Source organism: Suricata suricatta, chromosome 15 (genome assembly GCF_006229205.1).
Source record: "Suricata suricatta isolate VVHF042 chromosome 15, meerkat_22Aug2017_6uvM2_HiC, whole genome shotgun sequence".
Taxonomy (NCBI): domain Eukaryota; kingdom Metazoa; phylum Chordata; class Mammalia; order Carnivora; family Herpestidae; genus Suricata; species Suricata suricatta.
In genome coordinates, this window is record NC_043714.1 from 28,798,594 (window position 1) to 28,870,682 (window position 72,089).

At 34.8% G+C, this 72,089-nt stretch overlaps 2 pseudogenes; both read right to left on the reverse strand.

Moving 5' to 3' along the window:
• Positions 1 to 14,790: 14,790 nt before the first annotated feature.
• On the reverse strand, positions 14,791 to 15,087 carry LOC115278805 (annotated as a pseudogene).
• Positions 15,088 to 19,425: 4,338 nt separating this feature from the next.
• On the reverse strand, positions 19,426 to 19,511 carry LOC115279584 (annotated as a pseudogene).
• Positions 19,512 to 72,089: the final 52,578 nt, after the last annotated feature.

Genomic DNA, 72,089 nt, shown 5'->3' on the forward strand with positions numbered 1-72,089 from the left:
AACAAAAAGTTTTCTGGTCTGTAAACATGGAATATATTTATACTTATGTAGGTATTCTCGTTTTCTCAGCAATGTTTTATAGTTTTTATTGTTCAAGATTTGTACTTATTTTGCTAAATTTATACCTAAGTATTTTATTCTTTTTGATGCTATTTTAAGTGAATTGCTTACTTAATTTCATTTTAAGAATGCTCTTTGCTCATGTTGAGAAATACAATTACATTTTGTATACTGACTGTGTATCCTGAATCTTGATGAATATATCTCAAATAAAATTTGAAAGTAGAGGGAGCTTTAATTCTTTCTGTACAGTATGGATGCACTTTATTTATTTTTTTTCTTGTTTGATCTCTCTTGTTAGAACCTACAGTACAGTGCTAAATAAAAGTAACAACAGACATCTTTGTCTTATTCCTGATCTTAGGAGAAAAGTATCTAGACTTTCACCACCAAGAATGTTGTTAACTTTGAGTTTCACATAGATGCCCTTTATCAATTGAAGTTCTCTTCTAAGTTTGTTGAGTGTTTTTTTATCATGAAAGGGAGTTCAATTTTTGTTACTTTTTCTGCTTCCATTGAGATAATTAGGTTTGTGTTTTTCCTTTCTCCTTTTAATATGAATGATTTTATATTGAACCACCCTTGCATTCCTGGCAAGTCCCACTTGGTCTTATAATTCTTATATGTTGCTGAAGTTGCTAGTATTTTTTTGAGTACATTTCCATCTATATTCTTAAGAGATAATGTTCTATAGTTACATTTCTTTTGATATTTTGTCTGATTTTAGTATTAAGGTAATACTGGCTTTTTTCATGCTTTTTTTCTTAAAATTTTTAATGTTTATTTATTACTGAGACAGAAACAGAGCATGAGCATAGGAGGGGAAGAGAGAGAGGGAGACACAGAATCTGAAGCAGTCTCCAAGATCTGGAGTTCGAACCCCCAACTGTGAGATCATGAGCTGAACTGAAGTTGGATGCTTAATCGACTGAACCACTCTGGTGCCCCAGTACTGGCTTTTTGAAGTGAATTGAGAAGTGTTTCCTTTACTCATTTTTTTGGAGAATTTGAGAAGGATTGATATGAATCCTCTTTGGATGTTTGATAGAATTCACCAGTGAAGCAATCTGACCCTATCTGAGTTCTATCTGACTCTGTGGTATTCTAAAATTACTATCTAGATTTCACCATTTGTAATAGTTAACTAATGCTGCCTTAGCTTATTACCATGATAATCATGGCTTGAAATGAAACAGATTTATATCTTAAATGGCTCTGTAGGTAAGATGTTTGAGACAGGCCTCACTGAGCCAAATTCAAGGCATAGGCAGAGCTGTGTTCCTTTCTATAGGATCTAGGTGAGAATAAGTTTCCTTGCCTTTTCCAGGTTGAAGAGAATGCCTACATTTACTCATCATTCTCTTCTTTCAATTTTGAAACCAGCCCTGGCATATTAAATTCTTTTTACATTGCAACCCTTTAATCTTCCTTCCATAATCACATTGCAACTAATCAACCTCAACTGGGAAAGGGTCTCTTCTTTTAAGGACTCATGTAATTAGGTTGAGCCCATTTGGTTAATCCCAGATAATCTTCCTGTCTCAAAATCCTTCATCTTAATCACATTTGCAAAATCTCCTTTTTCATGTAAGGTAACTAGTCATAGGTTCAGGGATCATGGGATCATGATATGGACATCTTGGAGAGGGGACATTATTATAACCACCCTTTCAAAAGTCTATTCAATTTTATATACATTGACTTATGTGTCTTTTTCCTTCTTCTTTAGTTAGTTCAAAGGACTCTTTAGATGAAGAAATATGCAATTATATTGGTTTTTTGATTACCTACATAATCACCTTTACAAACAATTTTTTTAAGTGTGTGTCGATTCCAATTACTGGCTGATGCTGATTGCTTCCAGCATGATTAACTTCATTTAGTAGTTCTTGTAAGGAATATCTGCTAGCAACCTTGTTACCTGATGTTATCTAAGAATAGCTTTATTCCACCTTTTTTGAATGATAATTTTGCTAAATGTAAGATACTTATACTTGGTTGACTTTTTGCACTCTGAAAATGTGATTCCACTGTTTTGTGTTCTCCATTGTTCCGGATGAGAAGTCAAATATAAATCTTATTGCAGTCCCTTGTATACGATGAGTTGTTTTTCTCTTGTTGCTTTCAGGATTTTCTCTTTGTCTTTTAATACTTCAACTATGGATCTCTATGAATTTATTTTACTTGAAGGTTGTAACATTCTGGGGTGCCTGGGTGGTTAGGGTTGAGCATCTATCTGACTCTTGATTTTGGCTCAAGTCATGATCCCACAGTTCTTGAGTTCAAGCCTTATGTTGGGCTCTGTGCCAGCCCAGAGCCTGCATGAAATTCTCTCCCTCTCTCTGCCCCACCCTGATTATTCTCTTTTTCTCTATCTTTCAAAAATTATAATTAAAAAAATTAAGAAAAGTTTGTCAGGTAACATTCTCCATCAAATTAAGGAAAATTTTCAGATATTACTTACTCAAATGTTTTTTTCTCTTAAAAATTTTTTTGGTATTCCTATTACATATATGTTGGTATGTTTAATGGTATCCACACCTCTTTGAGGATGTGTGCAATTTTTTTCATTGTTTCTGCTTTCTGTTCTTCATATTGCATCATCTCCTTTGATCTCTTTTAGTGTCTGTTGATTCTTTCTTCTGCCAGTTCATCTGCTTTTGAACCCCTCTAGTAAAGTGTTCATTTCAGTTATTGTATCTTTAAAGCCCATAACTGCCTTTTAAAAAAATAATTTGATCTCTTCTTCAGTATCCTCTGTTTGATGGTAAATTGTTATTATATTTAGCTTTTTGATTCTTTGTGTATGGTTTCCTTTAGCTCTCTGAACATATTTATGATAGGTGAAGTCCTCATCTGCTAAGTTCACCATCTGGACTTTTTCATAGTTAACTTTTTTTTCTGCTTTATGTCTTGAGTATGGGTCACATTTTCCTGGTTCCTTACATATTTCCGAATATTTTGTTGAAAACTAAACATTGTAGATAATGTATTTTAGCAATTGATCCCTTAGATGTTTAGGGTTAGTCATTTGTTTATTTATTTATCAAATTAACAAATTCTGAAAGTCTTTCCCCCCTGCCATGTATAGCCTCTGACATCCCAGCTAAGATGATGATGATGATTGGTTTTTGTTTGTCTTCTATCTGAACTTCTTTTAGGAGAAGCTTCTAGGATGGCATAAAGTTTGATTGATTCATATTGTGCTTAGGCCCCTTAGTTATACTTTTATCCTTTGCTGTTGGTATACATGTGTGTTGAAGGGCAGCTCTATCAGTTTGGAGACTTTTTAATGCTCCTTTGTCCCCTGTTTAGTTTGGGATTAGTGGCTTGGAGGCGGCTTCTCTGATTTCTCATGGGAAAGCACAGCTTTGGGCATGTACACAATCTTCCAGGATGACGGTGATATTGTTTTAAATTCTGGCTTTTTAGATGTTACTCCTGGGTCAGAATAGATTATTGTTCATTCAGAGTTTAGTCAGAAATTGTATTTAAGTACAGCCCCCCCCCTGAAAAAACCAGATTAAGGTAAGGAGAGACTTTTTAGAAGGGATTATTGCAAAGGGGAGGAAAGGGACTTAAAAGGGAGAATGCAACAACTGCATCAATAAGGATTACTTAAAAATAATTGACCTCAGCTCCAGCAGCTTTTACTCAACACGTCTCCAGAAGCAAGGGAAATAAAAGAAAAATAAACTGTTGGGACCTTATTAAGATAAAAATCTTCTGCATGGCAAAGGAAACAACTCAGGCAACAACAGATGTTGATGAGGATGCGAAGAAAGAAACACCCTTTTGCACTGCTGGTGGGAATGCAAACTGGTGTAGCCTCTCTGGAAAACAGTGTGGAGGGTCCTTAAAAAATTAAAAATAGAACTATCCTATGACCCAAAAATTGCACTACTAGGTATTTATCCAAAGGATACAAGTGTGCTATTTAGAAGGGGCATATGTACCCTAATATTTATAGCAGTGCTATCAACAATAGCCAAAGTATGGAAAGAGCCCAAATGTCCATGGATAGATGAATGGATAAAGAACATCTGATACACACACACACACACACACACACACACACACACACACACAATGGAGTATTACTCAGCAATCAAAAAGAATGAAATCTTGCCATTTGCAACTCCGTGGATGGAACTAGAGGGTATTATGCTAAGTGAAATTAGAGAGAGACAAATACCATATGACTTCACTCATGTAGAATTTAAGATACAAAACAGATAAACATAATGGAAGGGAAACAAAATTAATATAAAAACAGGGAGGGGGCAAAACATAAAAGACTCTTATATATAAGAACAAAATGAGAGTTACTGGAGGGGTTGTGGGTGGGGGGTTGGGCTAAATGGGCAACGAGCATTAGGACACTTGTTGGGATAAACACTGGGTATTATATGTAGGGAATGAATCACTGGATTCTACTCCTGAAATCATTTTTAGACTCTATACCAACTAACTTGGATGTAAATGTAAATAAATAAATAAATAAGAAAATAAAGAAATAAGAAAAAATTTAAAAAGATTTTCTTTTATAGGGAGAAGGAAGCAAGGTTAGAAAAAAGTGGATATGGATGGGAGGATATAAGGGGAGAGCAATGAGAGCAGATCAAGGAATGATCCTGATGTCGGCCTACTTTCAGGAGGGCATATTTAGGAGAACTTGTATGGTGGCTCAGTCTGAGAATAGGCCAAAGTTCAGGGGTCAGTGGTCAGGAGAGAATTTAACCAAAGTTGGTTAACAAGTATTTTGTTCTGGATTAATCAGCAAGGACAAGCAATTTGGTAAATAACAAAATGTCTGGGCTTGCCGTAAGTAAACAACTGTGTCACATGGGAAAGAGTGTTTCTTTGCAGTAGGACATTTCCAGGACACAAAGGGTGGAGAATTTCTTTGACCATGACTGTTTCCAGGATCAGAGGACTTAAGTAAAATCAAACTTGTCAGCTGCTGTTACCATTCAGACCTTTGCACTGTATTGATGTGTCTGTGTGTCATTTGGGAATTCCTTCAAGCTGCTTCCCTACATCCTGCTCTCTTTGCTCTGGGGGGTGCAGCCTAGTGCAGGTGCAAAGCCTCCCTGGCCCCTAAAGTTGACTGAGGTTATAGGAAGACTCTTCTGGGCTCTTGCTGTCCTTCGTTTTTTCTTTTTAAACATCTGGCCTCTCTCTAATTTTGCTTGTATTAGAGTTACCAGCCTCCTTATAATTGTTTGCCATAAAGATATTCATTGTTTTAGCAACACCCTTAGTCATTGAGTTCTCAATTTCCTGTTACAAATAAAGTCAGTCTCCATAGGCAGAGCTGAAGAGCTCTTCATCCTTATGATCTGCATTTCTACCTGAGCAGAACTACTGTGCTACTGCACTGGCGCTTGGGGTAGAAATCATTTTTTCATGAAGTGACATCTGTAGTTCACTAGTCAACATTGGAATGTGTGTACCCCTTGTTCTTCTAGGCTTGCCTTTCGGAGCTTGGAAGCTTCACCCTACCAGTGTCCTGGGCAGAAGTGATGGACTCTCATATCTGTTACTTACTCTACGTGGGGCAGAGTGGAACTGAGATGGGAAAAGAGAGACCAGGGTCTTCTTTGCAACACCTGCCTAGAATAGAACTTCTGTGGGAGGACTGTGGATGAAAAATTTCAGCACCTGCTCCTTCTGGGATGTTAGCGTATGTTCTGGGAAGTAGGGAGCCCATTTCCTTGGCTGCTGGTGCCTAGGCTAGAGCTTTTAAAATGTGGAGCTGAGGAATAAAGGTGGGTAAAAAGAATTGTGTTGGCTCAAATTCCATAGACTCTCATTGTTCTTAGCAATATTTAGTAATATTTCTTGAATGAATTTTTAGGCACTTTCTGCGTATCCTTATGACAATTTTTAGAAACTTTAAATAATTTTTAAAAATATATTTCATCTCTCGAATTGCTTTTCTAGGGGAAAAAATCCATCAAGTTCTTTGCTCCGTTCTTTTAAAAATAGCTTACTCTTATTCTAGTTTCTTCTCTTTTTTTTCTCCTCTCTAGCTTCTCTACTTTTATTTACATGGCTTCAAGTTTTTATCTCTTTCAAACTCTTCCCAGCTTCCCTGTGCCAGGTGAGAACATAGCTTTCTCACAACTTTATTTTATATTGACTGTTGATGGGCATTCATAGATAATTAGTCTTCTAACTTTTCAGAATCCGACATGAAAATATTTATTTCTAGCCATAAACAGACAACTGGGCATCCATATGTCTCAGTAGGGCATTGTTTTACATATCTTTTATGTCTCTGTGTTTTATTGGATTCATATGCTTGCCTCAATGTATTCTAGTTAGAATGTAAGTTTCTGGATTGCAAAAAACAAATCTACCTCTTTCTTTTGTTGCAATGGCTTCCACAGTGTTATAAAATGAAGTGAGTGTTAAATGCCTGAATTAGATAATGACTGTGTTTAAACCAAAATGGAATTTGAGGTAATGGAAAGAATCTTTCACACCTAGTCACATGAACTTGCCTCAAGAATAAATAGATTCAGTGCATAACAGTCAGTTTCCTCATCAAAAATGGACTGTGTTCACTCATTCACCATTTCATATAGATTTTCTGAAAATTTATCACAAGAACAATAATTGCTCTACCTTTCTCACATTATAGTGATTTTCCAAATGAAACAATAATGATTATGAACATTTTTTGATTATTCAGATGTATAGATATAAAATTTTGACTTCAATTATAGTGTATATGGAGGGGTGGTTTTTTTACACTACCATGCAATTATCTGACATCTGCTGGGTATCCTAAAATTCAACTCAGTTCTGACACCATCTTCCTGGAGATCTCACAGGTAAGGGCTCAGTTCTGTAAGACTGCTCCTTCTCTTCAGAAGCCAGTTGCAAGCCTCGGTTGTCACTTACTCTTCTGACCGACCACCTATAGATCAGTGTTCGAACAACCAGCTTCTTGGGTTCCATTAATTTGCTAGGGTGCTCACAGAGCTCAAGAGAAACATCTAACTTTCTGGATTACTGGTTTATAAACCATATGGGAGAGATACATAGGGCAAGGTATAGAGAAAGGATATCAAGATTCCATGTTCTCTGAGTTAGCCACTCTCCCCAAGTTACCATGTGTTCACCAACTCAAAATCCCCTCCTTTTGAGTTTTTACTACATGTAGGCAGGATTGATTAAATCACCGATCAGTGGTGACTGAACTGAATCTCCAGTCCTTCTTCCATCCCTGAGGTCTAGGGGTGGTACTGACATGGCAATTATCCCTCATGCTTGGGTGCTTTCCAAAAAGTCACTTCATTAACATAAACTCAGGTGTAGTTGGAAGGAGCTCGTTGTGTATATCAGGACACTTTTATTGGGGCACCTTGTGGCTCAGTTGGTTGAGCATCCAACTCTTGATTTCTCTTCAGGTCATGAGCCCAGGGGTTGAATCCTGTATTGGGTTTCACACTCAGTGTGGAGCCTATTTCTGATTCTCTCTCTCCCTCTCCCTCTCCCTCTCCCCTCTCTCTCTCTCCCCTCTCCCTTGCCCTCTCCCTTTTCCTCTCTTTCTCCCTTTCCACTCTCAGCCCACTCTCCCCTCTATGTTCTCTCTCCCTCTCTCTCTAAAATAAATAAATAAAAAAGATACTTCTATTGTTCTTACCACTTAGGAAATTCCAAGAGTTTTAGGACCTCTGGTCAGGAACAGGAGAAAAGATCAACTATATATTTCTTATTTTATATCATATCACAAGGTGTAAAGCTATGTGATTCATCACAATTGTTTTCAATGATATATAGTTTTCATGACAACAGTCAAAATTAATATTTGCTGGCTACAATCCAACTGTTTACTGTCTTTGCACATAACTTGAGATTACAAAGAAAGCTAAATTATTAAAAACTATAAATAAAACAAAACTCACAATATACCAGATATTCTAGCCATGTTAAATATATCTGTCTACTATTGATCACATGCTATTGTATTACAAAAAGTTATAGTAATATGTAAGAAAAGACACTTAATGTCAGAGGACACCTGAGTCAGACATTAATACACTTTGTGGTCTTGGGTAAGTTATTCAAGTTTCAATCACAGTCTCTTGAGCTATGATAGTACCTGTCCAGTCTAATTTGCAGGATAGTTCTGAGAATCAAATGAAATTTGTGTGGAAAGATATTGAAAAGTCAAAAGTATTACACAAGCTCTAGGTGTTAGTTACTAACAAAATATATTTAGTGGAGTTATGAAATTTTCAGAGCAAAGCTGCAATCTAAATATAAACTATATTAGAAGCCCAGAAAATATTCCCTTGTTCCTGAATAGATAAACTCTTGGCTTCTTGGTAATAATAAATAGAGTCAAACTAACATGTACTGGAGGACACCTCTAATAATACAATTGCAGGCATGAAAAGAGGAGCCAGAGGCAAAGCACTTAGGGCCAGAGGCATTACTGTGTTGCTCTGGGAATGCATGCAGTCCACAGTGGAATAGGATTTTGGCAGAGGATAAGGAGATTGCTTGTGTGTAGATTCCTGCTGGATATGTGACATTTCTGTTCATTACTCACCCACTTGGTAAGTTTGATTACTGCTGTGGCCAGAGAGTCTCTGAAAAAACAACAATAACAAAAAGAAAATAGATGAGCCAAAGACCTTTGATATATTAGAGTACAATAAATGACAGCAGGAAGTGAACCGTTGTCTGAGGGCTGTGGGAGAATAAATGGTTAGTACATGCCCTGACAAGTTCTTCCACTGCTTGAAGGCTTTCACACTGGCATTTTCAGAAAGACAGAGTTAATTTCTTGGAGGAATAAAGCATTTTCACACTAGTTTCCCCAAGGGACATTTAATTAGGAAGGGTGATACAAGTCAATAATAAATAAACAATAATGATAGCTTTTAATAACAGTAGCTCAGAATTCATGTATATTTTATTTAATCATTACAGTAATCCAGATAGGCATTAGAAACTCCATTTCAGAGCTCAGTGGGTTTACATGCCTAGACTAGTGTCGCACAACTAATAGATGGCAGATTAGAATTCAGACCTAGATGATTCTAAATCTAGATGTCATGTTTGTCATTACCATGCTTCATTCCCAAATACTAGTCATTAAACTGGTGTTTCTTGATGTCAAAATTTTCACTGGTTTACTGAATATCTTTCAGAGAAATTCATAACTATATGTTTGATAAATCTTGGAAAACTAAAAGTTAGATATTCTTTGTTATTTTGTAGTAAAATTCCTATTTATGACATTCAGATATCTTTACACCATATACTGAGTATATAAGTAAATGAATACAAAATATTTAATGCTTAAATATAAGATTACATCTCTGAAAAATATTAGTCTGATCGAAGGACCAAATTATTCTTTTATACCAAAATGCTTAAGTCGCTTGTACTTTTAAATGTACTAAAACAAAACACACCAACAGGGTATGAAGAAAGCTTATCATTACGCTTTGTTTTTAAATTATTGATGATTAAAGCATTTGCCTTTAGAGGACAATGCTCACTAATTGTGAAGACCACAACCCACCTGCCACATGCAGACATCCTTTGAGGAAGCACACTTTCCCTTCCCTTTCGTTTGCGTGAGTGCACATGGCATTTCCTAGGGTTATTTCCATGAATTTTCCTTGTGTGCTTTCACTGGGGCCTTCATCCAATTCGTGGTTGAAAACATTAAAGTGGTTGCTTAGAAACGCTGAAGTTGGAAATTTATGAGTTTTCAGAAGGTTGCATTGAAGTAGGGGTAGCATATGGTGATCTGACATGTTTTGTTCCCTAGCCAAGGAGAGGGGTAGCCTTCTGTGATCTCTCTAATTATTTCATGGCACTTTAAGATGCCAAGCTGAATTTAGAAAACAGCAAGGCATCAGGGCTAAGAAAAAACAGAATGTACTTTTTTGTATTCAATATTTTTGACCAAATTTTTTGTTGTTCTTTTTTTTAATTAATTGGAATAGTTTTGGAAATATTAAAGCAGACGGTTTTAACTAAAGGATAAAATAAAAGGCTCATTACTTTGGCTTAAATAGAAAGAATGGAAAGGAAAGCAGCAGCAATAAAATGAATATATTTCATAAGGAAGAGTTATGGTGCTAAAGTAAATTTTAACATTTCAATGTCTATTTAATAACTATATAGTGGAAGATAATTCAATTTTTTTCAATAACTCAAGAAGATGGTATTAGGGAACAGAGTCAAGGGGGACAAATACAAATAAGAAATTAATAAATGACTAAGAAATTGAAGCCCTAGTAATGTATAGGTGTTAGTTTATGCTTTAAACTTGGCCTGGGGCAAATATAATGAAAATTTGGGTGAATGAACTGAATAATTCATTTTCAGTTCACTGCTTAAAATGTTTACCAAAACCCAGTTGTTTTAAGAATCATGTTAGGATCTAGGGATAAAAAGAAGAGAAATAGATGGACTTTGCTCTCATAGAACTTATAGTTTTTGAGACACAGGCATAGGAGCCAATATGAAGCCCCATATGAAAATTATAATGATTCAAATATGTCATGAGGCTTAGGGCACAGACAGGGACATTAAATATAGTCATGGAAAATTAGGAAGATTTCAGGTTAGGCTAATTACTAAACAGCTCCAAAATATCAGTGGTTAATAGAGTAGGACTTTTTCTTACTCATCCATTTCTATGTATCTGGTATACATGGTAGAGCATCTTTCATTTGGTGTTTCAAAGGCTTCCATCCTATGGTTCTGGCATCTCCAAAGGACTGAGTCCATTGCTGGATCCTGAGCATCAGACAGGGAGCTAGGGATAAGGAAGGCTTGAGGTCTATTTTTTAGAGGCTAGCCCAGAAAGTAAGACATGGATCTATTGACCACCACTTAGTTATATGGCCACATTTAACCGCAAGGGAAGCTGTGAACTGGAAGTAGTGGAAAAAAGTTTGTTGACTGACTAGTCTGTTTACCACACCGCTTTTGGAGATTTCATCAGGCTGAGCCTTAAAGATGTGAGCCCAGTATCCAGGTGAAGATTGTCAAAGGGCATTTCAGAAAGGAGTATCATGATAAAATACGTAGATGTAAAAAACTCAAAGGACATTATAAAAACCAGTGTTGTTGGAGTGTACATTTCAGGTGGTGATTAAAAAGATTTGAAACTCCATTGCTGATGATTTTTTCTCAGTTATACTTTCCAATATATTCAGTTGCCTACTTGACATTTATCCTCTGCTAACTCAAAGACATATCAAATTCAACCTGTACAAAACCAGCTCCAGGATCTTCTATTCTACTTCCTGGCCCTTGTCCCACATCAAACCTAGTCTTTCTTCATCCTATTACACATACACAAAAAACGGAAATAATCCTTAACGTCTCTAATTCCACAAAACTAATATATCACTAAATCTTACATATACTAAGTTCAAATTTTTCTTGAATATGTTCATTTTGCTCCATTTCAACTCTACCATTCTACTCCAGACTTATGTCATCTATTGTCAGATGACAGCACAATAGGCACCTAATTCATCTCTCCTCTTGCTGTCTATTTTTGCTTGTCTTTAGTCTGTTATATGCAGTTATCCATTAGAGACAGGATCACTACCACCATGCGAATCTGTTTTTATTGTACTTGGTGCTCACAAAGCCCTAGGCATTATTCTGTGTATGTGTGTGTATATGTGTGGGGGGGAGGGGTGAGAGAGAGAAAGAGACAGTGCAAGTGGAGGAGAGAGGCAGAGAGAGAGAGAGAGAGAGAGAGAGAATTTCAAGCAGGCTCCATGCCCAGTGTGAGGCGTGATATCAGGTGAGGCTCAATCTCATGATGGTGAGATCATGATCTGAGCTGAAATCAAGAGTCAAATGCTGAACCAGCTGACCCACCCAGGCACCCCTAGGTGTTATTCTTCATACATTGCATTGATTATCTAATGTAGTTCCCATATAGCCCTATATTGTAGGGTCTATTCCTATTTCATTTTATAAATGAAGAAACCAAGACTTAGAAGGTTTTGGTAGCTTGGCGAATTTCAAACAGCTATCAGGCAGAGTCTGATCTTCTAAGCAGTCTGCTTCCTGAGCATGTGTTCTAAATCTCTATGCTATATATTTTTTCTCAGTGTAGACATTTAAGCCACTTATTTTGGGGGGGGGGCATTTAATACAGTATCATTATCTGTAGGCACAGTGCTGGTACAGCTGATCTCTAGAATTTACTAATTTTGTTTAAATAAAATTTTATACACATTGATAGTCAAATTCCCATTCTGTCCTTCTCATAATTGGCAACCAACATTACATTCTTTATTTTGATGAGATTTAGATACCGATGTAGGTGAAAGCGTGCAACATTTGTCCTTGCGTGAGCGGTATATTTTCATTGAGCATAATATCTTCAAGTTGCATATGGCACAATTTCCGTTAAGCCACTTATTTATTGAATAAATGAATGAAGAAAAAGTGCAGATTGGCAAGTGCCACATGTAGTAGAGGGTCATGTTGACACATTTTATTTTGTCCCTATGTTGTAAAGGAACATTAAAAGATTTTAAGAAAGCAATGACATAGCCAGACCTAGAGACTTGAAGACGTTTTTATTATGTGTATGGATAAAGAAAAGATTCAAAGGAGAAAGTAATTTCATTAGAGTATAAAAGAAATTGGCAAAGGGAATAAGGAATACATTTTATCAGAAAAGGTTTGAGGTTCTTTCAAGGTCTTGATGGCATACTTCTTTGTCGTCTCCTTCATAGTCTCATTTCCTTCCCCAATATATCACTTAGGCCAAATGCAATATTAATTGCATCTTTCAAAAACAATTTTAGAGTCAACAGACTTTATGATGGTGAAATGAGACATCATATATAGAGAGTGTTCAGTGCAGTTCTTCAAGAAAAGGAAATTCTTTTCTTTACTATCTTCACGTTCCATTCCTAAATGATCTGGATATGAGATGAATGTAAAATTATTGAGGTCTTGAGATTAGAAGAATAAGCATAGTCACAAAACTATTTTTTAAAAAATGAGGATAAGTGTCTAAGCTTGGAGAACTTTACTTTGGTGACTTTAGAAGATAGGGAAAAGTCAGCAAATGTGTTTTAATTTTGCTTGTTTTGCTTATTCTGCTTAGTTCTGGTCAGAGCTAATGCTTTCAAATGATCCCAAATGAACTTTAAAATTCGGCTAACTGCAAGCACATATGCGAGTTAAGAATAGAATGGTATGCAGTTTTAACTATTTATGTTAATGCTTAAAATAAATATAGCAAAAATAAATAAATAAATATAGCATACAAAATCTATGTGGGTGTATTTGGTGTGTGTGTGTGTGTGTGTGTGTGTGGTGTATACAAAAAATTAAAAGATATTTCTTGAACAGAATATATCTTGAGATATTTATTCTGATATAAATAATATGACCCAATGTATCAGTTAAATAACACATGATAAAATATATTGGGTTAAATTTCTAGTTTCTACTGTAAATGCTATTCATGTATATAGGGTTCAAATAAAATAGAAAACCTAATGTATAACAAGAATATTCAATGAATATATGAGAAAATACTATCAGTAATCACAAAAAATACTACAGATACAGGTTCTGCAAGATGTTATGCAGTTTTGCTGAGCGTGTAGGGCTTGTATTTTCTGAAAATGTAGAGTCCCTCTGTGCATTATTTAACTTTCAAAGCAATGGATTGGAAGGACTAGAGTTATAGAATCAATTCTTTATAGGAAAGATCTGGGGAGTGCCACAGAAGGAGACAATGCCAAATGAGAAGGAAAATTTCTTCTTTATTCCTCTCTCTGTAAATGCATATTTCTAGTGCAGGGAGAACATTTAGCTGAATAAACAACAATTACTCTATTAGCATGAAGTTTATCAGGGAAAAATAAATGAAAAGAAAATTTTCAAATACTGTTACAGTTCTTTCCCTGTATTGTATATTGACTTTTATTTATTTGTTTTTCCCCAAGACAAACTGTATCCAGCTTTAGTAAAGATACTTTTCATAAACAATCATGGTATTTCAGGCAGAACATGGGGAGATAATCATTAACAGTAAAAAACTTTCAAACTCCTTTCTAACATAGACTATGAAAATCAGAAAGCTGCTATAAAACCCAGTGAAGTCTTCATTTGATGCTCTGAGCAGGGAAAGTTTAGAGTGGAGGTTGACATTTCACATTTAGCATGTTTAACAACTTTTCACAAGTTGACCTTGACTTTCAGGAAATGAAATGAAAATGGCAGAATTATTAATCTGAAGATCCACAAGTTGAAAAAGGAACTCTTTTGAGGGAAACCATCTCCATGGTGAAACTATAAAGTCCAAAATGCCTTACATACTGGAACCATTTTGGGGGGTCAGGTTCCAACAGGTCTCTGGGGTTTAAAGAGGTCAAGTCTATTTTGAAGGCAGAGAGGGAAAAGAGGACACAAAAAATGAATTTTAGTTTTTCCACACCACAAGACACATGTGCCAAGATGGTTAATGTGTGTTAACATCAAGGAATTCCTCCTCCTGGGAACCATGAGGAAGTTTCTGAAAACTAGAAGGGAAAGGTGTTTCCCCTCTGTATCAGTTTAGCTTCGGAGATGTTCTATTAATGACCTAGACTCTCCCCTCAAAACAACAAGGAAGTGTTCTATATGCTAATACCATAGTTTAAAAATAATAAAAAACCCCAAGATTCTGCATTGTTATAAAACTTGATAAAAAATAGTATTTCAAACTACAATCACCAGAAAGAAACAGTTACCAAAACTGTGCATACTTCGCTTGGCGTCTCCAGCACCTTTCAGCTTTCTGTGCCTGGTCTGTTTTGGTGTCTCTGTTTTCTGCAGGGTCATTCCCATCCTTGCCAGCATTAGCTTTCCCCTTTCTCTCATTGGGTTCGTCTCCCTTTATAGGGGCTTAGGCTCTGGCTTTGAAGGAGCAGATAACCTTGCATATCTTCTTTGTGGCTCATCCTTCACCTTGGCTTTATCTCCTTTAGCATTCCTTTCAACCTTTCTCTTGGGCATGGTGGTGACAGTGGCAGGCCATAAGCGTTGGATGCGGGATGCCCTGGTGCATGGGCTTTGGTGGGTCCGGGGGTGTTCTTGTCTCTTCTTCTTCATAGTGCTTGAACTGACTTTTAATACTTGTATTTTTCTTTCTAGTTTTGATGATTTATCCACTATTAATAGCAGATGAGTAACTTATCATAATTTAAATATTTTCATAATGATCCTAACATGAATATGATTGAGAATGTATATAAATAAAAAGAATGAATCACAATAACTTCTTATGTGAGAAAAGGGAAGATAAATTAATATTTGGATTTTTATCAGTGAATAATAATAATACAGGGGGTGGGGGGTGGGTGAAATGAGTAAAGACAGTCAAAAGGTACAAATTTCTAATTATAAAATAAGTCATAAGGATTTAATGTGCAACATGGTGACTGTAGTTAATAGTACTGTATTGTATATTTGAAAGTTGCTAAGAGGATAGGACTTAAAAGTTTTCATCACAAGAAAAAAAATTTGTACCATGTAATGTAATGGATTTTAACTACGCTTATTATGGTGATCATTTTGCAACATATACAAATATTGAATCATTATGTTGTATACCTGAAACTAATGTAGTATTATATGCCAATTATATATTTATTAAAATATAATAAAAATATTAAGACTCCTAGAAGTCAATTAGATATGTCAAGACTCTTACATTATTATTAATAAAAGCAACTCTGAAAAAGATTGAAGATTTTATTTTCAAAAGACTCTATGGATGGAGAAAATGCTTTTTTTCCCTGAACCATATCACTGTCATGGTATGGGAGATAGATATGGTTAAGAAAACTGGTAAGGATGTGTAGCACATTTACTAAAATTATTTTATTTATTTTAATTGGTAGTATTCAGATAGTCAACATACTTTTTATAATTGCCTTATTGTACATAGATATATTGTTTCAGAAGGAATTTAATTTTTGATAATAGTTTTGATTCAGGACTATTTTATAGGATATTTAATAAATCATATTTTAAAATTATATATTTTTAATTATTTTCAACATTGTCACATGTAATTGCATGGTTTGAACAGTAAATTACATGGACATTCTCACTTGCGGACATACGTGTGAAGCTTCACATGGTTCTATTTCACCTCGGGCATTAGAGCTTTATAGGCTGACATATGTGATCATTCAAAAATGAATACATGTATATGTTTAGCTGAAAATGTAAAAATATCTAGTATGCAACTTTTCAAGCGATAAAAAAGCAATTGCATTACATATTTGATTTGGCACAATTTTATGTTAAAATTGTTTTCAATTTCAAATTAATTAGTCTTTTAAAAAGTGTTTGAGAGAGAGAGCACGCACGAGCAGGAAAGGAGCAGAGAGAGAGGGAGAGAGAGGATCATGACCTGAGCCGGAATCAAGAGTCAGATGCTAAACTGACTGAGCCACCCAGGCGCCCCTCAAGTTAATTATTCTTTATAACCATCTATAGAATGTGGAAGAATTCATGGTAATTTATATGCCTGAAGGATATAAAATATTAAAAATAGTTATGAGGGGATTTGAAGAGCAATCCACTTTTCTGTCTAGCCATGTCTAGCCACAAATGGGGTGCTGCCCACATTTCTTTCTGGCCATATATTAGGGCCCTCAAATTAATGGTTGCCAAGCCAAAGTATCAGGACACTAAGTGACAAGCAAGAAGGCAAGTGAAAAGCAAGAAGGCAATAGCTACTCCTGGAAGGGAAAGGATTCATAACCAGTATTTTTTCCTGCCAATCTGAATTTGAGAAAGGAAGGACAATGTGAAATGTTACCTTTCGTTGTCATCCTGGCATCAAAGATCTGGGAAAGGGGGCTTTGGCAAGAATTCTTAGCCTTTGCCGGTTTCTGCCAATTTCCCCAGGATGCTGTCTGCAGGCTCGGAGACCGTTGTGTGTCCCATCAGGTCTCATCCTGGTCACCAAAAACTTTTGAGCAAGAAAAATAAGTTTCCCTCTACTTTTTATGGTGAGTGTCTGGCTGAAACCTCTTTTTCTGTAGGGCACCTTATAAATGGATAAACTTATCTACAATGGTTAAATGTTCTGTACTATGGCCACTGTAATTCAGGGTTATCTTTGGTATGGTTAACTTTACTTGTTCAGCCTTAAAATTTTATTCACCTGACGCCTCACACTGGATGCAGTGTGCTTTCTAAGTCAGAAATAGTCTCATTTGGACCCAATTTGACTGCATCCAGAAAGAGAAATGCTCTAATAAAGTCTGAAAACTCAAAATGCAAAAGCCACAGAGGTAGGATCCAGGAACTGAGAGAGACTTACCCATGACCTCCAGAGATGTGAGAAAGCAGCAATCTCAAGGTGCATAAGAGGTATCTACACAAGGTCAATAATTGCTCTTGGGGGACATTGGGGTATCTCCTTCAGTTCCCACTTCTGACACCTGCACTGTTAAAAGATAAACGGAAGCATATTAAGAATTTTAAGAGTTCATTTGAGCAGCAATTGATTCAAATTGGGCAGTGGTCAGTGGTACTTACACCACAAGTGGTTAGGAGTGCTCCCTGGGAAGACAATTCTTTGCTTTTCTGTGGGCTCAAAATATGTAATTATTAATTCATGAAACATTCACGGAATGACAGGTGCCATCATTAAGCCTGGGGTTCAGGATTTAAAGGTGAATAAAGAAGTCTTTGACCTTGTACAGTCTACTGTCTGGTAGAAGGATTGTATGACTTCGATGAGAGGTCACTTGTGAACTAAAGGAAAACTAGACCAGAAATCTTGCTGTGTCTCAGATTGTATAGCATGTGACACAACTTTAAGTATAAAGTTTCCTTTCTCTTAGTGCACAAATTGGTTAAGCCTTCTACTATTTCTAAAGGTTAAAACAATTCTGGATTCATGCATTGAACTCCATTTCACTCTTTGCTTAAACTGTTTAGGAGGACATCTCTTGCTCCTAAACTATCTTTTATCTCTGTGAAAGCATTAATAGCCTTGCTGATGCTGGGTATCCAAGAACTCAAAAGAAAGTAAAATAAGGTTTTAGTTATTGAGCGCTAAATCTGATGGACTTAAAAGCTGTTATGAGACTTGAATGTACCTCACAGCATGAGTCAGCAGGTCAAGTTCCATAAGGCTCACAGTGAGCCCTGTGCCTGAGTTTGTACTTACTGGACTTTTCCTCTCTGCATGTGTCCAGCTGTATGATTGGGCTGGGACCAGGACTGATTTCTTTAGTGTGTGTGTACTTTTTTAATTGGTGTGTTTACTGGTCATAAAAAAGTTCAAATATATGTACAGAACATTCTAAAGAAGCCCATGTGTGCAATTAGAAAATTTCTCTCTACAGATGTATATATTAGCTCTTCTAATAATTACCTTCAAAAGAACTATATGAAAGAAAATACTCAGTAAATTATAGTAATAACTCCTACCACCATTCAAATAAAATGTTGAAATAACAAGGAAATTAAAAATTGGCCTGGATACCTGTCCTTCATTATTCCAGTCCATAAGCCCCATTGAGGTCACAAAAGGCTCTCCACTGAACACTCTCCCACTTGTGCCCCCATTAATTACACTGTATGAACACAGGGACCTTCAAAGAAATGAGTGGAAATGGCTGTCCCAATTTAGGTAGAAAACTAAATAGATGATGTTTGATTTATTTTTTCCTATTAAAAGTAAATTAGGGTTGAGCTGGAATAGTCATTACCATTTATACAAACAGTTTTACAATGAATTATCAATTTTAGAGTGACCACAAGGACCTTGCCGATGAAATAAGCTTAAGCTCTGGACCAGACTTTGACAAAGATTCTTATATATGATTAGGTGTATAAATGAATTTAGCTGCTAATTTCAATCTGACATTCCTATAAGACTTAGAAATAGAAATCCCTTCTGCACGTACATTTTAAAAGATCAGTTGTGAATTTCTTTTAATGGATAGCGATAAAAATACTACTCAAACTAAGTATTCTATATTTTAATTGAACCCTCCCATTTGCAAATTATTTACGAAAAAGTTGTTTAAGGATACAAAGAAAAACATTAACTAATTAAAGTATCAAACAGTGCTAGCAAATCAGAAAAACTGTTGTTTCGTATTATTAAACTACTAACAGGTAGTATAAATTATTTTTCTAATTAAATTAGTTTTGAGGGGTTTTTTTCTATTTAATATGAAGGCAATAATGACTTAAAGTATGTGAATGTCTTAGAGTTCTCAGAAGAAAAGTGCAGTGTAAATATAATCATGATAACAATCATTACTATTTTAGTATCTTAACATGTCTTCCTATAAGCTGATCCTTAGCTATTAATTTGACAAGTGATATTCTCAGATGCTTTTTTAAAATCAAGCATCTTGTAGTTTTTACTACACTTGATCTTAGCCAAAAGGCCGAGAAGCGATTGATCTTGTAGTTTTTAGTACCATTAAAGCTGGGTCATAAAATTTAGCTCACACTGTATTCGAATGTGCAGAGAAAAGTTTAGTTTATTGTGTTTTTAAGCTAATTTGGATTTCTCCCTAGGAGAAATATAAGTAAATGCTCATTTTAACTTTTAACTTTTCCAATGCAGTATTATAATCTGTCCCTTCATGCCATGGTCAAGACGTCTGCTTGCCTTCTCTTCCTCTCTTCTGATAGCACATAGGTACATAGGCCAGTGGAAGTGGCTAAATGACTATGACATCAGAGGGAACTGCCAATCCTGGACCCAAGTGGCATCTTTAGGTAACTGGTTATCTACCTTGTCAACTGGTTGTTAGGGACCTTTTGGAGCCAAAGTCTGGGGAGAGGAAATTAGGGACACCTATCATTTTCTTGTTCTCCACATCCCTATTCTTCCTACCAACTCTTAGGCTAGAAAAAGCACAGTATCTTCTTTATGTTGTCCTCCTTCAGCTGCCAAGCTTCAAGGCTTCTGCCTTAAAAGTCCTAGGTGGAAGAGATAATAACTCTTGCAAAGGAGATCTAGTAATACTAGCTAGTCTTGGGCTTTCATATGTGAAAGAAGGCAAAATGGCCACCAGGATATTTGGGGGACAGGTATCTTAATACAATAAGCTAATGTGCAAGACAAGACTATTATACTTATCTGCTTCCCAGAAGTTAAATATTAATATTTTCTTTCTCTTTTCATTTCTTCTGTAAGAAATTCTGTTCTCCCTATAGATAGAGGATGCCTTAGGCCAACAAAGTCAAAGTCAAATACATAGGAATGTAAAAAAGAAAGCACATTAATGCTTTTCTAACAAATTTTTAATATCACATAATCTTCGAGTTTTAAAACTTGGTTTAGTTGTGAGGTATTCTATTTTGAAAATATCATGAAATGCATATTTGACTCAGGCTATCATGGTAGACTTTTACACAATATACATTTACTCATTTCTCTGTGTAATGGATGTCTTTGAAAACCATATTCTTTTTTGTGGAATTCAAATTAGTCATCATATATTCTTTTCTGGCCACATGCTATTTCCTTGCTGTTTATTCCCCTAACCCCCTTTCAGTTCCATCCTTTTGATTAAAGTTTTAATGTCTATTTTAGTCTCTGTTTTTCATACTATTTCTCAGTTAGGTTAGCATTAAAGAACCTAATAAAACTTTCCCCCTTCCTATTTATATTTCTTTCTAGCATTCCAGTTTTAATTGAGTCAGGTGAATGTACTGACATTTTTACTTACAGGGTCCTGCTTTCTGCACAGTGATCTAGTTCTGGATTCTGTTTTTCACATCCTTGCATATTTCTCCCTACTTCTTTCCATCAATCCATGTGATGTAACTGTACCGAATCTAGTCTCATTTTCTACAGGGAGAACCCGCTTGTTAATACTAATCCATTGTGATCCACTTTTACTCTCTTGATCTATTTTACTTTTTTATTCATTATTTATTATCGAAGATTCAATTTTAATAATTTTGATGAAACATTTTTAAGTTGTCAAATTACGATCTATCTCCATAGTTTACATAGAGACATAATTTGCGTATTGGGTGCATTCCTACTGAAAAAGCCCAATTTGTGGCTTGTTTTGTTTTGACCTTTGTATAATTTCCTTTACTTTTATTCTATACTCATCACTCCTCATTCCACTAATTTTTCCTCAAGAATTTTAAGAACATTTTTTGTGATAGTAAAAATACTTTATAATGTAACAAATAAATGTTTCCTATTTTAATATCTTTACATGATTCTGCCCTGCAGTGCTCATTCTGTCTCAACTCCCATTATTCACTCTCTCACTTCTTGTTTTCAGTTATTTGGTTCCCTATTCAGCTCTTGTTCATAAACCTTTCTAAGGTTTGCATACTTTATTAAGCATTTAGTTTATTATGTGTCACTGACGTTTATCTCTAATACCTCTATACTTTAGCATAATGGGGTTCTATCTGACATTGGAGTTGTTGATATATAATTTGTATTCTTCATAGTTACGTTTTTTAATTAAAAATTTTTTAATATTTATTTTTGAGAGAGAAAGAGAGAGAGAGAGAGAGAGAGAGAGAGAGAGGGACTGACTAAGTACTAGCAGAGGAGGAGCTGAGAGAGAGGGAGACACAGAATCCAAAGCAGACTCCAGGCTCCGAGCTGTCAGCACAGAGCCTACTGCAGGGCTCAAACTCACAAACCATGAGGTCATGACCTGAGCTGCAGTCAGATGCTTAGCCAACTGAGCCACCCAGGTATCCCCATAGTTACGTTTTTATCCCTGATTTGAATAAAAGCTTTGTGAAAGTATGGATATCAACTATTCATTTTATACATTCATAAACATTAACAGAAATTCCCTAATGTCTTTCCAGAATACCCAGTAACATCTATTACTGTCAATAGAATAAGCATTCTGGGAAATTAAAATTCATCACTATTATCAAGAACAATGTACAAACAGCATTCCAGATTCATAGTTCCTAGATTCAAAGTGCTCTACATCTGCTGCTTCTAGCTGAAGTGCCCTTCCCAGTCATGCAAATTTATGATTGTCCTTAAAGACTCAGCATAGCGTCATTTCCGTCACAAAATCTCTTATCCATCTCCCTCTTAAGAACTAACCTATCTTTCATATCCCACTTTTGATTAATGCCCAATGCTTGTCAAAGCTAGTCCCCCAATACTGTGTGTTTCACAATGTAATGTATTTTTCTGGCTACACATCTGCTCTTTGAACATTATGACTATGACTATGAACATTAAGCCTAGGCACTGAAGTGTGACTCATCTTTGTATCATAGGTGATCAGAAAAGAGTATATATTCAGTCAACACTGAATAAATCATTGGGACTTATATGAGGCTCTTTTGTTGACAAGGTGGCATTTGGTTATAGGAGGCAGTCAAAGGAAATCTTCAGAATGAAAATTATTGGATATTTTGTTTCCTTGTGTGTGTAGCTTGTTTCCTTCACTTACTCAAATTTATACATATTAAACTGCATTTGTTATTCCACACATACTTTGCTCTTGGCTACATAAGTCTGGAAGCACAATAGAGTACCTTGATAATGGGTAAAACAGTGCTCATAACTAGGATACCTTCTTTAGTTGGTATTTTCTTGGTGAGAGAGTGACAAGAGCTAGGCAGTTCTCTGTGGATATTTATAACATGTTACTTGGTCACTTTGGAATACCTGGAAAAATGCAGATCAAATTTTTAAGTATAATGTAAAACAGAGGTTCAACTTTTTTCCTGAACTTTAGCGCGTGAGATATTCCTTAATGCTTATAACAAAGGATAATCTATAAATGTTAGCTATGATATCTTGGCTTTGTTTAAAATAACAAATAATTTTTTAATAAGTAAATATGCAGTGGAGCATCTGGGTGTCTCAGCTGATTGGCATCTGACTCTTGATTTTGACTCAGGTCATGATCCCAGGGTTGTGGGATCGAGCCCTGCATCAGCCTCTGAGCTGCTGAGCATGGAGCCTGCATAAGATTGTCTCTCTCTCTCTCTCTCTCCCTCTCTCTCTCTCTCTCTCCCTCTCTCTCTCTCTCTCTCTCTGCCCTTCTCCTCATTTGTGCTTTCTCTCTCTCTCTAAATTAAATAAAAATAAATAAAAATTCTTTAAAAAAAGTAAATGCAGTAGAATGATAATGTATAAAGTTTGGATGGCAAAGACATTTCTAGTTCCAGCAATATGGCAAACTAGACTACTTGTAAAGACCTTAACAGAAAGAATGATACATAAAACATAATATTAAATACATACAAAATAAAATAAAGTGCAATGCACAAACATTTAAATGAAACTCATGGCTGACTTTACTAGGGAAAAAAGCCCTTACGACTCAAGAAGAAAATGAAAATCCCTTGAGAAGAACAGATGTGAGCTGATGCAGTGCTTGCTGTTCTGAGAGAACTAGCCAGTCTGAGTAACTAGGAGATTGAGTCTTAACACCCAAGAAGCAGAAAAGAGAGTTTTAACTGTAGGGAAGTGGTGGACTAGAAAAAAAAAATCCATCTCCTGGAAGAAGAGTTGACTTGGAAGATTGCCATTTTGGAGTGTTCTGTAGGTTGAATTATTTTCCTGTGATAATTCATAAACATAGGTTTGGGATTTGAATTGATCTTATCAATGTGATCTGGGAATATTCAGATAAGGAATTAACATAAAAGTGTTGCAAGTCCCACAGTGCCCCTGGGAAAAACAGCAACAAAAATAAAAATACCTTGTGTTTTCAACAAAGCTATTGAAGAGTCCAAAAGGTAAAGCCTCGGTGAGGAATTTAGCTTCAAATTGTGTGAAAAGACACAAAGAAACAATGCGATATGAGTAAGAGTAGCACGGTCCCTGATCTTGTCACATAACAGAAATATTGGAAAGCAACTATTAAATAATTTTAAAATGACAAAAATAATAAGAAAATAATTTATAAAAATATGAATTGAGCAAAATACTATGACCAAAAGAGACAGTTTTGTAAATATCAAATAGATCTTGAGAAATTAAATGATATTTTCTTTGAACTTGTATGTACTGATAAGATAGTTATTTATGGTATTATATCTTCAAATGTATTACTCAGAGAAATATAGAGATAAAGATATTGAAAACCTAAGACACCTATTCATTTGAGAAATTCAAGATGCAATTGGTAGACATTCCTCAGCTGAAGACAGAAAGTAAAATTTCATGTTCAGAAGTTAATGTTTGATAATTTCAGTATTGATGAATGACAGGACAGAAATCCTTTGATATAGGAAATATTGTAGGTAAGAGAAGTTGCAAGGAAGGAAGAAAGGAAGGCCATATATAGGAATTCAGGTAGAAGTGAAACAAAATATAAAGTAGAGAAATCTGAAAGATGAAGAAAAATACATTGTTTATAAAACAACAGCAATTAGATTGGGAGCTTTAAAAGAAGCCAGAATGTAGTATGTTCAGAATAATGGGAGAATACAATTGTAAATCTAGGTAGCTAAAGTTGTCCATTAGAATAAAGAAAAAAAATTATGGTATATTATATATTTAAAAGCTGTAAGATCTTCAAAGTTCTTATCACAAGAAAAAAATCTGTAACAATGTGTGGTAATAATGGATGTTAACTGGATTTATCATGGTGATCATTTCACAGTATAAAGAAATATTGAATCATATTGTAGAACTGAAGATAATATAATGTTATTTGTCAATTATATCTCAGTTATAAAAAAATAAGAAACATGCAGAGGTTTCCACTAACAAAACCTACTGAAAGGATTTTTTAAAGTAATCTCTTATACCTAATGTGGGTTATGAACGTACAACCCCAAGGTCAAATGTCACATGCTCTTACCAACTAGGCCAGCCAGGTACCCCCACCTACTGTGAAAATATTCAAAAAGAAGTGAAATGAACTCAGAGATAAGATGTGAGAAGCAAGATGAAATGGTAGTGTTAGTGGTGCTTGAGTGGCTCAGTCAGTTGAGCGTCTGACTCTTGATTTCGGCTCAGGTCATGATCCCAGGGTTGTGAGATGAAGCCGCCCTGAGTGGGGCTCTGTGCTCCATATGGAAAAATCATATCCTGATATTTACTTCACCCCATACGCAAAACTCAATTTCAGAATTAATCTAATATGTAGAAGGCAAAAAATTAGGGTTTTGAAAGAAAACATAGTATTATATCTTCATGACCTTGGAGCTAACAAAGATTTATTAAACAGAACATAAAGAAATGATACACTGGATTCCATTAAAGTTAAACATTCTTATTAAAGAAGAGACACCATTAAGAGAGTAAAAAGACCAGACATGTAGTAGAGGAATACATATATCTGGAAATATATTTGCAATACATAGATCTAGAAAAGGACATGGATTCAGGATATATAAAGAAATTTTATAAGTTAATCACAAAAGATATAAAGGCTAATACAAAAATTGGCAAAAGGATACTCCAAAGAGGATTTCCAAATATTCAAAAAGTATGTTTACTAGTTGTAAGTTCACACAAAATTAAAATCACAGTGAGCTAACACTGCATGCATATTACATTGGTTAAAATGAAAAAGATATACAAGTGTTGGAAATAATGTGAAGCAACTAGAACTCTTACACTGTTGATGGGAAAATAAATTAGTACAACCACTTTGGGAAATTGTTTGATTGTAGCTATAAAGTTGAATATGTATATACCCCAGGACCCAATGAGTTTGAATAAACCTCAGCATACTTATTGGTAAAATAGAGATAGTAATGTCTATTTCACAAGGTTATTGTAAGTATGAAATCAAGGTGATTATATTTTAAAAACAGATTATATTTTAAAAACAGAAAAACCCATGGTATTACTTTATTTTACTATTCATCATGGTGTCATTATAGTATATTGCATACTCAGAGTGCTTAAAAGTTGATTGAATCAAATAATTTGCAAATACTTAAAGAAAATTTCTTATTATATTAAATCCTGCAGGAGACCCAATAAAATTTTGTCTCAGTAAAAAACGAAGTGGCCGTGCCTGGGTGGCTTAGTCTGTTGAGCGTCTAACTCTTGATATGTGCTCAGGTCATGATCCCAGGGTTGTAGGATGGAGTCTTGGGCTCTTGCTGAGTATGGAGCTTGCTTAGGATTCTTTCTCTCTCTCCCTCTGCTCTTCACCTCCACACATGTCTCTCTCTCTCAAAACAAAACAAAACAAAACAAAACAACAAAACAAAGTGAAAATCCGCAACAGTGCAAGTCTCTGAAGTACTACTTACCAGTGTCATGTTTAGGTGCCGGCATTTCAAACTGCGTTCAAATTCCAGTTTGTAACTCATTAGGAGTATGATTTATGTCAAGTCACTTATTCACTCTGAGTCTCTACTTTTTTCTCCTTTCTAAAATGGAGATGGAATGTCTAGCATATTATAAGCGTTCAACAAGTATTAGTTTAATGCTGTTTAGTAGAGGTAGAAATTAATGTCATAAAATGTTTTAAATTTTCAGGTTCATTAAATGAAGAAAAGGGTCAGTCAGTGAGTAAACAAGGAAACAAACAAAAAACCCAGAAATATTTTGTCATATTGAGTATAGATTCCCAGACATCATAAAAAATATATTATACTCAACTCTAAAATATACTTTATTAGAACTTCTAAGCATTCAATATATGCATAGAAAAAGACATCTTTTTGGGTACTTTTTGTTTCTCAGCTCTTAAAGAGGTTTGCTCTAACTCATATTGATATTTCAGTAAAGAGTTATAGGTTGTTGTGTGGTGTTGTGAGATTTTTGGCTATAATGATGTGATTAGATGCGTCAGTAGATCTTGAGCTTTAACCAATTTTTAACCAATTATGTTACTGGCTAAATGCTTTATCCCATATGGCAGCACTGTGATGTAATGAAAGTTTTCAGATTTATAAATATAATGTCTGGTGGAAGAGCCTCTTGGGAAGTTATTTTCAAACAGTACTCCCAGAAGTTCTGTGGATTTCATTTTGACACTGGGTGGACAAGAGTTTGAGATGATAGGGAAGAGTTCTCAGAGCACTTCCAGTTCAACTATAATGGTTCATTTATTTAACTATTCCTACCTTAAGCTTCTTTACATAATAGGAAATGGGGGGGGGGATATTACTATTCTTAATCACAGCTACTGAATCAAATTGGATAAATGTGGGAACATTTTAAAGATTTGTTTAGACTATATCCAGTGGTAAGAGAAGGGGTCTGCTTGATTGTTCTGTATAATAAAGAACAAAATACTTTTGTGCTATAGAGCAGTCTGCTAAGAATGGTGAGAAGGAAAGGAAGGAGAGAGAGAGAGAGTCCATCCTGTTCCTGGACCCAATTCCCACTTTGGGCTGGGAGTTGTCACCACACCAACAAATAATTCTTGGAACTCCAGCTGGGTGTCCTATAATTCAACTCAATTTTGACAGTGCCTACCCAGAGGTTAAAGCTTCAGTCTGCAAGACTGCCTCTTTCCCTGGCCCATACTTCAGACTTCAGGCTCAAGCCCAGTCATCTCTACTTCTGACTGAGGAGCTAGAGATTAGAGGTTCTCATGACCTTCAGCTTGGACTTCAGAAGCCAATCCAAAGTCCAGTTTGTTCCCAACTGGCTAGAAATCAGAGGTTCCAGTGCCTCCCTTGGGTTCAATTAATTTGTTAGAGCAGGGCACCTGGGTGGCTCAGTTGGTTAAGTGTCTGATTTCAGCTTAGGTCATGATCTCATGGTTAGTGAGTTTGAGCCCCGCCGTGAGTGCTGTGCTGACAGCTCAGAGCCTGGAGCCTGCTTCATATTCTGTGTCTCCTTCTCTCTCTCTCTCTCTCTCTCTCTCTCTCTCTCTCTCTCTCTCTGTCTCTCCACCACTTGTGCTCTCTCTCTCTCTCTCTCTCTCTGTCTCTCCACCACTTGTGCTCTCTCTCTCAAAAGTAAATACAATTTTTAAAAACATTGCTAGTGCAGCTCACAGAACTCAGAGAAACATTTTACTTATGAGATCACAGGGTTATAATAAAAAGATATAACTCAGGAACAGCCAGATGGAAGAGATTCCTTGGACAGGGTATGGAGAAAAGTAAGAGGAGCTTCCATGTCCTCTCCAGGTGCTCCTTACTCCCCAAATTTCCATTTGTCAGTCAGCAACCCAGAAGCTACTTGTCCTCTTGGGGTTTTATGGAGGCTTCAACACATTGTGGTCATTGATTAAAATGTTAGCCAGTGGTGATTGATTTAACCTCCAGGCCATCTCCTCTCCCCTGGAGGTGGGGGTTGTGGCTGCTGGAGACTGAAAGTTCCAACAATTTAATTCTTACTTTGTACTCCTGGCAATCACCTTATATCCTGAGGTAGGGTCCAAAAGTCACCTCATAAACATAACAAGAAATACCTTTGTCATTCAATACCTAAGAATACCTAAGAAATTGGGAACTGTGACTGTTCTGATTGAGTCATACAATTTATATTGCTCAGAGAGCTTAGCAGATGCTTGACAATATATTTAGGAGCAGCCTTTTAGAAAATGGGCAATGAGGTAGAGGAATCTGTAAAAATGCCATCCCAGCAATTTGTATACATCTAAGAAGAGAGTCTGACTTCCTTTGGGCATAGAATTTTAGGGGTTGGAATTATTGAACCTGTAATGCCCAAGATTTCAATATCACCCCCAAAAACCAGAGACCACCAGGGAGACCAAGTCATGCATGCAAAAGCAAAGGGCAATTTTATTACGGCTTAGGCTCGCCGGGCCCAAGTTCGGTCTCACAGCCTTCACCAACGCAGTGGATCCGTGCTGAGAGCCCCGAACAAGGGCTGAGTAGGGTTTATGTGGGGTTTGGGAAGGGGGAGTGACAAGAAATTGTGACATCCAATCATTATTGTACAACAGCATTGGCAGCAACTTTAACCATACACGTTGTTCAGAGCGTTCGTTACTGTTGGCGGGACCCAATCGCAATATTTAGGGTATCTTTGAAATTAACCAATTACAGAGTGAGTTTGGGCTCTTATTTGGTGACTATTGGGTTAACTTTAACATTAGGTAACAGGGTCCTATCTAAAGTTTCTATCTGTAGGCCTCACCTTTAGGAATGTGGGGAGAGGGAGCTGGCCTTCCCTGATTGGATACCACAAGGTGGTCTCTTCTGCCTCGGGCAATGTGTAACCGCCTGATAGTTCCAGACAGACTGACCCTTAGACCTTCTAGCTTAGAGGGGGACCTCTGTCATGGAGTCTGTTAGGTCAGACTTTGTCCTTATAGAACCAACAGTTTTAAAGTACCCAACTGGAATTTGGGATACAGGGGCAATATTTCATTTGGAGAAATAATTTTGTCCTTAGTTTGAAAAGTGGTCCTATAGTAAATAATTCTTACAATTACATTCTGGTTTGAACATAGAAAGAGCCATGCCATATTCCATATACTATAAAAGTTTTTACTGAAGTTGAATCTATTGCAAGAAAAACAAAAAATTGGTTTTACCTTACTCTTTTATTGCTGTATTGGAGGCAACCAGCACAGTGGATGTCATAGTCATAAAATAATTGTTGATTTCCAAGAACCAAGTGGAATCAAGAAAGGACCTTGCCCAGGGATCTTTAACTACTTTACATGTCAATCAGCTCCAGCTTATTATTTTGTGACTTTCCCTGTGGTGCACTATTTGATAGTCAACACATGATTCCTCTATTTTAAACCACTTCTAACAAATTGATGGCCATTGTTGAGTGACTAGCTGAATGAGCAAATGAATGGATTTGTAAATATCACATTCTTTATTGCCAATATCTTTCTAGCTATTTTTCAGGGGTTTTTTAATCATGAAAGGAGAAATATAAATGTAAATCTTATAATGAGAGTGCTTTGCTAACTGTAATGGTAACAACAGCATTTAATAATATAATCTCTGGTAGTAGAATTTGGATATGAACCTAAATAATAGTCATACAAGGTCACTTATGTATGGTTATGATTGGAGGACTAAGGGAGTCCGTTTGTATAAGATTCAGGAAAGTTCTAAGAAAAATCTCATTCTAACAAAGAGAAAGTCAGGAAAATAAATCTGAGAATAGGCTGAGATTAAAGAAGATTGGCAATTTGGGGCCTGTGTTGTTCATATTAACCTTTAGCCGTAAAGGTTTCCATTTCCTCTGTTCTCTCCTTTTTTTTTTTTTTGCAAGAATAGAGAAGAGTAGCAATTAAATAACAATATTTGAAATAGTGACTTCATTAAAATGGAATTGGTATCATAAATCAGCAATATTCTGGCATCCATGTAGGAGAAATGTGCAAAGAGGGAGAGTGATGTTCTTTATTTGTGCAGAGAATCCTGATCACAATGAAGCCACCTTGTAGATATCTTGGACCCTAGACTATTTAATGGTGACATTAGCAATGGAGGCCCTGTTGGTACGGGAGAATGGCAATCAAAGAGAGGTATTTGTCTTTGTTAAAATTTGTTTTTGTTAAAATGTTTATATTACCCAAAGCAATCTACACATTTAATGCAATCCTTCTAAAAATACCAACTGCGAGTTTTCATAGAACTAGGACAGATAACAATAAAATTTGTTCAGAACGATAAAAAATGCTGAATAGCTAAAGTAATTTTGAGAAAGAAAAACAAAACTGGAGGTATCACAATTCGATAGTTCAAGATATACTACAAAGCTGTAGTAATCAAAGCAGTATGGTACTGGCATAAAAATAGACTCCTAAATCAATAGAACAGAATGGTAGAGAGCTCAGAAATAAACCTACAAATATATGGTCAATTAATCTATGACAAAGGAGGAAAGAATATGCAATGGGAAAAAGTCTCTTTCACAAATGGTGTTGGGAAAACTATACAGCTCCATGCAAAAGAATGAAACTGGATCACTTTCTTACACCATACACAAAAATAAATTCAAAATGAATTAAAGATAGAAATGTGAGACCTGAAACCATTAAAATCCTAGAAGAGAGCACAGGCAGTAATTTCTCTGCCATCAGCCATAGTAACATTTTTCTAGATATGTCTTATGATGCCAGGGAAACAAAAGCTGAAGTAAACCACTGGAATTATATCAAAATAAAAGGCTTCTGCACAGCAAAAGAAACAACGAAAGAAAACCTACTGAACGAGAGAAGATATTTGCAAATGATATATCCAATAAGGGGTTAGTATCCAAATTATACAAAAAAACCTATAAATCTCATTACCAAAGACCCAAATAATCCAATTAAAGAATGAAAAATATTTCTTCAAATAGATATACAGATGGCCAACAGACACATGAAAAGATGCTCAACAATACTCATCATCAGGGAAATGCAAATAAAAACTGCAATGAGGTTTTACCTCACACCTGTCAGAATAGCTAAAATAAAAAACACAAAAGATACATGTTGGTGAGGATATGGAGATAAAGGAACCTTTATTCACTATTGGTGGGAATGCAAAGTGGTGCAGTCACTAGAAAATAGTATGGAGTTTCCTCAAAAAATTAAAAATAGAATTGCCATATGATTCAGTAATTCCACTACTGTATATTTACCCAAAGGATACAAAACCACTAAGTTGAAAAGATATTTGTACCCTTGTGTTTATTGTAGCCTTAGAATAGCCAAATTATGGAAGCAGCCCAAGTATCTCAGTAGATGAATGGATAAAGATAATGTGGTATGTATCTACAGTGGACTGTTACTCAGCCATAAAAAAGAGTGAAATCTTGCCATTTGTACCAATATACATGGATCTAGAGGGTATTATGCTGAGTGAAATAAATCCTTTGGAGAGACACAAATCCCACATGTTTTCAATCATATGTGGAATTTAAGAAACAAAACAAATGAATAAAGGAAAAAAGAAACAAACAAATTAACTCAACTATAGAGAACAAACTGATGGTTACCAGAAGGGAGGTGGGTAGGAGCATGGGAGAAATAGGTGGAATGGTTAAGAGTGCACTTATGGTGATCAGCACTGAGAAATTTATAGTATTGTTTAATCAATATATTGAAACCAATATACTGAAATGCTATATTGAAATTCAACAAGATTTATTGGGGCTGCAGATAGTATACTAAGATTTTAAATGAGTGACACCAACCCCTTTTTTCATGGAAGTGTGGGACCAAAAGACACATAGATCAGTACTTCCAGGGCATTATGAAAGAGGGATGCCCCCTGTAATATTAGATTATTTGGATGGGCAGTCAAGATTATTCAGAGATTTCTCAGATCTGGGCCCAAACCTGAGTAGTAAAGGAGTAGATGTTTGAAGAATGTTTTCATGGAAGAGAGAATAGGGACTGTGAAGCTCAAACATGAGACAAAATAAATTTGCAGAATATTTTGGAAAACTACCTACCATTCATCTACTGGATCCTTCTTTGAGTTTATTTAAATAGATCATGAGATTCAAAAAGTATGAATTCTAAAATACTCAGAAGGAATAGGCACATTTCTTCAATTTGGTTTCTTAACTCTGTATTTCCTATGCCTCCCACCACTCCATTTCTTAATATTGACTCTCGTATTTCTATTAGTTGCTTCTCTTTTCACCTGCATTTTATAGTATCTGAATCAAGTTTTGTGTATGCCAAGGAATAACTGTGAATCTTTTTTTTTTTGAGATAAAGATAAACTAGAAGAAAGCTCCAAAACTTTTTGTTTTCACACCACCTCAGTCATTGTGCAGAACAAAAGCCAATCTTACAGTTTTATATAAACTTCTTTAGCTTAAAAGTTCACAAATCTAACTAGATATTCTGTTTGCTTAGATGATCTTGGTAGTTATGCTTCTCCACTGACCACCTTGCAAGTGGGCAGTTTCTGTAATGACGTGACAAAAGAAATGACATTGATTTAAAATTTTGTGATGTGTTCTGATGATATCCATCCCAGGTGCCTGTAATTCAGGTAGATATTTTTGGCAATGTTCTGAAAAGTTGGGAAAACATTGCTCTGTGGGTCTGAGAAACATTTGCAATTTTTCTCATGTGTGTCGTGCTAGTAACAACTTCTAATCAGCAGGAAACCCTGGGCATGAGCAATTTATCCATTAAGTGAGTCACATAAGGCAAGCAAAAGAGAGAGACTTGCTGATGCTTATAAGGGATATTTTTACATTTTGGTCAAAGATTATTTCTCATAAATGTTTTAACATCTGCTAAGCCGGAAGTCTTTTGGTTCACTTGTGAGTGAGATAACAAAATCTCAGTATTTTTAATGTGAATTTTTAAAACAACTCAAATAGCTATCGGCATTTTCCCCAAGACTACTTAAGAATCACTTTTAAGTTAAGATGCCAGTTTTAAAATAAGAAAAATTATTTGAATTTGCCAATTCATATAGAAATAAAGTTTAAAAAGAAAAAAACAAAAATGAAAGAACTTAAATGTCAGAAATCTTCTTATTAAGGAATTTTAAAACCAGAATTTTAAAGCATAGTTATAGTCATATCACTACCTAGTTTTTTGCATCACTTTCACAGTTTTTTACTTTGAAAAATTCAAATCTGTGTAAGAGTTATGAGAATACACATTCACCAAAGGATAACATTTAATCACATTTGCATTGTTTTCTTCAAAGATTTGAGAATGTACCTTCAAAAAACCAGGATACTCCCCTACTTTAATATAACTATCACAATCAGGAAATTTAATACTGAAAAACACAATTATTTAATATATAGTCCATATTCAAAATCCTCCAAATAAAATCCTTAATAGAGTTTTTTTATCCAGAGTACATTAAGAATAACACATGCTATTTAGTTGTTATTCCCCTTATGAGTCTGTTAATAAAGCAAAGCTTTGTTAATTATTAATTTATATGAAAGCTAAATTTATTACAACTAATTGGAGTAAGAGAGACACCATCTTGACAGTATCTCAGAATAGACACTGAAGCTCAAATCGTTCTAAACTAAAATGGAATGCATTTCAATATGGTTTAGTCTAATTTTTTTTCTCATGATTTGATTGAAGTTAAACATTTTTCTGGGCATAACACAAAGGTGATTTTTGTGTCCTGTGTATAGAATACAATGTCATTTCTTTCATTATTGGTGACATGTGATTTGATCACATAAAAAAGGTATTATCCCTCAGATTTGTTTATCTCACAAGTTCTTTTTAAAGTATTTATTTATATGAGAGAGAGAGAGAGTGTGTTTGCGCATGCACCACACACACACACACACACACACACACACGCACACACACACACACACACACGTGAGCTTGGTGGAGGGGCAGTGAGAGAGGACAACAGAGGATCCGAAGTGGGCTCTGTGTGGACAGCAGAGAGCCAGATATGGGGCTCGAACTCATGAACTGTGAGATCATGACCTGAGCTGAAGTAGGATACTTAACCAACTGAACCACCCAGGCAGCCCACAAGTTCTCTGTAATAAGTAATCTATAGGGAGTAATTTTATGAGGATATGAATATCTTGTTCTGCATATATTCACTAACATTATCAGCACCTGTTATTTCTGCTATTATTTTGATAGGTGAAAAAGAATACATTTTGAGTTCTATAATTTTTTCAAGATTTGTTAATTGATATTAGTCAATAAGGAAGAGCTTTTCCTTTTCCTCACTTTGCAATTGTTATTATTTAACAATAATATAAAATTTAGGTTCTTTTCTCATTTCAATGAATCATTTTCTTATTCATATTCCTACCTACACAGTCCCACATTTGGCCAGTGGGAGCCTATTCAAGCTGGTTTCAGGATCTTTTTGACATGTTTCCATGATTTTCTAAGGAAATTTCTTACTCTCTGTAAACAGGAGACTGTAGTCTTCCCTTCTCCTTCTCCTGACTTAGCCTTGTAATCAGGATTTCTCCAGTGACTGGTGTTTTCTTTGTATCCATTTCCATGCTGCCATTGTCTTCCACATTTGCAGGAAGTCAATTTCGCTGGCTTCAGGTTTTCACTTCCTGTATTAATTGTTTTCAAAAGTAAGGCATTACTTACTAAATATTTCTACTTTTCTTTGTTATGCAAAAAAGTAGTATCTAATACTACTTTTAACAAAATACTTTATTGAACTGATTCTTTTCTCACAAAAGAGCCAATACTGAAAATCACAACATTTGAGTTCATACAAACTTTCTTCATATTTTTGTTTAAAGCTACATAATCAATCTCCTATTTATGAGTTATGTTTTTAAATTGTATTTTTATGTTTCTTAAGGGTAAATTCCTAAAGTGAGTTCTTTATGAGAAAGGGTAAAGCCATATGAAGTTTTTTTGGATACTTCCAAAATCTTCTCATAGAGCTAGATCTCTTTTGTATTCATACCAGTAATACATGAAAATACTTATTTCCCACAGCCTTCAAACAGAGTGTGTTTTCAAATTTTTCTGTTTTTGTCTATCTGGTAAATAATATATGGGCTCAGTGTAGATGCCATCAACATGCAATTCTTAAAAATCATGAATGATTAGAGGAGCCTGGGTCACTCGGGTGGTGGACTCTTGATTTCAGCTCAGATCATGATCTCATTGTGCTGAGATGGAGCCCCCCTTCCAGCTCTTTGCTGGGTGTGGGGCCTGCTTGGGATTCTCTCTCTCTCTCTCTCTCTCTCTCTCTCTCTCTCTCTCTCTCTCTTTCTCTCTCTCTCCCCCCTCTGCTCCTCCCCCACCTGCATTCATTCTCTCTGTGTCTCTTTTTCTGTCTCTCTCTGAAACAAAAAAAAAAAATCATGAATGATTAAATATCTTTTTGTATGTTTAAAGGTCACTTGGATGTCTCTTGTGTCTCTTTTTGTAAGCTACTTATATTTTTTGCTCTTGGGACATCTGGGTGGGTGGCTCAGTTGGTTAAGCATCCTACTTCAGCTCAGGTCATGATCTCACAGTTCATGGATTCAAGCTATGCTTCAAGTTCTGTGCTGACAGCTCAGAATCTGGAGCCTGCTTTGGATTCTGTGTTTCCCTCTCTCTCTGACCCTCCCCTGTTGCTCTGTCTCTGTCTCTCAAAAATAAAAAACATTTTAAAAAATTTAAAAAATATTTTTTCTCTTATTTTTATTTTTATTATTTACCCTTGTAATTTAAAATATTCTATAAATATTTGGAATGACCACCTTTTAGCTGTGATATTTATGGCAAATATTTTCCCTTCTATGAGATCTGTTTTGTTTCAGTGTTTTTTGCAGAGAAGGGTGGTTGGGGGAGAGCATGCAGAATTTTTTTCAATATTTCCTTTTGTTGTATTGGAATTTTGAGTTATATTAGACATTTTTTAAAAACCTAGCTTATAAAGAATATACTTGTGTCTTTAGTAATTGTATGGATTTATTTTCTATATATCATGGTCCATTTGGAGTTTATTTTTTAGTCTTTTTCTTTTCTGCTTCTTATGTCTTAATTATTTCTTCTACTCTAATTGCATGGGCAGTACTTCCAGTGTATTCTGAAGTAAGAGGGGAAATAGAAAGTATTCTTGCCTTGTTTTTGAATTTGATAGACATGCTTCTATTTCTTCCACATTAAGATGTTGGCTTTAGGGCTGAATACATAGTATTATATATACATGTGTATATTTCTATATTATTGAGTAAGTTTTAATCAAGAAGGATGTTGAATTTTACCACAGGCTTTAATCTATAGAGATAGTTATATATATTTATTTTTTATACCTATCAATATAGTATCATAAAACAATTTTTGTCTTCACAATTATTAAACTTCAATTACTCATGATATATTATTTTCATAATATAGTATTATTTTGCATGGAATCATTTGCACCTAGTACTTTTTTCCAAGGGTAGTTCTTTAATAACTCTCTCAGGTTTTCTGTATCTCTGCCTCTCCCTCTACTCTGTCTCAGACTCTCTCTCTCTCTCCCTGTCTGATTTTATGGAAAGCATCTGTTTAATCTTTCTATTATTATTAAGTGTGATAAAATATATTTTGCTGAGATGTTATTTCATCAGAGTTTGGGCATGTATTTACATAAGGTTGTGTAAAGTGTTCTCATAACATTATTAAATCCTTCTGTTTCAATGTCTGTTTTATCTTTGTTCTTACCCTTATTCTTCAACTATTGTTCCAATTTGTTTTAATCTTAGATCTACATTAAGTATATTTAGTGCTCAAAATCAGGCCTTTTCCTAAAGCTTCTCCAATCATTTTTTTTGCCACAAAGGAGTCTACTATATGAAATGTGCTATCATTATTTCATTAGTATAATGGAGTTACATGTTTCAAGGAGTAAGACTACTTTATAATAGTTGATTTTTTCCATTACCTTTTAAGTAGATCCTGTTACAATGTTTTCTCATCACAGCCTCTGCCCACAACAATAAATATGAATAATAATTCAGAGAATATAATTATAATAAAAATAAATATCACTAACAATATTTTATACATTATTTCAAAGATTCAAAAATTACTTTGTAATTTTTTCCTATGCAATGATTTCTTAAAAGATTAACAATTGACATTTTAAATGGTGCTTTAATTTAGCCCTTTCTTTTCTTTTATCACTAATTTTATTATTTTTCTGTTTAAATTTCAGTTGGTTAATATGTAGTGTGATATTAGTTCCAGGTGTACAATATAGTGATTGACACTTACATACAATGCCTGGTGCTCATCACAGCAAGTGCACTCCTTCATCCCTACCACCTATTCCCATTCCTCTACTCACCTCTTCTCTGGTAACAACAGTTTGTTTGGTATATAGTTAAAAGTATATTTCTTGGTTTGCCTCCCTCCCTCTTTTTCTTTTTTCCTTTTGCTCATTTGTTTTCTTTCTTAAATTTCACATGTGAGTGAAATCATATGGTATTTGTTTTTCTCTGACTGACTTATTTTGTTCCCATCATCTCTTGACTATACTGAACTGGTAAAGGATTGTTTAGGAATGCTCATAAAGTATTCCTGGAGTTCTTTCATGATTACACACACAGTTTTCTTTCTTTTTAAAAATATTTTTAATGCTTATTTCTTTTTTGAGAGAGAGACAGAGCATGAGCAGGTGGGGAGGAGGTAGTACAGAGGGGGAGACACAGAATCTGAAGCAGACTCCAGGCTCTGAGCTGATAGCACAGTCAGACATGGGGCTCTAACCCATGAACTGCAAGATCTTGACCTGAGCCTAAATGGGACACTCACCTGACTGAGCTATGAGGGATTACACAGTTTTCTATAGACTTGACACTTGAAAAACACTTCTGCTGGATTTAAAGTCCTTGGCTCACACTTTCTTTCCTTGAGTTATGAAACTTAACTGGTCCTACCTTAGTCTTGGTTTAGATATCTTTGTCTAAAATGCTCATGCCACTGGAATTTCCTTCACGGATTTCAGTCTTTTTGATGGTATTTCCCGAGGATAATTCTTTATTTTTAAAGAAAGATATTGGAACTAAACATTAAAGGGCAATTTTTTTTAGACATATGGCGATAAATTCAACTTTTGAGTTATGGCTTAAAAATTTTTTTTAATTATTTTATTTTATTCTCTAACATCTCCAATTATGCCTATTTTTTAAATCTCTTTTCCCTATCTCTATTTCATCAATTTCTCCCTGAACATGTTTCTTTCATTATTCTGATCTTTTTCTTAGTTATTATTATGCCTTCCCAAAATGTTCCTTATTAACTTTGGTTTTCTCTCCTGGAAACTATGTAATTTAGTTTATATATTAACATGATTTTGTCTTTCTCTTTAATTTATTGCCTGAGCTTGATCATGTCTCATTTCACATGCTGACATGTTAATATTTATCTTAATATTAAAAAATATTAGTGAATTAACCTAGATGTCCATTTCTGTTCAAATTTTGGAATTTATAATTCAAGTTTTTTAATGCAAGTATTAAGGTTGTTTACTTCAGTTTGGAGTGTTGAAGTTTTACTTCAATTAATTAGTAAATTAATTAAGTTGCTTATCTGATCGGGAAAAATCTGCTATAAGATGGCAGACAGGACTGATAGGGAAATTCCAGTCTCTGATCGAAGACTCCCCTTCAGGCTTCTTCTTCCTGCCCAGACTGCTGCTCGCACCAAATTACTACTCATGTGGAATGTGGAAGTAATTGTTCCCTCTGAGCTCAGGGCTCAGACCCCTTGAGAGTCATCTCTTCTGAGCCCATGGGTGTGAGATAAACTTCCTGACTTCCAAGGTCTCCAAGTGCCGCTTGGTTCTTCTGTGGGTGATCCAGACCAGGTTCTGTAATATACTGACTCCTTTTTAGAGAGAATTTTTATAACCTGAGGTGTTTTGATTCTCCTTGTTTATTTTCTTTTTATATTAGCTCTGTGTGGAAGTAAATCTACAATTTTCTGTTGATTCGATGTTTTTAAAAAAAATTACTCTGTATTGGCAATGAGGCTTTCAGATAGCTAATTAGATTTCTTAGTTCAATTATTCTCTTTTCTATTAATATATTGAAGTACATTGTATTTAATGGATAGTGCTAATTTCAAGGAAAGAGGTTTTGATTTGTCTCCTGACTCTATCATTGCCTTTTTCCCTTTCTTTAGAAACACAAATTGTCTTTTTCTTTTATATTCTCACCCTTCACAGGGGAGTCTCCAATGTGCGCCTCCCCCTTCCCCATTCACTTTGCTCCTCCAGAAGTCGTAATATAAAATTAATGGAAAAGCATACAATATTGTACAAGAAACAAATAAACAAAAACTACCTTAAAGTACTACTTGGGCAAAATTGATAGAATGATGATGCTCAAATAACAGATGACACAACTTAGGCTGGGTTAAACATGAGTTAGGTTTACTATCTCTCACTACCAAAAGGCCAAGTTGGGTTACTCCCAAGACTTAGTCTCCAAGGCACAGGTTATTTTAAACTTCTCATTCCCACATTGAATTTTGTTTTCACCTTTGCCCCTTCATAGCCTAAACACACTTGGGGAATATTTCAATGTAAGAAATGATCAAGGCCAGAAGAATGTCTTTTTCTTGTTTTCCCTTTTTAGAGTGTGGTAAATTTTCTCAGGTTCTCTACATTTTCCTCCCTGCCCCCAAACTACTGTTTTTCCTTCATGTTTAGTCCAAATTTCATAAAATCATATGTTATTTTACCAAGATTTTGTTTTATTTTAGTTTAAAATTTTTTTAATGTTTATTTTTGGGAAAGAGAGAGTGAACAAGCAGGAGAGGGGCAGAGAGATGGAGACACAGAATCTGAAGCAGGCTCCAGTTCTGAGCTGTCCGCACGGAGCTCGATTTGGGGCTTGAACCCATGGACTGTGAAACCATGAACTGAGCCAAAGTTGGATGCTTTACCAACTGAGCAGCCCAGGTACCCCATCACCAAGATTTATTTTAGATAAATCAGTATTTTCTTGTCCTGAAGCATCAGATATTTAAATTATATTCTTTTTTTTTAATGGGGTCTTTTTTTTTTAAAATAGTTTATTGTCAAATTGGTTCCCATATAACACCCAGTGCTCTTCTCCACAAGTGCCCTCCTCCATCACTACCACCTCTTTTCCCCTCCTCCCCCTTCAGCCCTCGGTTTGTTTTCATTGTTCAATAGTCTCTCAAGTTTTGCGTCCCTCCCTCTCCCCAATTCTCTTTCCCTCTTCCCCTCCCCATGGTCCTCCATTAGGTTTCTCCTGTTTTCCTGTTAGACCTATGAGTGCAAACATATGGTGTCTGTCCTTCTCTGCCTGACTTATTTCGCTTAGCATGACACCCTCGAGGTCCATCCACTTTCCTACAAATGGCCATATGTCATTCATTCTCATTGCCATGTAGTACTTCATTGTGTATATATACCACATCTTCTTGATCCACTCATCAGGTGATGGACATTTAGGCTCTTTCTTGGCTATTGTTGACAGTGCTGCTATGAACATTAGGGTACGTGTGCCCCTATGCATCAGCACTTCTGTATCCCTTGGGTAAATCCCTAGCAGTGCTATTGCTGGGTCATAGGGGAGTTCTACTGATAGTTTTTTGAGGAGTCTCCACACTGTTTTCCAGAACAGCTGCACCAGGAGAGACAGGCACCCTCCTACACTGTTGGTGGGAATTCTTTTCTTTTTAAAAGGAAAAAGGGGTATGAGATGATTGTTGATTAAGGCACCAACTAAATTCTAAAACTAAAACTCATGTTCATTTAATTGCAGATAAGATAATAAACAAGAAGAGTCTAGAAATCTGAAGGATAATAACCTTGAAAATATCTTAGAATAATATAAGAATTATAGAATAATCTTAGAACAAATATCTGAAAGATAATATTCTTAGAACATTCAGCAGAGGTCGTAATGACTTTTCTCTTTAGATTAGAGTAACTGAAGAAAGTCTTTGAGAAGAAATTCACAGCATAGAGAATTTAGCCCTTTACTTATTTCTAAAAGCTCAATTCAAATTTAGAATCTTACATCTGTGGACAGCTATTATCAATCATCAGTTACTGGTGGTCCTCTGGTTCCACAAACTTACAAAGCTCATGCCAAATTTTTCCCTTACCAACCATAGTGTCCAAGGAAATATTAAAAATCATTTAATTATATCCTTATTTTTTGGGAATCACATATGAAGAGGTAAGAGAATTGAGCCTTATTTTCTCCCAACTTCTGGACCTCTTTTTGGGAGAATCTGGCAATTAGAAACTGTGCTTCCGTAGCCTTGATGACTGTGCCTTGGCTAAAGGACCATAATTGCATTGTAGTAGATGGTCGGACAAGGCTTTCTATTCCTGATTTGGTTGAATAGCTGGCTATTCAATCAATGATTTATGTTAGCATGAAGTTGTGGAGACCACATTTGGTCAGGTGAATGGAAAAGTAGAGAAAGGCAGTCTGCTGAGAAAGATAAATATAGATTTACCCAAAAATAGCCATACACAGAGAAGAAAAGAGGAAGTATATAGCCTAAAAGAGAGGGTGGGGACAAGGCTTTGTGTGGTCTTTGCCCTTCAGGTCCTGGTTACAGTTCACTCAATGATACTGAAACTTTCTGCCTTTCCTGTCTCTCAATTTTATTTTGATTTAAGTTTTGGCAAATTTCTGCTGATAGCAACCCAACAATCCTGCCTTTAATCATATTCTCTTGCTGATGTTTCTATCGTATGTGTGAAAATCAATTTCAGTGTTAAAAGGAATCTAAGATATCATAATTGTTAGATTGAAAGTCTAGGGAGGTTAAAATACTATATAGAAAATTGAAGATCCTGACTGAGCCTTGGATTCCTGATGTCACAAATACCAGCATATTATAGGAAATTAAAATAAGGATTGGGAATAGATAGTCACTTTTTAATTTTCTCCTATACCAGCTCATTTTCCAATGCTACTCTTATAAGAAACTATTATTTGAAATTAAACACTTTTTAATTTTAAAAGAAACCCAACATAATGAAAATAGAGATTTCTATTCTCCACACTCAGATACCAGACATTTTGACATATTTGCTTCATATATCTTTTTTAAATATATAGGATAGTAAAATTCTAGTCAAAACTGTTTTAAAAGATAACTTTATTAAAAAATTTTTAATGTTTTTTAAATTTATAATAGTTTATTGTCAAATTGGTTTCCATATAACACCCAGTGCTTCTCCCCACAAGTGCCCCCCTCCATGACCAGCACCCCACTCCCCCTCCCCCTTCAGTCCTTAATGTTTATTTTTAAGAGGCAGAGAGAGACAGAGTGTGAATGGGGGAGGGGCAGAGAGAGAAGCAGATATAGAATCAGAAGCAGGCTCCAGGCTCCCAGCTATCAGCAGGGAGCCTGATTGAGGACTCAAACCCATAAACTGTGAGCTCCTGGACTGAGCCTGAGTCTGGCACTTAACCTACTGAGTCACCCAGGCTCCCCTAAAAGGTAACTTTAGAGCAAGTGGTCTAGTATGTGTACTTTTATAAATTACCTGCTACTAAACTCAGATCCTCTACTAAACTCAGATATGATTATAGAGTCTAATTGTTTTCTAAGCTTCCTAAACAGGAATGATTAAAGTACATTACCAACAAGGGGATTCAAGTCACTTTTTTCTTTTTAACTGAGAATAATTTCACATTCACCCCCAAATTAAAAAAGAAATGATACTGAATACCCTTAGATGTAACTTTACTAGCAAAAGATTGAGGCACATCTTTACATTTTTTATCATTTTGGAAAATAGTCTTTAATTTCAGCTATCTGACCTTTCCTCATCTTGCACCTTTGCTTGATGCTAGGTATCCTTCAAAACCAGTAAGAATCAGTATTCTTTCCATTCTTGTTAAAACACTAGCATTGGTCTATAATACACGGGGATTAGGAATATCAAGGGAGAATATTTCAAATACAGTGGGAATAAACTTATACAGTATTTACATGACTATCAATATTCTTTCAAAGGATTTATATTGTAATTCAAGATTAGTTGAGCATAAGTTAATAAACTCTTAAAGTATTAGCCAAATCTTCTTATGCAAGACTCTAAGAGATTCTTTTCAACTTAAAAAAAAATAATACTAATCAACTATGATGCCCCTGGAGATATGCTACAAGGAATCCATGCTATTCTTTTCTCAAATAATAAAATACTTAAAATATTTACTAATTTTCCTCCTTAATCACCTATTGTATATATTTGTCAGAATATACAAATTCTAAAGTTTATCAATCATTTTATTGTTTTCTTTTATTTGTTTTACTTTGTTTGCTTTTACCTATCAGTCACTTTTAATTTTGATATAACTGGGAATAATTTCAAATTTAGAGTTGCAATACTTCTATACATTACAGGACAATTATAAAAAATAAATCTTAACATTGACACAATACTACTGTCTAATCCACAGTCCATATTTAAATTTCTTCCATTGTCCTAACAATGTTCTTAATAGAACATTTTTTTCCCCTCCATTCCAAATCCACTCCAGGATAACTCCTTATATTTAGTTGTCGTATTTCTTTTTCTTTTTCTTTTTTTTTTTTTAATATGGAGTTCCTTAGAATTCTTTTTGCATTTTATAACCTTGACATTTTTGGAGACAATTGGCTGGTTATTTTGTAAAATGTTGCTCAATTTAGGTTTATTAGTGCTTTCAAGTTATTAGAAATTTCTGTATTTAATTACATTGCAATGTTCTTTTGAAAGTTGAATTATTTTTTTCTAAAAGCTAAGCTGATCTAACTTAGTCATTCATGAAGGACATGTATTGTACAGGTTAAGAATTCAGGCTTCAGAGTCAGACAGATTTAGATTTGCCTTCTACCTTTTCTGACAATTAGTTTTACTCATCCTCTCCAAGCTGCAATTTCCTAATCTGTAAAATAGGGAAAATGATGAATTCTCAAAGGGGTTGCTGGAAGGATTAAATGAGATAATATATGCAAAGCATTTGGTAAAGTGCCTGACACATAAACAATGTTCCATAACGGATTGGGCACATTATTGTATTTGCCAATGGAAAGTAACATGGAAAAACTGACAAGCTAGTTTAGTGGCATTAAATAAGTGATAGCACTGATATTCAGGAGAGGAGGGAAGTGAGTGAAGTTGCCTTTTTCATCTGAAGGCCTTTGATGCATTTATGTTTTCAAGTTCCAGTGTTGGGTCTATTTTAATGTCTAATTTTCCAATGTATAGGGCTTTATATTTAATTTTCCAAAGCATGATATCTCAGTTTATGTGTTTAATATATTTCCTCTTGAAATAAAAATCATAGTTAAGGGAATTTCTTTCTGATAGTGTAGAATTTAAAACAACGATTTACTAGTAATTTACTCATTTGAAATTAATTGTGTATTTGCTTATATGCTATATATAACTTATATGCTTATTAACATACATAATAGTGTTTTCTCAAGCCCATTTACCTATCAAGGTAGCTGAATTGACAATAAAAGTAACAGCTTCTATTTGGCCTGTGGGAACAGGGATTCATTCAAAGCAGAAGACATACATTTTTAGGTTATTTCTTGATGCAGGACTGATATCACGAATTATCTTGAGCTAAGATGTGTCTGTATTTGCAACCTTCAACAAGCCCTTTTGGGCATGAATTCCACTTCCTGGTGATCCTCTGGTCCTGGCGGTCTTAAGCTTGTAAGATGTGACAGTTTTGTTATAGCTTTTTCTGCCCTGCATAGTCACATACAACTCTCCTTTCATCATGGATAAAGAACTCAGATATGTTCAGGGAAAATTACTCCATCAGTAGGAATTTTGGATTCTTTACAGTTATTTAAAATTTTCATGTTTACATTAAGACAAGTGAATAGCTCTCACACTGACCTACTATCTGGCTAGAATATGCTCATAGCAACCTTGCACTGGGTAATTTCAACAGAATAGAATTTTCATTTAACCCAGGAGGCTAAAATAAACATATCTAAGTTTGTTATGACTTCTGTCAATAGGAATAAGGAGGACAAAATGCAACAAACAAATAAAAAGAAAATTATTTAAGACATCTGAAATATGAGTAGATAGGGTGATTTGCATGCTTTCCCTCCCCCTTTATAAGCTGCTCATTTAATTTTCTCTTAGTTACATTTTTGCTTTTTATCCAGTATTACTAATTTCTCATATCTACTTACAACAGTTAGAAAGTCACTTTTAGAAAACTAATTTAAATGACTTATAATTTTGATGCATCTCCTGATAGAATTTACAAATCATTTTTAATAGGACACAATTACAATTGTCTAATACCAAAGTACATTATTTTTTTACGTTTTAGTATCCAACTTTTCTTTGAAATTGAGATTTAACATTCAGATACGTTGATATTTAAGTGGCCAGGACATTTTAAAGAAATCGGAGGTTATCACAGAAATGCCCTTCTATTGGTGATGTATTCACATATGAGAGACATTCTTTTGCATTTATTTAAAAGTTAGAAACATGGAATTGCTATTTAAATAATTTTCCCACATAATAATTCCTTAAAAAGTTGTAATTGCTTTAAGTTTTACTACTGATTGTAGTCATTTGTGTGATTGTATCTATGATTGATGCATTTTAATGTTGCAATTGTCTGCAATTTTCTATGATTATGTCCATGACTGGTATTCTTTATGGTGCAATTGTGTAGTAATAGTCTGATTATATCACTATTAAGATTTTTACATAACTTTCTCTCAGGACACATTTGAAGAATAGAGTTTTTATTTCCAAGAGTATAAAGCTTGGTAAAGCAAATCAGTTCATTTGGTTTGGTGAATTTTCTTCATCAAGTCAATAGGCTGAATGATTTTCAGAAGAAAACCACCATGTTCTCTTTTCGTATTATACTACTGAGGATGTTATTTAAACTCTATATTTATAAAGTTCATAAATCTTTAGATATGAAATCAGAAAAAAGATTTAATAACAAAGACTGAAAAGAAGTGGCCAGAATATTTGAGAAAAATCTAGCAAAAAACAGTGTCAGGAAGGCCAAAGGAAAATGAGGAGTTTATCAGATGGCACAGACAGGTCAGGTGGAGTAAGTACTTATTCTGCTGCATCCGGCACAAGAGACAATAACCTTGACCTCACTGAGAGCAGACTCAGTGGACCTGTGGGATAGAAGCTAGATGGAAAGGCAGTTAGGAATCAAGAGGAGATAAAGAGAGTCATACAATACAGGGAGAATATTTTTTTATTGGGGACCAATTGTGAGGAAAAGGAGAAAGATAGGAATATATACACAGAAAAAAATGAGAATATTTTTTTTGTTTTTTAACACAGCAGAGATGGTTTGAAGGTAAGACAAAAGAAAGGTGTATGATACTTAGGAAAAAGGTCTCTGAAGGGATTAAGAGTTTTATTGAAGTTCAAAGTGAACTTTGAACAGATAAGTTGGCACTTCTTTCAGTCAGATATAAAAGAAGGAGGCAAAGAGGTATATGAAGATAAATTCATTTGTGTGTAAAGGTAGGAGGTTGGAATTTCTCTGCTACTTGGTGTCTAAATTTGCTGTAATTTGAGGAAATACATTTTCTCTGTCAAGGAAGGGCATGCAGGTGTGCATGAACATGGGGATGGATTGGAGAAAGAGAGGAAAATGTTAAAGAGATGGAAACCCTGCTATATGGAAGAATTTACCGATGAGAACAAATAGAAGGATCGTTGACCAAACATGAATAGAGACTTGTTTTGGCACAGAGATATGATTTTTCCCAGCAGTGCTTAGTAGTGTGCACACAGAAGCAGAGAAAGCAAGTGCATGGAGTGATTTTCTGATGGTGATATACATACAGATCCAGTGTAATAGGAGGAAAGATAAAGTGGTATGAGCATTGTAGGTAGAGAGTACTTGAAAGTGATGAACCACAGAGTCTGGTTCAAACAGGGATAAAAATGCAGTCACTAGGAGGCTGATCATCTGGAATAGATGAAATGGCCAATGTTCTGGGGTCTTGATGAAATTTAATAACTGGTATTGTGAGAATATGAAAGCAAAAGTGGATAAAGGGTAAATGTTTTTAAATAAAATAGGATTTTAAACTCAGATTTTGGAAGTAATGTTATTTGGCAGAATGACAAGAGAATTGACTGTAAGTTCAGCAGCATTATTCCTAATTATTTTAACTTATTTATTGTTTTGAAAATTAATAAAATTTTTTGGTATATAACTGAGAATTCATTTGACTAGTGGTTCTCAACAATGTCTCTCTGTTGAGGGAGACATTTCTCTGACGGACATGTCTGGAGAAGTGACATGTTGATTCTGTTGAAAATCACTAATTTCCATCAACAAGGGAGGTTAGAACTGTGTTGTCCAAGATGCTGGCAACTGATCACATGTAGCTATTGAGCACTTCCAATGTGGGTAATACACCAGAGTAACTGAACTTTAAATTTTATTCAGTTCTAACTTCAATTGAAAAACTGAACCACTCTAAAAAACTTTCCCTTAGTAAGCATTGCTTTAATGGGACTACATTTCCCTTTAACCACTGCATCAGTGTTACTGTGTTGTAGAGATCATGGCACATATATCTCATTAATATCTCATTAATTTTATATTATGTAAATGATAATATTTTGGATATGTTGGGTCAAATAAAATACATTATTAAAGTGAATTTCACTTGTTTCTGTAAAATTTGGCTACCAAAAATTTGGAAATTAAATAGATGTGTTATATTTCTATTAGCTAGAGCTAGTTTAGAGTTTCATTGATCATAGTTTGACTTTTGGAATGTAAAAATAATATATTCTGTGCTGTCAGCACAGAGCCCATTTCGGATCCTCTACCTCTCTCCCTTCCCCGATCCCTCTCTCTCTCTCTGCAAAATAAACAAAAACAGTTAAAGGGCTCCTGAATGGCTCAGTCGGTTAAGTGTCTGACTCTTGATGTCAGTTCAGGTCATGATCTCACGTTGGTTGGTGAGTTTGTGAGTTTGAGCCCTGCCTCTGGCTCTGCACTGGCTCTGCTTGGGCTTCTCTCCCTCTCTCTCTGTCCCTTTCCCACTTGCCCTCTCTCTCAAAATAAATAATCTTAAAAAATAAATTATTTGTGAAGATTAAAAGTATAGATAGAGAGGATATGTTCATACACTTTCTTCCTTCACATATAGGAAAACTAACATTTGAAAACATAGACCTGACAACATGGCAAAAGTGAAGCGGAAGAAGCACACCCTTTGCAAGCACACCTAATGCAGCGCAGACCTCCATAGGTTGCGGGACGAGCCCGAGAGCCCCGGATGCAGCTGTGCCGCCCCCAGGCGGCGGCGACTGAACCCCTCCAGGCAGCAGGCGCCAAAGCGCCTGCGCAAAACCCAGAAGTCGAGGCCGCGCAGGGGGAAGCGCCACGTGGTAAGGAGGCCGCCGAGGGAAGCGTTCCCCGAGCTGGGTTTCGTGGGCAGCATGGTGGGCGTCCGCACGGGACCTTCAGCGGGATGGGAATCCCGCCTGAGATTATCGGCCGCTACCGGGGCAGGTCTCCGTCGTCTGTAAACCCCCGAAGCAAGGCGCAGCCAGGCACCCTCTCCCGCTTCGTCCTCCTCCAGTAGCCTGAAAGGTACGGACTTTTATTTTAATGCTTTTTACAAATATTTTGTTTAACGAAGCTGGTAAAGTGTCCATTCAAAACTCGTAACCCAGGCCAAAAAGTGAAAACAGAATTTAAAAAGTGTAGTGCTCTCTTTGTAGATATTTCTGCGTGAATAATTTTATCAACTGCTAATGAAAGTTAGGGGATTTCTGGGATGTCTTATAGGATTTTTCTTTAATCTTAAAATGTTTTCTCTTCAGTGAAGTCATTTTTGGATTTAGTCATTACTGTCACTGTATGTATTACCTCGACTCCAAAATAGTCCTCCACTTCTTTTGGTGAAGACCCTCAGATTTTTTAAATATGAAAATTAGCCACCTCAAGGATTTTCCCTGCCATGTGTTACTAATATATTTCGGGGACAACCTTAATTGTATAAAACTGGTATCTATTACTAGGAAAATGAAAATTAAGGCAATAATGAGAGGCTACATTTCTAAAGAGTAGGGAAACCAACTGAGTTGGGTCTCGGCATTTCTCTTTTCCCACCTAGGCACTAGGTGTTTGCCTATTCTTGGTGGGAGAGGAGATGAAACTGGTACAGAGAAGCTCTTGAAAGGCAAAGAAGTCAGCATTGCTTTAAACAGTTTTTCAGATCTGAAAGAGAGAAATTAGAGTTGGGTTCTGCCAGAGCACCTGGAATTGAAGAACATGAATATCCTAGAAGGAGATATTCCAATATCCCCCTGGAGATGCAGCTGTTTCTAAGCTTCTCAGATCAGACTCCGTCTCCTTGAATTCCTATCTTTGGTTCCCACAGTCTGGCAAGACTGCTGCACTTGCCTAGATCCTCCTCTCTGCTTGGAGTTTGGTAGATGTCCGCCAACAAAAAGTGGCAGATTTTAGTGTTTTCTTTCTTTCATTCTTCAGGATCACAGCCATGTATTGTGTGTTTTCCTAATATCTGTAAAGAGTTGTTCCATGCTTTTCCAGTGTTCTTGCTTTTATGGAAAGAAGGCAGGTATAGTATCAAGGCAAGTTTTGTCATGGTTGGAAATGGAAATAAAGTTTTTTAAAGCTTTCATATTAAAAAATTTGCGCATGATAGTAATAGACTTTCTTTGACATGATACTTGTAGTTTTTTTAGATTAATTTACTTAGAAATTATAAACTTGTATTATGTATAGGTTTTGAAATTTGAGCTCTCAAAGAAAAAAGATGATTTGTAAATCAATAACATGGATAGATGAATTCAGATTAATTTAAACATCAAAGGCAGTTTATCAATGACTGTCAACCAATGTTGTGAAAGAAACATTTCAAAAAATTATTTTTTTCTAGCATCTGAGTCAGTTGTCATCTTTTTTTGCCCTGTTTTAGTTTAAATATTATTTAATAATTTAATTTATTGCTGTATTTTAATACAAGTATATAGATACACATTTTAATATGCTTGACTCAAAACACAAAGCACATGGGTTGCTTGGTGTTTGTACCACTCTTTCAACACCTAGCAGTGAGGTACCCAAAGAATAGGAATAATGTTTGTCTGGGATAGGAATCAAGATTTAGAATTATCTAAATGGTAAATTTAAAGTTCTTCATCCTTTTAAACCAAAGTGGAGGAATTTGCCAGAAGTATGATAGTATAGTGGAAGCAAGGGAGGCAAGAAGTGGCAGATACATCAACCTCAGAGCTTTTCCACACTCTTATTATCTTATTTGCTCCACACTGGTTCTTAGTAGACATGTTGTGATGAATAAAAGGCTTGAGAGAGACACTAGGGATTGCGTCAAGTTATGTCAAATATATTATTCTGCAACAGGACTCAAAAATACATCTGAAAATGACATAGGTGTAACAAGTGTCCCTATCCATATCCAAATCCAAAATGATGTTTGCATCTACATTCATAGTGTAAATGGTGGGTGACCTGAACAGTTACACCAATTCTTCATCCCCAGAGCCAATATTCTGTTAATTCCTGGAGCTGATAAATTTGTTGATGGGCACTGTCAATTCAGTCAAATGGAGATTGTGATTTTATAAGAAGGAAGAATTATGACTAAATTTAAGGGGTAATTTTAAATTATTAATTACTCATGTTTAAATGAAGCAAATTTCAGAAAGTATTATATGTATTAAAGGAGGTTATTAATTTCTTAAAGTCTTCTTAAGAGTTTGTTAAATGGGATAAACTATTCAGAGATTTCAATAACAATTTTATGAAAATTGTTGTGAAATCTGCAACCATGTTATTTTGCAAAGACAATAGTATCTAATTTAGGTCTCTGATTTATTGCAAGAATTGTAAGGTAACAAAGATGCATAAATTAACAGCTCTGCACTTTTTCTGGTTAAAATGGAAAGAAGCATCAAAAACTTAACTGGCCTTCTAATTTAAGATTTATAAAAAATAGTATCAGCAGAAGAATGCAGTGTATAATTATACTTTTCCCAACATGTTTACTTCTTTTTGTCATTGTCTTCCTTTTGAAAACAAATCTGGGCATCAAATATTAAAGTATTCAACTGTTATGCTAGCATTTTTAAAAAACATCTACTATAACAAAAATAATTGTTTTAACATCTGTTTCTTTTTCAGTAAAATCCCATTTCCTAGATCATCTGTAAAATATCACAGGCATGGAGATAATTCAAATTCAGTACTGCTCATTTTGAATTTATGTGCTCTTTTAAATATCTTACTTTTTAATAACCATAGTTTAAAACCACATCTTTATTTGAATATTAGTAAGTGATACATGCTTTTCCTCTTACTTTTCCATTAAAACACATTTCAAGTTCTACTTCCTTCTTCAACAATTATGGTTTTATCCATCCTACACTGATATCTCCTGTTCTGAATTCCTTATCTTGCTTCCTCTGTTCCCCTTGCATAATTTAATGTACTCTTCATTTTCGTATGGCTGTAAGACAGTTATAGTTTAAGATCCTTGAGGTTGAGAACCTTACTTTTCTGCATCCCTACAACAGTCTCAGAAGTAGAGCAAGTGTTCCAAAGATAGTTGATTATCTTAGTTGGCTTTGAGTAACAAATTGGTTGGAACCTGAGTTATTGGTAAGAACTATATGATGTTCAAAATTCATACCAAGGAATCATATGCAGTAATCACAGCCAGTTAGCTGTATCTCATGGCCAACCCTGTCTGAACAATTTCTAAGAGAGTATACTTGAGATAGTCATAGGTTGATAAGCTGTTGGGTAGTCGGTACCTGGTGTTATCATAACTGAGGCATCATTGTCTTCTGGAGGCCATCATGGATCTCTCTATTTCTATTCTTGGCAGTCGCACAATTGTCAAATATGTAATTCAAACCTTTAATCTGAGATTTTTCTCTGTGTGGGAACTGAGAGGTAATTTTAATGTAGCATCTTCTTTGTCAAAGATAGTTATAATAACCAAAAAATGTCAGTGGAGAAATATTTATATGTAGACCAAATATGCCCAAAGGAATCAAAAGGAGATGGGAATTGAGAGCAAAATTTTTGAGGGGAAAGAGATATAGCACCTTCTTCCTTGTATATTTAAAAAAATTAATACATGGGAATTTACAAATTGCCAATAATATTCCTTAATAACGATTCTTCTTAGCTCTGACTGTCCTAACTCTACTAAGAAAAACATTTGGAGGAAATATCTTTTCATTCCCAAATATTTTCTGTTATATTCTACTGAATATATTTGTTTTAATTTTGCAAAACCATTTTGATTCACTTACTGTGTACACAAAGAACAGGGCAGTATTTAATTTCTGAATTCCACACTCAAAGATTCTCCTTGTGGGTTTTGTTTAGTTACTAGTTCCTTTTGAAAATGAGTAGCAAAGTCATATTAATGAGTCAATTTGGTAATGGAGTATAAAGTTTCCTTCATTCTAGAATGGCTGTCCTTTCTCAAGCTTACCTTCTCTAGCTCAATAGCAAGTAGAGAGCCCTTTCTTTGCTCCTTGCCAAGTAGTTTCAACTGGGATAGCTTGCCCTGTTTCATTTTTGTAAAACCTTGAAATTATTTGTCTTATGGAATTCTATCATTTTCCCTGATAGCACAGCACCTGTCCTTGACAGATAACCATTGACTTGAGAAACATTTTGTTTTTCCAGAGAATCTAAACTCATAAAACAATCAGAAAAAATCATTTAAATGAAATTCTACAGCAGCATAACCTCTTTCATTCTGTGCAAAAACATAATGGAGTTTGGTTTCTATGGTTACTTGTTGTTAGTCCTATGCTCTTTGGTTCTGTGCAGAGCTGGATAGGAAATCAACAAGCCTAGAGTGTCATTATAATGAGGCAGAAACTGAGATAGTTTCTTTAGTTGATGGCCATGCAGCAGTTTAGAAGATACACAATTTTAAGGTTACAATTATAAAAAGGATAACTTAGGGGCTTTTTCCTCCTCAACACTAACTGCTTATTTAGTAGTGTCATAGGAACAAGAATGAGAGGAAAGACTCAAAAGTGGAACTATATTGATTATCTATGTATCTATTTATACAGAATGTATGGCTAAAAGAATGTAACATTCATATAGTTGAGATTTTCAAAAAGCAAGAAGTTTACAGTATCAGAGCTTTTGTGTGTTGTGCATGTGTATGTGTTTTAAAAGAAAATTCAGGTTTACCAATGTGTATTTTGACCTAAAATATTTCCAACACATAAACAAAATTGAATGTCTTTGGAGTAAAGCTATTCTCAGGATTCTATACTTAACAATAGCTCTGATTCATTTTATTCATGGAAGTTATTTAATTTTTCTAGTAAAGCTATAATATAATAGTTTGGAATGATTTTCCAAAAAACCAAGATATACCTTGGAAATTATGTTTTAGTTGTGTATATGTTATGTGTGTAACATTAAAGTAGTTTTATATACCTTTAGTTTAATTTGGCATCTTGGTAGCAACCCTGATATAGTTATTACCTTCAGATTACCTTCAAACATATCAAGATCGTTATACAGAAAAAGAGGTGAGGGAACTGATGGCAGAAGTCTTTGATGATAAATCATTCATAGGTAACCTGTGTATGATACACTTCAAGAAATCCAGCAGCAGCGCTTATTACCTCATGGATGGTAGAAATATATTCTGTTCTTTCATTATTATTTTCTAGCTGTTCTTGGAGACTCAGATCTGTACCAAGCAAAAAACCCGAGTGCTATCTGTCTGTTTTAAGAATGTGGGTATTTGAAAAGGGCAGAGTGCAGTCTTTTCCCTCTCACAACTTTTAGGGCCCCAGAGCCCCTCAAGTAAGCTATAAGGGCAAATCTGGAGCTTTAGAGCATGTTCCCTAACCTGGGGTCCAGGTTCAGGAGGTCTATGAAATTGGATAGGAAAAAGTATATCTTCATTTTCATTAATCTGTAACGGAAATGCAGCATTCCTTTTAAGGTTAAATATAGGCAATAAACCGTTATTTTAGCAGGACTTGTGACTTTCTCCCCAGTAGAGATCATTAATATTTTGATATCATGTTTCAGTGGCTTCATATGTCTCAAAATATCTTTTATTCTTATTTAATTCTTTGGATTTATAGTAGTTATGAAAGCTTTCAATAGATCTCGTATTAATGACTAATAAAGAATTACATATATTCTTATATAATGTATATTTTATTTTTAAAGTAGATTATTGTGCTCTGTATTTCAATACAATTTGTTTCCTTGAGAGTCTGTTTGCTTTTTAAGGTTTCCTTATGCTTTATTATATTGCTAAATGATTACATGGCGCAGAAAGTAAAGAAGTTTTGCTCTATGAAGAATATTTGCTGAAAATTGGTAATGACTGAGACTTCTGTATATTAACCTGCTTTTCATCTGAGTCTAGAATGAGAATTTACCACCACCCAAGCATTAAGCAGTGCTAAAGCAAACCAACACCAAATAAATCTCTTGGTAAACCTAAACTCTGGATAACTCCTATAAAACTTAATAAGAGAAGAGTAAAAAAAATGTAGATCAAAGGAAAGAAAATAGCAAGATGAAGATCCAGAAAAAGACAATGTCTCTGCAAATGAGATGCTATTATAGAAACTGTAAAAATTACATTTGAAAGCTCTGTGACATTCTTAATATGGAAAACCATCAAGATTGAACAGGATAAGATAAAAAGGGAGAAGATAGAGAAGTTACCAAGGAAACAAAATACCCAGTGTCTGAATTAACTTTTAACCCCCACAAAATAAGAACAGGATTCCCAAAGAAGAGATTGATATAATGATAATAGAAGATTGACTATAGATACTTTTCTCCATAGCATGGAGAAAGGAAAATGAAAAGGAATGACAAGAGAATAGAATTACAGTTGTTTCAGCAGGAGAAAATAAACAAAAATAATTAGATTAAATTATTTTTGAAGACATTAAATTATTAAATTAAGTGTTTTTCAAAAACAAAATTACTAACATACACAGAGTCAAATAACTTCAGGAAAAATTTTACCACCCACTTCAGGTAAAACTTTTCTTTAAAAAAGTAATCTCTATCTCAGAAAAAATGTCAGATATACACACGGGGAAAACATCTACCAGAACACAGATAGAAACAAGAAAAAAGGAAAAGGATTATCTTTAGAAGTAATCTAGTCCCCAAATTAACACTACATGCCAGAAGTTATAGGAGACTGTTTGTGGAGACTTGAGATACTTTTTATCCAAATAAATTTCCTTAGAAATAGAACCAATATTCAAATATATAAGAGAGTCACATAGGTTACTTTGAAAAGTGTTTAAAGGTTTTTGGTATACATTTCAGTAATATTCCAACTAATTATAAAATAATCCCAAATTAAACTCTCATAATGAGAGAATTCAGGTATAAAAATGTAACAACTATTAGAAATTAAGTCTATCATTGTTCAAGAGAATACATTAAATGTAAAATTAATTGGCATGTGCTCGATATAAATCATATTACATTAGAAAGTGTGGTAATGTAGGAATGGGTGGAGGAAAATTAGATTGTCAAATTCCTTATCCTCAAAAAGAGTTGACACTTCATGTTTATTCTAATACTATTTAATGTTTCAAACTATAGACTTGTGTATAAAGTTAAATTTATTAGAACTGTTTTTAATAAGCGGTAATACTACGAAGTCTTACTGCTATCTCAAAAGTGTAAATCTAAGGTAGGAGTTTTATAGACTTGGAATGTAGGATCAGATGACTTAAGGCAGATCTTTCACGGTGGGGATCTGATGGGGATAAGGTAAATTATATCATAATTTAGGAGTGGACACAACAAAGGAGGGATCTTGAACTGAGTCTTGACAGATAAGCAAAATATTTGTCCAGATGACCAGATTTTGTTTTTGATAAATTGAACATGGGCATTTCCTCAGTGAAACAGTGAAGTTCTATAGTGGTTTACAACCTTATCTTTCATGGACTAAGTTTTTTTTTTTTTTTTTTTTTGAGAACAAATGACTAAATCGTGTTGACATAGTTGACCTTCAGACTTATCTAAATCACACTGATAAACAGCCTCAGTGATGTGTTAAAAAATTTAAAAACGTAACCAGCCATAAAATCAACACCACTGTGCTGTGGAATGTATAATTAAAACAGAATATGTGTGTGTGTGTGTGTGTGTGTGTGTGTGTGTGTGTATCAAAAGATATGTTAAAATATCTTAACATATTTTAAAATCTCAAAATTGTAAATGCTTAAACTGTTATGTTGATAAGAAGACACTCTCAGATTTAGTAAAGGCAATAAAATTCTAGTAAATGTAAGAATAAGCACGCGTGTGCACACACACAGAATGGGCAAAAGTTGAAATGGCAAATGAAAATTAAAAAAAAGTAAGTGTTTGGGGTGCCTGGGTGGCTCAGTTAATTAAACATCTCACTCTTGATTTCAGCCCAGGTCATGATCTCTGGGTTTGTGAGACTGAGTTTCATGTCTGGCTGTGGTATTCTCTCTCCCTCTCTTTCTGCCCCTCCCTGCTTGCTTGCACGTGTAGGCACACCTTCTCTCTCAAAATGAATAAATAAGCATTAAAAAAATTCAGTGTTCATTAAGCCAAAATTGTCTTCAAATTTAAAGTCCTGGAAGGGAAATAAATAACTTTTAATAGAAAAAATATATATGCCTTAATGATGAGATGATGTGCTTTAATAGTAAATAGCAGAGAAAACTAACATACAGAAATACCTTCTAGGAATCTGAGGAAAAATAATTGAGAAAAATTTTAATATATTAAAAATTCTAGCCTTGTGAGAATAAGCAGACATAAATTTATAAGTACATTTGCAGAATTATGGATTATCTATTAAGAAGTTTAATTATTGTGGAAACAGAGAAGGTTGAGTATCCATTTAACAAGCGAATCTTATAAATACAAAAAAAAATCAAATCATACAGGACGCATTATCTGATTTGTGTTCCATACAGATGGAAATTATTGTTGAAGATTTAAAAATTATCGATAACAACAAATAACAATAACAGCAACAAATTACAACCATTCTTAAATTTAAAACAATATAAAATTCTCCCAAACAATTTTGGAGTAGAAGTAGAAATTAAAGCAACTTAAAAACAATTAAATATAATGAGATCACTACTTACCAAAACTTAAATGATGCAGCCAAGGCTATGCTTAGGAGAAAGGCAGTAACTTTAAAATCTTTCATTACTAATAAGAAAGGAGGTAGAGCAACTAATCAGTAGTTCAAGCAATTAGTCTACAGTGAATTAAAAAAAAAAAACTAGGGAAAGCCTGTATAAAGGAAATTATGACAAAAAAATAGATAAATGGAAAGTTAATTCTTGTAACATTTTTTCAATATATTTTTTTCTATGTATCACAGATCATGTAAATTAATCCTCACAACTGCTGTGAGGCAGATATTACAAAATTTTATAGATTATTATTAAATTATCCTCACATTATTTTATAGAGAAGGAATCAAAGCCTTAAGAGAAATTAAATTTCTTATGTAAGAGTACATAGTTTACAGGTGGTGAGGCTGGAATTTGATCACACTGTTATCTCTGATTTTACAAACTTGGCATTGTGAACAACACAAATTTATGATCTAATTGTTCAGAAATTTAGAATGGGTCTCATTGGGCTAGAATCAGGGTGTCAGTAGAGCTCTGTTTCTTTGGAAGGATCTAGAAAACAATTCATTTGCTTTGCTTTCCAGCTTCTAGAGGCTGCTGCATTCCTTGGCACTTGGTCCTTTCCATCTCCAAAGCCACCAGTGGCGGGCTGAATCTCACACAGCGTTACTCTGATACTCCTCTGCCACTGCCACTTATAAGGACCCTTCTGATTACATTTGGCCTACCCAGATAATTTAGTATGATATCCTTATTTTAAAGTCACTGAATCTATCTGCAACCTTAATTTCCTGTTGGTCATATTACATAATACATTCACAGATTCTGGAGATTATGGTGTAGACATTCATGAGTGGTCTGCTGCAGTAAGTATGCTTAAAATGTTGCTCTTGCCAGTACAGTTGACCTTTGAACAACACAAGTTTGAACTGCATGGGTCTACTTACATGTTGATATTTTACAGTATGATTTTATAAATATATTTTCTCTTTCATATGATTTTATTAATATTTTCTGTAGTTTATTGTGAGAATATAGTATATAGTACATATAACATACAAAGTATATGTTACTCAGCTGTTTATGTTATTGGTAAAGTTTCTGGTCAGCAATTGGCTATTCATAGTTCAGTATGGGGGGAGTCAAAAGTTATATGTGGATTTCTGACTGCACAAGGAGTTATTCAAGGGACAACTATACTGCCTCTTGGAACATAAAAGTATGCAATTATGATGAGAAAAACTTAGAAAATATTTTAATACATAAATTAAAAATGAGTTTGTGTTGTGTAAGTAGGTTTCTTAGCAGAAGGCACTCTAGCTTGTTTAAGTAGTGAAGAATTCAGTAGGCCATGTATCTTGTTCACAGAACCTTAACAAGGCGGCTACAACTATGCAACCACTCAGTGTTGCTTTATCTCTCTGGTATGGAAGCCACCTGAAGCTACTGTTGGCTCCAGACCATGCTACTCTGCTTCTGTTTTACTCTAGTGTATTAGTCCACTTGGGGTTCCATTACATGATACCATCAACTGCGTGACTTAACTACCAGAAATTGATTTCTCACAGTTCTGGAGGCTGGAGAATTCCAAGATCATTGTGTCAGTATGGTCATGTCTGGTGTCAGCATAGTCAAGTTTTGGTGTGGATCTCTTCCTTGCTTGCAGACAGAAACCTTCTCCCCGTGTGTTCACTGTGTTCAAATGACCTCCTCCTTGTGTTGTGGTGGGTGGGGGTTAGCAAACTTTCTGATGTGTCTTATAAAAATAGTAATCCTGTCAGATTGGGGTCTTACAATTATGACCTCTTTTAACCTTAATTATTTCCTTAAGATCCCCATTTCCAAAATACAGCCACAGGGCGAAGGGGAGTTAGGACTTCAACTTAAGAATTTTGGGGACAGGGATGCAAACATTTAGTCCATAACATCTAGTAGAATGGGATTTCTGTGTCTAACCTGGATTATCATGGAACTGTCTTCCAATCACAAGAATCTTTTGGTACTTGCAGTGGCATGGCTAAAGCTAGTGTCAGCACCAGAGTGACACAGATGTGAAAAAAACGTAGTGGTTCCATTTCTTTATTTGCTTTTTGGAAGGTGTGATTCATTTGTGATGAACTGTCAATTGTGTGAAAGATGTTCAAACTACTTTAGGCAGTCACAGAAGACAGAAAGTCTTTAAAAGTGAATATAGAAGAACTGTGAAAATAAATGTCTTCTGTAAAAACCTTATTAATTTCAGTGTCCTTTTGTGACATAGATGAACCATCAGGAAATTAACAAAGTTGACAAAGTCATTAGGGAAACCTGAGAAAGCTGAAGTAAATGAGAATGTTACTTTATCACCTAAGGGAGTGGACTTGGATTATTTTATAAGATACTTTTTTTCAAATCCTCAAGAAACAGTTAATTTTCAACCTATTTAAATGTTTCTAGAACCCAGAGAAAGATAAAAAGCTACCCTGTAATACTGATAACAGAGCCTAACAAAGAGAATACAGAAAGAAAATATCAATCTCAATTATGAATACAGAAGCAAAAATACCAAGTAAATTATCAGTAAATGATATCCAGCTGTATTTAATCCATCATGACAGGTGGTTTTCATTTTATGAATGCAAGAATGGATCAATACTAGGAAATTTATTGATCATATCCTTCATATTAACAGATCTAAATGGAAATATATTTAACTATCCTCATGTAAAAATTGATTGAATGTAATTATCATTTCTGGCTCAAAATAAAATACTGTAATTTTTGCCTTGATTCAATAAAAATATATGCTATATATATATATATATATCTCAGCCCCAAAACCTGCATCATGCTTCATGTGTAATGTTAATCTGTTTAATTGGATAGTTCATTTAGCACAAAGTAAAAGGTATAAATGTTTTTAAACAGAAGCAATCATTTCATTACTTACAGACTATGTATCTTTGGGCAATAAAATCATAGGAAAACTGAAAGGACATAGTGTACATGGTGATGAGTGTGTCTTTGAGGTTTGACATTCAACTGGGCTATTTCCCACCTTGGACAGTGGTTTAACATTGGATAGTAGATCAACTTGACTAAATCTCATTTTGCGTAGGTTAAAATGGACATGCCATTTGTGCCAGTTCTTTATTTTGAAAGGGTTAAGTGACATTACTCACTCAAATACCACACATGGGGTTGTCACAGTGTGAATGCAGATGCTGCTTATTGTTGTTATTGTTGTTAGGATACATAGAATAACAAATATGAAATAGCTCTAAAAGAATCAGTAAATTCCTTGTATGCTAGTAGTATCCAGTCTTAATTAAAAAAGAAAACTTAAACCATCAAATTCAGATTCCTTTGTTTCATTTATGAAACATAAAAATATAGTTGGCATTATATTATCAGAAAAGTAATCCCATAAATTCTTTATAAACACATGTAGGAAAACAAATTGAAAGAACAGAATAACAATAAAAATATACCTTGACGGACTTAAAAGACCTAATTGACTAAAATTATGACTTATTATTATTTTTTTTTATCCACAAGCTTTTAATTAGAGTCTAACAATTTGTGGAGAATTGGGATTACTAATTGACTTTGGTTTTGTTACATATATTTGTACTGGCATCATCATTAACAATTGTTGAAGAATTAAAGAATCAGAACTCTGAGATTTCTTAGTTCAGTGCATTGATCCTGTAAGGATAGGAGAATGTGAATACCTCCTGGACTATGAATCAGTTTCTGGTTGTGATTTCATTCAAATAAACAATATATAAACATATCAGAAGGAAGTCAATTCAAATCTTCCTACCATTCACTTTGTCATATTTCTTTACCTTTATATATGCTACTTCATAGATATGCTGTTAATATTTGTTTTTTTTTTAATTTTTTAACATTTATTTATTATTGAAAGAGTGTGAGCAGAGGAGAGCAGAGAGAGAGGGAGATACAGAATCTGAAGCATGCTCCAGGCTCCAAGCTGTCATCCCAGAGCCTGACACGGGGCTCTAACTCAAGAACTGCAACATCATGACCTGAGCCGAAGTCGGCCACTTAATCCGACTGAGCCACCCAGGCATCCCATATGCTGTTAATATTTGAAATTACTTTATTCTTCCTGATTCAGCATTCTGAATGAACAAAAATGACCTTTAATTCATTCATCCACTTGTTTATTCATTCACATAACAAATATGTACTGAGTACCTACTCAATATAAAACACTGTACTAGACGATTAGCATACATTAGTGAACAAAACTGACTTTTTGACTTTCTATGGCCTATATTCTAGTTGCAGGTGTGTGATTCCTGGGAATTATGTGGATTAGAAAAATAAATTTTGGTATATCTCAAAATCTCTCATCAAAAGAAGTCAGTATTACTTTGCCAGTAGCAGTCCTGTTTGGTTATTTTAAATGTCTTCCCCATACTTCTTATCACATAGAACTATCCCTGTGCAACAGAAAACAATTTAAAAACAGTGCATGACCTGTGTCAGATTTAGCTTAGGAAATTCAACCATAAATCTGTATTTCCAAGACCATTTATCTTATACTAATTATAGCATCTACATATTATGTTTTATAATATCCCTTGTCTCTTGACAAGTGGTAAATGTTCTCTTTGTGTAACAGATTGAATATTCAGTTCAATTTAACACATATTTGAATGAATTTGGTTGTGTTGCATCTTATGTAATGAAGAGATTTATTTAAAAAACTTTTCTCAAAGACTTTATAGTTGACTAGGGAAGATTGTCCAAAAATAATGAAATTTAACATAAATGAGGATGAAAACCAAAACAAAACAAAAACAAAAAATCATTAAGCTCAGCCATGAAAAAAATGGACAAATGTTAATAGGCAGATAAAGAGTGAAGGGAGAAAGAAAGTCGAGTAGTGTGAAAGAACAGGGTAAAGTCATACAGATAAAAGAAAATATATTTTAACATTGAAAGATGTTGAGAAGTTCGAAGTGGCTGGGAAGTAGGGTACTTGGAAGCAGTGACAAGAGATGAGTCTGGACATGTGTAATTGTGAAGAGCCTTAAACACTAGGGTAAGGAATTTAAACTTTACCCTGTAAGTAGTAGAATATGGTAAAATGTTTTGAGGACCAAATATAACTTGTGATTTATTTTAATAATATTTTCTATTGTGGAGTAATTTTGGAAGAAGGTAGAGATTAAGGATTTAAAGCTCCAATTAGTAGGCTATTACTGTAGTTCATTTGATTTGTGGAATGGATTATAACTAGGGTATTGGAGGAAGGAATGGAAAGGAAATAGAATTTGTAGATTAGACACAAATGATAGAACTGGATGTGACCTTATTATTCAGAATGACTGGTAAGGGTGTTGATGCCATCAATAAAAAAAGTTAACATAGTTTAAAAAGGAATTTCTGGTGTAAAGAATGCTTTTTGCTTTTAACTTTGCTTATGTTTAATATGTGTTGTGGGAGGAGTTTAATGTGGAAATGCAAGCTGGCAGCAATATATTCTAGTTAAGACAAATTTCATATCCAAAATTCTACATATACACCTCAATATTTAGAATATTAATAATACTAGCTATTCTTTTTATAATGTTTATAATTATAAAATATTTCACATATTGGTAAGGAATTTAGTATATAAATACTTTCCTCATCATTGTTTGGAGTGTGTTTGAGTGTTAAAACTTTAGTAATCATTAGAAAGTAGTTCAAGAAAGAAAGAAAAGCTGGGGAAGGAGGATAATTAACATTCAATACTGAAGAGAATGTTGGGTCACTTTTGCTTCTTTCATTCAAATTCTGAATCAATAGAAACACAAATTTTGAAGGATCACTAAGCATGTTTTTAGGGTTATGTTCAGTTATGCAAGTGTGCTGTGCATAATCGGTGGTCTGTGTTCTCCAAGGGAAGAACCTACATAGACCTAGTTAACCTCTCAAGCAGATTTTAGATTAACATATTTCTAACTTTAATTTATTCAAACCGAATGCACTTTAGTCTTAAAGTATATATTCTAATATGGTAGGTCTGCAGTGGGACTTCGCATTCTGCATTTCTAGCAGATTTGAGGTGATATTGAAGCTGTTGGTCTATGGAACACACTGAGTTAGCAAGGCTCTAGAGTTGTAATGTGAACTTTGGAAGAGATGAGTTTGGTGATTTCAAATTTCCCAGTGAATGTTTTAGCAATCCATAGGAAAAAAGAAGGCTGTGGAGGTTTTTGTATTAAATTATTGAATAGTTTTCATACCTAGTTTGATTTGATTCAGATTCTGAACACTGGCCATGTTGCTGGAAATGGCTGATCACATTGTAGAATGTGAAGTCACAGGTCTTTTTCAGTCTCAGTTACCTGAAAATTGAATCTTGACTTGTGACGAATTCTTAATCTTGGTTTAGCACAGAATGGCCTTAGGTGCCACACATCCCTGGAAGCAGTAAGTACCTCCTGTTCTAATGTTGCTGTGAGATTTTTCAACAGCCCCTTCATTTTTTCCTCTTTACTTTGAAGTTTCTTTGATCTCTCAGCTACCTGAAGAGAATGGGCAAACTTTCTAACTTATCAGGAAAATATCTCCCAACCACACCCACTGCAAATAAAAAGAAAAAATAAACCTCAAATGCAGAATCATTTTTTTTCTCCTCGGGTTTTCTTTGCTGAATATTTGATAATGGGTTCAGTCACAGATAGATTTGTGAAGTAGCTGAAGATTAACTTCTCTAACATCCCAGCCTTAAAAAATCTCCCCTTTATCCATTTCTAGGAATCCATCATTTTTCCCCCTCTACTTATTCGCAAGCCGTTTATTTGATCTTCTGTTCACATGAAGTCGAGTAGGATTAGCAGTTGAAGTATTACTCCTCTCTTAAAAAAATTACACAGTAGATAATATAAACTAAGTTTTAACTGCTAAATTTCAGACATAAAATCAGGAACAGTTAAGAGTTATTTTGGAAGATTCAAGATCATCTCTGTGGTTCTTAAATCATACCCATTTCTTTTCAAATAGGTCAGTAGAAGACTATCAGCCAAGGCAGTGTCCTGAAAGAATTCATACACTTGTATGACTTGATTGATGATGACTTAGTGAGCATGTGACTAATAATCAGAGGGTGGAAGCTGTTTCTGTTAAGCAGGAAAAGGAAATTTAAAGTCCTCAATATGCAGTGTTATTGCAATTATGGGTTACTGTGGGAAACACAACGAGAACCAAAAAACTTTTAGGATTTTGAGTGTGCCTACAAGTCATTTGTATTGCCTTTTTTCACTAATTGGGTAAATTTTACAGTTAATTTTAAGATTGCTGAAATTTTATTTAGGCAGACTCAAATCATTTGCACTGTAAGTACTGCAACCTGGCCCCTGAATGTCCTCAGTTGGTTCTTAGCATCTGCATATCACTCTGACATTTCTCTCTTCTATACCCATCCTATTCAGAATTCTTAAGAAGTTATGCAGTACTGCATTGCTTAGCAATATTTTGTGATCTCTGAAAATATTCTTTTATATATATATACATATATATATGTATATATATTGACTCCATTGACTTAGACTAACAGTGGGCACTTTTTTTCATACTTAAGTGTTTCTGTTTTAGTTTCCTACCTCTTATTCTAATTTTATTATGTTTCTCAAAACCAGAATGCCAAATTTACTAATACTACTAAAATTGGTTCAAGAAAATTCATATATGTAGGAAATTGCACATGTACATCTTAGAGAAACAGAACAGATTTCTTCAAAACATATTTTTCTTACCACAATTTCTTAGTTATTTAAAAGACAATACAATTGTTTACCATCCAGTAATTCTGGAGACACTGGGTATTTTTTCTTTAACATTTATGCATATTAAAACATCTTAACTCATTGTTCTGAATGTCTTATGATATTGTCTCTCTTGTCTTTCATATTTATTTATTTATTTATTTATTTATTTATTTATTTATTTTTTTCCATAATATTTTATTGTCAAATTGTTTTCCATATAACACCCAGTGCTCTTCCCCTTAAGTGCCCTCCACCATCACCACCACCTCTTTTCCCCCTCCCCCTTCCCCTTCAACTCTCAGTTCATTTTCAGCATTCAATAGTCTCTCAAGTTTTGCATCCCTCTCTCTCCCCAACTCTCTCTCCCTCCTCCTCTCCCCCTGACTCTCCATTAGGTCTCTCCTGTTTTCCTGTTAGACCTATGAGTGCAAACATATGGTTTCTGTCCTTCTCGGCCTGGCTTACTTCACTCAGCATGACACCCTCAAGGTCCATCCACTTTCCTACAAAAGGCCATCTGTCTTTCATATTTAAAATGCCTGAGTTATTTGTGTTTCAGTGGAACATTTGTGTTTTTTTCTCTTACTTCTTTGTACTTCAAGGAAACAGTTATCATAACATACAAGTAGGTTTTTTATATATTTTTTTAAGTTTTGGTGTAATTTTCTTTAATTAGCAAACCATGAACATTTTGTTCTTTATCACTATGTGCTGTAAGTTTCAGGTGATTATAATTTATAGTAAATATATGAAAGCAAAGAGAAGCTTGTCTCTAAAGGAGATATTTGAAATCTGTGACAAAGGACAAGCCATTTTGATACTAATGTTAAAGTTAGAATATATTTAAAATTACCCAAGAACTTATTTTTAAACATTTTCTAGTTATTCATATCTTGGAGTAGTTTTGATTTCACAAGTGAAGTATGTGGCCTTATGGCGGTGCAGAAATAGATGAACTCTGGATAGATATCTCTCATCTTTTCCTACCAATCTCAATTTATAACCTCCGGTTACCTCTAAATGGTTATCATTCCAGGTGGAAATCCTCATCCTTTTTATATATTCTCTGTCTCTTGGTAATTCTAATTGTTTTTTGTTAAAAAATATTTTTTTGCTTGAGAAATAATAAACATAAATGCACCATTATTTATTGTAATACTTGTTAAGGTAACAGAATTTAATTTAATTTATTTTTTAAATGTTTATATATTGTTTTTGAGAGAGACAGAGCATGAGCAGGGAGGGGCAGAGAGAGACACACAGAATCTGAAGCAGACTCCAGGCTCTGAGCTATCAGCAGGGAGCCCGATGCAGGGCTTAAATTTATAAACCATGAGATCATGACCTGAGCTGAGTTGGCCGTTTAACTGACTGAGCCACCCAGGCACCCCAAGATAAGGGAATTTTAAAAGAGACCATTTGGGGGATCTAATATAGATAAGGTGATACTGCTTAGCAACTGATATTTAAGAGGTATTTTCTGAGACCAGGAAAATAGGTAGTACTTAGCCAGTTTGAGAGTGTTGTGGAATAATCTTCCAGGTAAAGGAAAAACATGTGCAAAAACTCTGAGGTCAGAATATACTTGGTGAGCTAAGAGATTAAAAGGGTACCAGGGTTTTCAGAATGTAGTAAGAAAAGTGTAAGAGGGACAGGAGAGGATATTGGGGCATTAGTTCCTGGAGATTGTAACACAGATTTGATCCTCTGAGCCTATGGAAGTCATTGGCATAAAAAATGTATTTAAGGGGTACCTGGGTGGCTTAGTTGGTTAAGCATCTGACTCTTGATTTCAGCTCAGATTATGATCTCCTGGTCATGAGTTTGAGCCCCGGGTCAGGCTCTGCACTGAGCATGGAGCCTGCTGGAAAGTCTTTCTCTTCCTCTGCCCTTTGTCCCTGCTCGTACGTGTTCTCTCTCTCTCTTTCTCTCAAGAGAAAACTGTATTTAATATTTTATTTTGAGTGAACATTTAGATTGAGGGAATATATTTTCCCATCAGATTCCCACATGACAGTTTTTCTCATAATTTTTATGAGTTCCATAATAGATTTTTTAAAGTACCTTTCTGGAAAGACTAATGAAAATCCCTGTGTTCTATATTATCATATTTATGTTTATTTGTTCTTGTCCTATATGTCTTTAAAAAACATATGTGTTAAGTGGAAAATACAACTTTTGGGGGATGTTTTGGCTTTATAATTTTTATAAACATTATTCTCTATACATAAGGGTATTGGAAAATGTAGCTCATTTTCTGTTGAAACCAGAAAGTCATCTTCCATTGACACATTGAGGATACTGAAAAGCTACTTCATTAGGAGGAAGTGTATCTTCAGTAACATTTATCTTATACTTACTCATGCTCTGATGGATTATTTCATTCTCTTGGACTACTTAGGCATTTCATTAATGAGACAATTCACTTCTTAGAGCTTTTAGTTTTAGATGTATTTTAATTATGCTTGAGTTAAGATGTATTTTAATTATGCCGTATGCTTCACTATGAATGGAGCTATTATAGATATCTAAGTTCAAACTTTTATCACAGTTGTTCCAGTTGGAAGGCTTTCCATGAGAAAAGGATGCAAAGAAAATATAGATACTGAGATTAAGATAAAATTCTTTTTGCATTAAACCTTTATAATTTTAACTGATTTAGGTATTAGACTTCTGCAATTTTGCTTGAGAAGATCATGTGAATCAAAAATGATTCCTTATACTACAAGCAAATTTTAAAAATATTAACCACATTATTTATATTTCAAGTGATCTTCTTAGCCAATCAGTCAACTATCTTGAAACAAATCTTTTTCTTAATCCCTAACACATTTCAATATGTAAACATTTCAGGTTCTTTGTCCTTCAAATTGATACCATTTTTAACTAATTGGTATACATTTAATGTACCTTCTTTATTTTTATGTGTTGACTTACCAATTTTTCATCTCCAGATTTCTTGTAGTTAATTCATTTTCTTATGGTTGCTGAGTTAGCTTAATTATCTAACCAGAGATTATCAATTCATACAGGAGATAGAATGCAACTTCATATTCTTTTCAAAATAACTTTTCATATGTCTTGATATATTCAGCACTGTTTATTTCTCCTTTTTCTTGTCTCAGGTTCATCCTTTTTGTTACTTTCTGGTCTGCTAATTTATTTCACCTCCTTTGACTCAAAGATTTATAAATTGTACTTAGTTTTATAAAGACTCAAGATTGTAAAGATTCCATTATTCCCTGGTAGATCTATAAATTCAGTGTGATGTCAACTAGTACCACATCATGCTTTTTTGAATGTCAAAATTGAAAGCTGAGTTTTACTTTTATGTGGACTAAGAATTTCTGGACCAGTTCTAACCAAGAAAATCTTCTGAAGAACAACAGCAAGATATCCAAACATTTAGTAAAGATACATTAAGAAAGACAGTATGGGGTTGGTCTAAATACAGGCTATGGGACAATGTATGGAATCCAGAAGCAGATTGACAAAGGTACTAGCACAGAACATCAGGGGAAGCATTGTGTGTGTGTGTGTGTGTGTGTGTGTGTGTGTGTGTGTGTATGTGTGTGTGTGTGGCAACAGCCACAAAAGCTAGAGCTCTGGTCATTTGTACAAACTCTTTCCAGAGACCTATTAACCTGGTTTTAGAGTTTCAGTGAGCTGGAGGGAGAAGGCAGTGGAAGTACTACTCACTGACTAGGTACAAGCTAGACCCTCAGGCAGCAGTTTGTATATACAGTCAAGTCCCTTTCAGGGAAAGACTGAGAGATTGGTGTTTGTGTATACTCCTTCTGCACTAAGACTTGGGAGGGATCGTCTAATTGAGTGCTTATAAACAAGCCTATAAGAACTGGTTATTTGTGTGCTACATTCTTCTATGATTCAGAAATGCAAGTCCCATTGGTTTTTCAGAGCAGGTGATTCTGGAACCATCCCTGGGGTGGCAGATATAAAAGCTGCTATCTTAATGGCTAAAATCTAAAAGACAGACTTGCCACATAGCTTTAGCAAGAATGGAAAGCAAGTGGAAGTCTCCTTTACTACTGGCAGGACTGTAAATTGGTATAACCCCTCTGGAAAACTGTCTGACAGTATTAACTAAAGTTGAACATCTACTTAACCTTATCTTCCAACAATTCTGCTGTTTGTATCTGTCCTAGGTATTTTCCACAGAGAAATGAATGTACCAGAATATATATACAACAGTGTATGTCACAGTGTGTTGTTCATAATGCCTTCAATTAGAAACTATTCAAATATTTATCAAGAGTAGAATTTGACAAATACATATCTGTGAAAACTATTGAACTTTTCACAATAACATGAAAAGCTATTATTCTTTGAAAATTCATTAATAATCTTAGCATGTATGATTTTAGCACTTTTTTTGCATGCATAGTATCCTGAATTTAAGTACTACACAAATAACTTTTATTTTTATTTTTATTTTACTAAATTTTTATTAATTTTGAGAGCACATGTATGTGACTGGGGAATGGCAGAGAGAAAGAGAGAAAGGGGGAGAGAGAGAGAGACAGACAGACAGACCGACCGACCGACCCAAGCAGGCTCTGTGCACAGTGCCTGATGCAGGGCTCAGTCCCATTAACCTGCACCAAAATCAAGAGTTGGATACTTAACCAATGGAGTCACCCAGGTACCCCAAATAACTTTTTTTTAAAAAGAAAAAAATAGGTCTTAATATACAATTAGAGGTAATAAGAAATGATGAAAAGAAAAATAAAGGAGGAGGAGGGAAATAAGTTAGGAGTTGTAATATTTCTTTCTAAAGATTTTTCAGTTGGATTTATTTTCATTGTAAAACAAATATGAGAAATGGAAAATAAATTCAGTTTTGTCCCTACTATAATAAAAATTTAGTTGATAATACCAAACAAAATAAAATAAATACAAGTTTAAACAAATCTTGATGTATGCAAAGGGGAGGAAGAATCTGTGTGTAGCCAACAATCAAGAATTCTGGAGGAAGCAGCATTTGGCATAGCTCTTGAAAAATGGGTAATATACTGACACATAGTATTATATGGGAGGGTCCCTCAGAGAGGTTAATGTATGGAAGGAGGAAAGTGTAGGGCAAATTTGAGAAATTAGCATATCAGGGATTTCTTGATTGCATGTGCCTAGAAAAAAATGACAGAAAATGATGGAAAGGTAAGGTTGAGCTCAGATGCTTCAAAGTATTAAATTCTATTCTAAGTAAGTTGGACCTTTTTCTGGCACCCTTGGGTTCCTGTGGAAGGATTTTGGTAGGAAGTTGACATTTGATCTGTTTTCAGAATGAAACTGGAAGTAATGTGAAGGGAGGATTTAAATGGGGAAAACAATGTGACTTAGGCGGAATTTTGAGAATGCCCAGTCCCTTTATTTAATACATGATAAAAGAGACTCATATCACTTGATAGCATAGGAAATTACGGACCCAGGTCTCTGAATTTTTAACCACAGGAGTCTTTTCTCTAAATCTAGAATTATGAATCAGTAGCAAGCTACTGAGTGAGAAGAGATGATTGCATGAACTGGGGTAGTGAGAAAAAGAATAAAATGACAGATGAATAGGACATTGAAAGGTTTATGTGACAGGATTTGGAAAGTTATAAAATGTGGGGAATGTCGGAGAATATTTTTGGATTCCTGTTTGAATGATAGGAAGGAGGAGGGTTTTGTTTTTGTTTTTTGAAGGAGGCAATTAAATTTTTTTCTAATGTTTTATTTTTGAGAGAGAGACAGAGAGAGACAGACAGACAGACAGCGTGAGCAGAGGAGGGTCAGAGAGAGAGGGAGATAAAGAATCCAGAACAGGCTCCAGGCTCTGAGCAAGTTGTCAGCACAGAACCCAATGTGGAGCTCAAACCCACAAACCCATGAGATCATGACCTGAGCTGAAGCCAGATGCTCAACTGACTGAGCCACCCAGGCACCCCTGGAGGAGGGAGTTTTTAAGTGAGCTAGAGGAGAACCAACAATTTGAGAGGGAAGAGACAATGTTTAATATATGTATACAAATTACTAGCTTTACTAAGGAGTCAGCAGTAAGTTCAGCAGTTCTATTCAAGACTCCTTTTTCAAGGCTGAGGTGATACTGTGTCAAAATTATTCATTCAGCTTCTAGAATGATTTATTCAAATCAGTTTCTAAGAATTAGATTGGGTAGCTAGATTAATACATGCACTTTTTCATTTTTACTTAATTGTGTAGACATCAGGAATAATCCCTCATAAAAGTATATCTGATGTTTGTTTCTTTGAACTTCACTTTGAGTTCATCTAAATAAACTGGCAGGAAGGAGACAAAGGTGTATTGTTCATGAGCAGCAAATTTTGCCGCCCCCCCCCAGCAGTTTAAAAATACACTTAGAATTCTTTATCTATGATGATTCATTTATTCAAAACTAGTGATTGAGTTCTTTGTCTGATTGAAGCACTGTACTGCACCTTGAAATACAAATGCAAGTAAAAAAAGATGCAGGGACACCTTGGTGGCTCAGTTGGTTAAGCTTTTGACTCTTGATTTTGGCTCAGGTCAGGATTTCATGGTTTGTGAGTTTGAGCCCCATTTTGGGCTCTATGCTGGTAACGCAGAGCCTGCTTGGGATTATCTCTCTCTCTCCTTCTTTCTCTACCCCTCCCCTGCTTGCTCTCTCTCTCTCTCAAGAAAAAAAAAGCAGACCTCACATTTGTGGAACTGACTAGTGTGGAAGCCAGTTATCAATTTATCATAAAATATAGTTTTTAATTATAAATATTTGTAAGTGATGTGAAGGAA